This window comes from Peromyscus eremicus, chromosome 23 (assembly GCF_949786415.1).
Source record: "Peromyscus eremicus chromosome 23, PerEre_H2_v1, whole genome shotgun sequence".
Lineage (NCBI taxonomy): Eukaryota > Metazoa > Chordata > Mammalia > Rodentia > Cricetidae > Peromyscus > Peromyscus eremicus.
In genome coordinates, this window is record NC_081438.1 from 22,859,797 (window position 1) to 22,931,885 (window position 72,089).

The 72,089-nt window shown below is 44.4% G+C and overlaps 1 long non-coding RNA gene across 4 annotated transcripts; it reads left to right on the forward strand.

Moving 5' to 3' along the window:
* The first annotated feature begins 10,829 nt into the window (after window positions 1-10,829).
* LOC131898381 (uncharacterized) lies at window positions 10,830-54,258 on the forward strand. Of its 4 annotated transcripts, none has more exons than XR_009375916.1 (5): window positions 10,830-10,942; window positions 33,763-33,831; window positions 36,568-36,710; window positions 37,760-37,827; window positions 54,049-54,258. It is a non-coding gene; the product is annotated as an uncharacterized LOC131898381 (long non-coding RNA). The 4 variants fall into 4 exon arrangements; XR_009375914.1 differs by having other exon boundaries at window positions 33,763-33,816; XR_009375915.1 differs by lacking the exon at window positions 54,049-54,258 and adding an exon at window positions 39,835-40,032 and having other exon boundaries at window positions 33,763-33,816.
* The last annotated feature ends 17,831 nt before the right edge of the window (window positions 54,259-72,089 follow it).

The window sequence follows — 72,089 nt, forward strand, 5'->3', positions numbered from 1 at the left end:
TGGGGCTGATGATGTGGATTAAATGACAGCCTGCCTACCTGGAATTCCCCCAATGAGGTGGGTAGGCATGGTTCAGTGGTAGAGCAGGACATGATCTTAACCGCTGGGCCATCTTTCCAGCCCAGAGACTTGAATGTAATCCCCTTGTACCCACATCTAAGTCCAGACATGGTGACAATGTTTCTGTAATTCCAGTGCTGGAGAGACAGAAAGACCCCCAAGGCTACCAGGAGCCAATCTAGCTGCATCAACAAGTTCCAAGTTCACCATGAGACACTGTCTCAAAAGAATAAGGTGGAGAGTTGTGGAGTAAGGTACTTGATGTTGACATCTGGCTTCCATACACGTGTGTATACACGTGAACACACACACACGTGAGAATAGAGTGAACCAGCACAGGCAAGGGGGCATCAAACATGGCAAACTTTCCTGCAGTGTGTTAATTATTCACAGTTGCAAGAGTGATTGACAATAGGAAATAATCAAGAGAAGCCTGTGATGAAGATGAAGACACATTCAGAGGCATTTTTCCTTCCCACAAAGGGTCTGAAGTTAAGTAAGGGAGATAAAGTGGCCTCTGACAAGAGACAGGGCCATTTTGAATGAGGAATACAGTGATAGGGAGATTCAGTGACTACTTGCCTTGGTATTCAAATAGAGGTTGCAAGCAGATGCTGTGATTCAATAGCTGAATACACATTCCCTAAGGGAGAAGGCACTATAGAAAGAAATCAAGTCTGAAGCTGCAAAAATATAAGAAAGTTGGGAATTCTAAAGACGAACAGAACTTGAATATCTGTAGAATGTGTATGAAGACATGGGACCTGGAAAGAGGGAGGGGGGCTTGTGAGCACTCCCTTCCTTGTCAGTGTCCTGGTTGGCCACAGTTGTTAAGTGGGCACAGCCTAGAGTCATCTGAATGGAGTGGCCTCAGTTGAGGAGTTACCCAGACCAGATTGTCCTGTAGGTATGTTTGGGAGGTACTGTCTTGACTGTGAATTGATTAGGGGAGGGTAACCCACTTTGGGAGGCACCATCCCTAGGCAGGTAGTCCTGGGCTGTTTAGAAAGCTTGCTAAGAATGAGCCTGCAATCAAGCCAAAAACCAGCTACCCTCCATGCTTTCTGCTTCAGGTTCTCTCTTGAGTCCCTACCCTGACCTCCCTCAGCAATATAACTACACTCTGTAAAATGAGATCAACTCTCTCCTCCCTTAAGTCACCTTTGGTTTTTGTATTTGAATGAAACAAGAGCAGTCAGGGTGGTACCTACACTTGGGACTAGATTAGAGGGAAGGTATTCCTCAGATCCATGTTCAAGTCATGTACAGATCATATCCATGGCTAGGAGCTTGCTTTAGGACCATATCTAGGCTGGAAGCACAAAGGGACCATACAAAGGACAGGCGAAATAGTATTGGGTACAATAGGGCTCACAAAATGTGAGGAAAAGATATCAGAATGTGTGGTGGTGGTGGGGACACTGACAGTCAACTTGACAGGATCCAGAATCACCTATGAGACAAACCTCTGGGCGTGTCTGTGGAGGTGTCCTCAGAAAAGATGTGAGAAAGGAAAACTCATCCTGCATGTGGGTGGCATGGTCCCATAGTTTGGGGTCCTAGACTGGAAAAAGTGAGCTGAACACCAGCATCCATCTCTCTCTGCTTCCTGACTGTGGATGCCATGTGACCAGCCACCTCACGTTCCTGCCACTATGCCTTCCCTGCCATGATGGACTGGATGGACCCTTAAACTGTGAGCCAGGATAAAACTTTCCTTCCATGAGTTCTATCAGGATTTGATCACAACCGTGAGGAGAGAAACTAAGATAGACAGAAAGTTCTAAAACCAGAAGCCCAAAGCAATCTTTCCTACTTTTAAGGTCCTCCCCCAGGAGTTTTTTCACAATGATGGAAAGCCGAGTGACACATATACCAACTATTTTTAAAAATCCATTTGGTTTTAAATATCTGAATTCAACAATATCACACTAGTGCTTGGACAGCCTCTCCCAGTGCCCTAGCCACTTCCTATATTCTCTCTCCTTGGCAATCTAAAATGAATTTGTTTTGCTCTGCCACAGGGACCGCAGATCCAGAAGAGAATTACTCCAGATTCTATCGATGTGTCCCAATTTTGCTGCGATTGTTAATTCTGTCTCCTTGGATCTCACTATAGCCCTTGGGTAACTTGGATGCTTGACTCGTCATAATTTTGCATCACTTTATTTAGCATCTGGAGCTTCATGTGTTGTTCTGAAGCATCATCCTCATCTACAGGGTTTCACAATGGCTTTGAGCCAATACATTGGCTGGCAGGCCCTTCCCTCCACCCCAGCACATTCTTTCCACAGATACAGAGCATGTGGCTGAGGGCTGGACTTGTTTCCTCTACATCTCACTCATGACCACAACAAGCTCCACACCTTCCTTCCATGCTATCTGCTGCACCCTACTACTTTACAGGTGCACTACTCTACTTCTGTGCCCCCCCCCATGTTCCAGAAAGTTCCATGCTGTGTAAAAAAAATAATAGCATTTCACTATAGGACTAGTCTGCTTTACCTCCTCAGAGTGGTCATGTCTCAACTTGGAGAACAGACTTAGCAGGGGATGGATTTTGATGTTTGTTGTTTGAAATGGGGTTTTGCTGTAGAGCCCAGGCTGGCTAGAGAGAGATGGATGCTGGTGCTCGGCTCACTTTCTCCTTTTTATTCAGTTCATGACCTTACCCATGGGATTGTGCAGCTCACATTCAGGTTGGATCTCTAGTTAAGCCTCTCTGGAAATGCTCTCATGGATACACCCAGAAGTGTGTCTCCTAGGTAGTTCTAAAGTCTACTAAGTTGACAGCCAAGATTATTCATCACTGTTAGAATAAACGAGATGTAGTCTAAAGAACTGCCAAGAGTTTGGCACCTGCAAAACAATTACTAAGTGGAAGGGAAGGAAGAAATAAAGCAATATTTAGGCGTTTCACTGAACAATTAACATTTCACAGAAGCAAAAGGCATGCAGAAGTAAACTGATGTAGGTAAATGGGAATAGTGCATTTCGTCTTGCAGTTGTATATAGATTTAAAAAAAAAAAGTGTGGTTCAGAGAACACCTGTAAACACATAAGCCATTGATTGACACACAACTGTAAAAAAGGTGAAAGCTAATCTGTTTTAGACATAACAAAAAAAGTCAACAAATGAGCTATTATCATGTGAGTTTGGTGTGTGTACTTCTGTGTATGTACATATGGAGGTCAACATAAGGCTTTTTCTGCTATAATTTTTTACTATTTTTTTTGAAGCGAGATTTCTGACTGGATTTGGAGCTCACTGGTTTGGCTACATGAGTCAGTTGGCCACAGATCCCCCAAGATCTGCCTGTTTCTATGCCCCCAGCAGTGGGCTTACAGATGCACACTGCTATGTCCGGCTTTTTATTCTGGGGATGCATCCTCAGATCCTTGTGTGTATACAGCAAGCACCTTCCTCACAGAGAGATCTCTTCAGCCCCAAGAGAGAGCTGTATGAATGGACTCTTCCTGATCTGGGAACCCTGGAGCAGGATGATTGAAGCTCTTGAAGCACATTCCCACTGCAAACAAATGCTTTCTTTGGAGATGCATACAGACCTTAATTAGTGCTTCTGGCCCAGGAGAATGTCTTAGATATGAATACGAATGATGTGCAGGTCAAATAATTAGATGGTCAAGAGGTCTCCATTGAGGTGAAAATGTTTTAAATTGCTGACTGGTAGAGCAAACTTGCTTGAGATGGTTAATCACAGAACAATATTACTTCTGTTCTCTCTGGTGAAATCAGGGGGTAGGGGAGCGGTCGGGGGTGGGTTGGAGACAAGTAGCAACATTTATTGAGCACTCAGGACAGGTCAGTGCTGAGTAAAGAATTGCTTCTATATTATTCTCAAAGGTTTGGCCAGGCAAGTACTATTATTCCTAGGTACCCGGATTCTATAAAAGTAGATGCTGAGGGCTGGGGATGTAACCCAGTTGGTAGAAAGCCTGTCTAGAATGCAAAAGCCCTGGTCTCTATCCCCAGAACCACAGAAAACCCAACTTGATGGTACACAGCTGAAATCACAGCACCTGGGAGGTGAGGAAGGAGAATCAGAAGTTCAAAGTTATTCTCAGCTCCATAGTGAGTTTGAAGTTAGCCTGGACTACATGAAGCACTATCTCAACAATAATGGGGTCAGAAAAGGGCTCTTTTAGGTCCCATTTCCCATGGCCCACACTTGAACAAAAACTTTCTTTGCAACAGAGAACCCAGACTATGGAGGCAACCTAGGGCTCAGATCTCCTATGGACTCTGCCTGAGGGTTAAGTTTGTTGATGTTCTAATGTTTGATGGCTTTTTTCTTTTTTTTTAATAATCATGAGAAGGGGGTTAGCCTTCTCCCCTGCTCAGTTTGGTTAAACTGTAAATAAATCTGTTTTCCTTTCTAATTTCTGTTTCTGAATTTCTTTTGGAATATAAGGGAACAGAGAAGGTGTGTCTGTGGGCATCAGTGCCCAAGAACATCATGGGTATCCTCAGTCCTGAACACATAGTGTCTCGCTTTATAGAAAAAAAAAAGATGAAAGGTCACAGGGAAGCATAGAATATTTAAGAAACTTAGGATGAATCTGCTGTGTGTGTGGGGGGGGCTAGAGACAACCTCTGGTGTACACCTTTCTTGTTTGAGAGTCCCTCACTGACTTGGAACTCATCAAACGGATCAGACTTGTTGGGCTTCAATTTCCAGGGTTCTTCCTGGCTCTGCTTCTCCAGGGCTGGGATGACAAACATGTACCACCACGCCTAGCTTTATAAAATGATTCATTCTGTTTTAAATTATGAGTATAAGGATTTTGGGGGTGGGGTGGGTCCAATGTACATTTGTGAGTACAGGTGCCCATGCAGTCCAGAAGATGGTGTCTGATTCTCCCGAGCTAGAGCGAGAGGCGGTTGTGAGCTGCATGGCTGGGGCTGGGAACCGAACTTGGGTCCTCTGCGAGAGCAGTACATATGTGCTCTTAACCTTTGAGCCCCTCGCCAGCTGAATGGGCAGCTTGCTTTCTCTCTTTTTGAAAACACAGATCCTAGGGTTAGAACTCAGGTCCTCATACTTACGAGACAGTGACTTGATGGGCGGAGCCATCTCCTCAGCCCTGAGCCTGGGCTCTTAACCACTGACTGCCCCTCAAGACCCCTCTCAGGAACTCAGAGCAGTTGGCAAGATGAAAGGAGAGAAGGCGCGTCGGAAAGCTATTTGAATAGCGGAGAGTTGCGTGAATGTTCAAAGGATTAGACAAGTGAGTGTTAAGGAACAATAAGCAATCTCCTATTTATTAATTTTCTCCACTTTACCCTGCCTGCTCTTTGAGAGGAAAAAAAAAATTTTTTTTTACTTCAGTTCCCAGCGAGACATGAAGGCAAGCATTTTCAACAGAGTATGAAAAAGTATTAATAATTTGGTACGGCCTTAATTCATTTCATGATTCCGTTCTGCCGAATCTACAGAGTGGCTTCTGGCCTCGTAATTATGAGAGGTGCTTCCAAATCGCTCTTGACTGGAGTTTATACTGTTTGATCATTTTATCATTCCGTTTTACTTTATTATTCGGTTTGATTTGGTGGTAAAAAACCTAAGGCTACATAAACTGTGTGTTTTATATCTTTAAAAGTGCTGCTGAGATAAATCCTTATATGAAAAGGCTCTAATGCTAAATCAATGCCATTTATTTTTAAAATTGAGGATATTTCTATAAGAGAAGGAACTCCTGGTGTCAGACAGAATATCACACACAAACCAAACCTTATTGGTTATCATATGTATAGTGGGTAGGACTGGATTTTTTTTTATTTTGACATAGCAGGTATTACCAGCAACTTTTACATTTATTATTTGCTTCTTTATTCACTATTATTGTGGGGCTGTGCCAGAGTGCACATGTCGAGGTCAGAGGACAAGTCTGTGGAGTTGTTTCTCTCCTTCTATCTTTATGTGGGTTCCAAGAACAGAAGCTAGGTCACAAGGCTTGTGGGGCAAGTGCTTTTACCCACTGAGGTATCTCACCAGCCCAAAGCAGCAACTTTTAAAACGTGGGTTACTTCGGGCCAATGTTGAATACGTCTCTAAAATATGAATTAATTCTGATGTATTCTGTAGTTGGTGAGTTTGTATTTGGAGAAGTCAGGACAGAATTTAAGGTTCTTGAAGGTAAGCAGGCCGATGGATTATCCTCCTGTCTCTCACTTGCGAACTTTTTAAAGAAGAAATTGATCAGAAGCTGGGCCTGGTGGCACTGACCTGTAATCTCAGCTCCATTGGAATCACAGAGAGGAGAATCACAAGTCTGAGACCAGCCTGGGGGGACACAGTGTGAAGTCGGCCAGGGCAATATAGTTAAACTGTATCACAATATAAAAGGTCAAGAGGGTGATAGGGATTTAGCTCAGAATCCACCAGTGAGGGGCTGGGGGTGTGGTTCAGTGATAGAGCACCTGCCCAGACTCCCTGAATGAGGGGCTGGGGTATGGCCCAATGGGAGAGCTCCTGCCTAGAATCCCCCAGTGAGGGGCTGGGGTGTGGCTCAGTGGTAGAGCCCCTGCCTAGAATCCCCAGTGAGGGGCTGGAGTGTGGCTCAGTGGTAGAGCACCTGCCTAGAATCCCCCAGTGAGGGGCTGGGGTGTGGCTCAGTGGTAGAGCATCTACCTAGAATCACCCAGTGAGGGACTAGAGTATGGCTCAGCAATGGAACACTTGCCTAGTATGTGTCATACCCTGGTTTGATTTTCAGTATCACACACACACACACACACACACACACACACACACACACACACCCTACCACCATCACTACAAAACAAAGCAAAGCAAAAGCCATATTTGATGAGTGCCCCATGCGGCCTATAGGCTTACATCCTAAGCAGGTTGCTTTCTAGCTAGGACCTCTAAGAACACTAGTTCAGTGTTTGTTTCTTTCTTTATTGGTAATATAGAACTGTAGCCCCGCCTTCCAGAGCTACCATATGCAGAAATCCAATAGGATTAATGTGTTAGCAGAATTCACAGGTTGCCATGCTAGGTTGTAGAATTCCAGCAATGCAGCATTTCCATTCCTTTTGACAGGCTGCAAACCCTGCCAATCAATTTACTGCATTGTCTTGATTGGATGCTGTGTTTGTGTTACTTAGAAAAGAATCACTTTTAAAGTGTTTTGTTTTAAATATTTATTTTATTTTTAAATGTGTGTGTGTGTGTTGTGTGTATGTGTGCGCACGCACACACATGCACACGCGCATGCGAATACAGTGTCCATGGAAGCCAGAAGAAAACATTGGAGTTACGGGTATCTGTGAACCACCTCATACGGCTGCTGAGAACCAAACCCAGGTGCTCTGCAAGAGCAGGGAACACTCTCCATTGCTGACCCATTTCTTGGGACCCAGAAAGCATGCACACCTGTCGGGAGCACATGGCCTTGTCCAGTGAAGGTATGGACTTTGTGTGTGGGTGTGCGTTTGTGGTGCATGTGTACATGTTAGGGCCTGTGCGTGTTGGAGAACAGAGGAGGATACTGGGCATCCCGCTCCATCACTCTCCATCTTACCTCCTTGAGACAGGGTCTCTCACTGGAGCTAAGCTGACAGCCAAGAGACCCCAGTCCTCCTCCTGTCTCCAACCATGACAGTGCTAGGGTTACCGGAATGCATGCCCACGCTCTGCTCTTCAGGTGGGTACTGGGGATTTGAACTCAGATCCTCGTGCTTGCATAGCCAGTACCGTTACCCACTGAACTATTCTCCCAGCCCTATGGCACTTTTAGTGTCTTGACTCGTGTAGTCTTTCAAATGATAACTGACCTGTTAGTGGAGATGCAGACATAATTTTGATTTCCATGGGGGTGAGGGGCAGGGCTTGGGAGCATGGAGCACAGAGAAAATCTGTTTAATTGCTGGTGTTGGTACAGACAGTATTCACACCGTTTTGGGGGCTGTCCCTGCTAGATACACTGTGCCCTGCCTCTAAGGCCTGAAGATGTCCCCAGAAATGTCTTGTGGAAGTTAAGATCAAATAGCTAGGTTGAAAGATCAAATAATTAATTTTGAAACAAATTGACTAAATTAACTGATTGGGTCAGTGAAGCGATGAGTGCGTATAATTCTGTTTTCAAACAGGTGGTGCTGTGTATGGAGGTGGGGTTATGCTTCATGCATTCACATACATGCAAATGTACATGCACGCGCACACACACATTTTAAGTTTTTCTTTTTCTTTTTTTTTTCTTTTTGAGACAGAGACTTGTAATCACCTTGTCGAGACAGGAACTATTCTAAAGAGACAGGACTGCTTTTGGCTACCAGAGTGCTAAAACAAAGGTCCTCAAGACATTGGAATTCTGCAGGAGTCTCATGCTGGGAAAAGAACAAGGTGGAAGCCTGGAGCATGCCAGAGGGCGAAGCTGTCTCCCAGGAAGAGATTTCACACAGTTCTGACAACTTGTCAGACTACCTTCCAGGAGAGACAGGAGCTGAGACAAGGATGGGTCAGTGGTAGGTGGATCTGTAGGGTGACACTTAGCCAGGGCTGTTGAGTTCTCCATACCACCACTCACCCTCTATTTAACCTGATGTCGGTGCCCCAGAGGTGAGGTTAAGGGTCACAGGACCTCTTCAACTGTCCCTCTTCCCAGTGTGACTTCAACAGTCTCCTCTCTCTGCTTTTCACCATAGCTTGCCTCCTGGTGTTTTGAGGATGGGTGCTTCATCCTAGCTTGTTGGGGCTACAGGGGTGAGGGGGGTGCAGTCTAGTAACAGTCTGACATTGTAGCCCTGGGCTGGGTTCAAACTCACTACTTAGCCCAGGCTGGACTTGAATTTGTGACAATCCTTACTCTCATTCTCCTGAGCACTGAGATTATAGTCATGAGCCAGGACACCAAGCCATGTCTTAGTTCCTAGAACAAGCAGCCCTGATTCATCACAAAGCCTCATATGAAAGGTTCATTCATTCTAACAGACGTTGGTGTGCTCAGGGAACAGGTGTTGAGTTCATCAAGCATATAAAATATAATGCTAATTACTGTAGGAATCCGAGATAGGCAAGGCTTACCCCTCACCCTGAAGGGGATTCTGAACAAATAAACCTGTCACTCAGCTAGTTTACAATCTTGGTGTCTTTTAGTCTAACCAGGGTCTGTGCCACCTAACTTTTGACAAATTAAGTCTCTTCAGTGCTAAGTAAGAGGGGTCAGTGTAGGCCCCTAACCCAAGCCAGCATCCGGGTTTGCTCAGTTCTGCAGAATAAGGTTAAATTGAATGGCAGATCAGTTGAATTTCAATCAGTAACCAAGCTTGGTAGTTGTAGATTGTCATTAGAGAAAAAAGAGACTCAGGTCTAGAGGTTCAAGGAATTCCTCTCCTCTTTAAGGGACCTTGACTCAGACCAAAAAGAAGTTGTGGCCTCGTCACAGAAAAGGATCAGGACAAGCCAGTATGAAGCTGAGTCGGAGATTTTATTTAAGGAATTTTATCATAGACTTTAAGCCTGAGGGTTAGGAGAAAACAAAATGTGCTCAGTAAGAAACTCAAGCATGGTCCAGGCTCCTCAAGGTAGAGGGCGCAGCCAATTGTCTTAGCACAGACGACCAGCTTTACCATTTTGGGGCCTTTCAAGTTGCAGCTCAAGAATGTTGCTAAGAGGCCTGTCTCGGTTTTCTCTCTTTTGATTGGAGATTATAGGGCAGCTCTAGAGATATCGTGGGTCAAATTACAGTCTGATAAGATGAAAAGCAGAAACGACTAGAGCTGTGTAAGGGGTTTAAGGGAAGTCCTTTTCCTGTGAATGGGGCCTCTGGTGAGATTCCTAGAAAATTGTATGTTTATAGCTGGGAAGGAGGAAGGGATTTACATCCTTGACCACTGTGCTGGAATTCTTGCTTCTCTGCTGGTGAAAGGCTTCAACTAGATTTCTTAGCGAGAGACTTCTTCCCCTTCTCATGTCTCCCCCCACCCCCCCCCGGCCCAGTTCCCCCATCTTTCTATCCTGCCTCAAGATGAAGGCAGCAGGGAGAGGCAGAGGCAGATGTTTGTTTACTAAAGATATTGGAACACCAGGCAAGCCTGCTTTCCCTTCATCCTGGCTTTGAGCAAGCCTTTGTTCTGATAACAAAAGAAGCCTTGATATCATTATGAGAAGAAAGGTTCAGTGTTTTGAATTCTGCAAGAAGACACGCACATATCTGCCTACCTGCTCAAGCACCTGTAGTCTTGGGAAAACACTGCTAATGTTTGACAATACACTGACAAAACAGCACTCCATTAAAAAAAAAAAAAAAAAAAAAGAATGCTTTAGCATTTATAAAGCCTCTTCGTGTTCACAAGCTTACGTGGGTCTCAAAACCGAATTAAGTTGGGAAGATACCATGCCCTATTAATCAACAGACATTCAACATTTAGAGGGCTAGATGTATTTGTCAAGGTAGTAGTATTGCTGGCTTGAACTACAACTAACTGGCAGTTATAAGCTAGAGGCTAATCAGGCTGTGTTTACCTGCACCCTCACAACTACTGCCAATCATCCTTGTTGTGTAGCAGTTCCCTCTGAAAAGCCCATTAAAAGTCAGGGACATCTAAAGTGGGGTTCATTAAGACTCTGGAAGTATGTCCAGACACGGTGGCATAAGCCCTTAATACCAGCACTTGGGAGGCAGAGGCAGGCAGATTTATGTGAGTTCTAGGTCAGCCTGGTCTATACAGTGAGATCCTGTCTCAAACAGAACAGAACAGAACAGAACAACAGAACAACAGAACAGAACAGAACAGAACAGAACAGAACAGAACAGAACAGAACAGAACAACTCTGGAAGCAGACAACTCAGAAGCCTCAGGAAGTCCTTGAAACTGAACAGCTGCATGAGGCTCCTCCCTCTCCAAGGCTCTGTAAGTAATAAAGACTGCTGAGAGACACTCTTATACCAATCAAACTGCCTAGAGGATGCTCAGACCAACAAAGCTACCTAGAAAAGACACTCTCCAACCTGTTCAGATCCCTGTAGGTCATTCAGAGAGCTCTAGGTTTCCAGCTTTCATGAGACGTCACCCATGCTGGGGTGGGATTTTGACAACTGTCTTTGAGTCATTCCTGCTCCTGTAAGTAACCCCTCAATCAAACTCCTACAAGTAAATGAAATAAAACTCATTCGATTCACTGAGTTGGATTTTGTTAGTATCCACACTTTGGCCTGTTCCCTATCTAAGAGTAAATAGATATTAATTTCTGTCCCACCAGGAATCACATCATACAATATCCCTACTGGGAACACCTAGGTACCAGCACTCCCAGAAATGAATGCTAAAATCCCAGACCAGATGGTGTTCAAATTGAGCCCAACTGCAGTTCTACTGCCAGCATCATAGTTGGATCTGAGGTCACTACTGCTACAGAGAGAAACAAACACCCTGTCTATGTAAATAGACTCCCATGTGTCCAGATTCCAGAAGAACGACAGGGGACAAGGAAGCTTAGAGGGTCTCAAGTTGCCAGACTCCAGGGCTAGAGACATCTTCAGCCTGCTCATATGGTGAATATACCTTAACTAAAGGTGCACCTCCTTCACATCTCTCCGACATTCTCTGAATCTGAAGAGCCCTTTCTCCTTAACTCACAGTACAAGGCTCTCCATTCCCTCTCCCCAAAATCTTAATACAGACTTCTCTGATCTTCTGGGCAGATGAAAATCTTCCTTTTTCTTGGGACTCTCACCACACTCTGTCCAGCATTAAATCATGTGGCCTCAAGGAACAATCCACTCTTGAATGTGAGACCTTGTACCAATACTCAGATCTTTAAACTGATTGTCATTGGCCGTTTCCCTTGCAACAGCTTCATATCAAGTTCATATCTGAACTAGACTATTGATGTCAGTCAGTCTTTTTAGTGTGTGTCAATATGTGTGTTTGTGTAATGTATGTGTATTCACTTGCTAATGTAGGTTGTGTGTGCCTAAGTGTGTGTGCATGCATGTGAAGGACACAGGTCAGTGTTGGGTATCTTCCTCAATCACTCTTCACCTGATATTTTTAGGTAGTTTTTCACTGGACTGGGAGCTCACTGATTGGAATAGTTGGCCAATGAGCTCTAAGAATCTTCTTGTCTCCTTCTCCTTATTTTGGGGATAACAGTTGTGTCCTTGGGATTTTTACATTTGTGCTAGGGGTCTGCACTCAGGTCCTCATGCTTTCTCAATAAAGACTTTGTGGATTGCACTACCATCAACCATCCCAACTTAAAAGCTATAGGGTGGAATCCAGAGTACATACCATCTCATTGAGAGTGTCATATGCATGCGTGTAGGCTGATCTCATCTACACAAGTGTGAAAGGTACTAGTAACCCACCACACCCTTTCCTACTGAATCCAGACATAGCTCTTGAATCTCTCTGCTGAGTCTGGAGAGGATTGGAGTATTGCTCCTCAAACAGCATTCCTATATCGGAAGTGTAGAGACTGTATTAGTTACTTTGCATGTTACTGAAACGAGATACTGGACAAAGCAAGTGAAGGGAGTGTGTGTGTTGGTTTATGCTTCCGACATCAGATAGTTCATCATGGTGGGGAAGGCATGGAGGGCTTCAGGCAGGAAAGGCATGGTGGTGGGAGCAGGAAGCTGGCTGGTCTTCTTGTATCTGCAGTCGGGCAGCAGAGAGACATGAATGCTGGTGCTCAGCTCACTTTCTCCCATAATTTGAGTCCAGAACCCCAGCCTATGGGACAATCCCGCCATATCCGGGGGTGGGTCTTTCCACCTCAGTTAACATAATCAAGAAAATCCCTCACAACCACACCCAAAGAGGCTCTTTTCCTAGGTAATTTTCCACCCTGTCAAGTAGACAATATAAACCATCACATTGTTGAATGTGGTGGTATTAAAAGGTAGGACATTTAAAAGATGAGACCGAAGGGAACACGGTTAGGTTATTGGAATTGTATGGGCCAGAACCTAGGCCCTGATAGCCCTAACAGTCCAGGCTTGGCCACCACTCTTGAATCAAACAAACAAGAAATAGTGAAGAGCAGAAAAAGGATTTAGTCAACATGGTCACACTGAGAAGCAGAACAAAGAGGTCCAATGACACCCCCGAACCCAAGTTTATCTTCAGAATTCTGACATGAAGTTTGCATTTAAACAGAGGGAAGAGTTGACATAGCTAAGCAGTCCTGGACAAAGTACAGTCCCCTCTATCACTGACTCATCACTGGCTCAGTTCCTGTCTGCTCCACAGCATGATCTCACAAGTTATCAGGACTACTTGAAATCTGGAGACAAGTCTGCCTCTGGCTAGCACCAGCCTACTTGCTTTTTTCTTCTTCCAATGCAAGAGTCCTGGGAAATTTTTGGTTTCTGGGAACCATTGTTTCAATAGATAGCCAAAAAAGGGGGGCACATGTGTCTCCAGAATATTTTCATTCCTGTCTGGATGATTATAGTCAGATTATTGGGGGAACCCAATGAAGAATACTGACTGCTGATAGCCTAGTATGCCTTGTCTCTGTTTCTGAGTGCTGGAAGGATGGGCAGCTGATCTGTCTGTCCAGCGTTTATGTGGGTTCAGGGAATCCAAACTGAGATCCTCTGGCTTCACTGCAGGTGATTATCCACTGAGCCGTCTCCCTAGCCACTACTTATTTATTTTTAATAGGAACTTCAAAGTTCTATCTAAGACCTGCAGCTGCAGTCTCTGGGGATGCAACCCAGGTAACTGTCATCTGCAAGCTGTTTAGAGTGAATTATGATGCAATAGGACTACTGCTCAGGAATGGGACTCAATGATGTCTCTTGGTTTGAATGTGAAGTGTCTCTCACAGTCTAATTGTACCCTCAGCTGGTGATGTTGTTTGTGGGATATTGGGCTTGGCTGGCATGAGGATTAGCTTTCGTTGTCAGCTTAACACAACATAAAATCACCCAACAAGAGAGTCTAAATGAGGGACTGGTTAGATCAGGTTTGCCTGTGGGCACGACTGTGGGAGACTGTCTCACGTTGATTGATGTAGAAAGACCCAGCCCACTGTGGGCAGCACCATTCCCTAGGCAGGGGGTCCTGAAAAGTATAGCAATCAAGCTGAATACAAACAAGCAAGCAAGCATACACATATCCATTTCTCTCTTCTTTTGCCTGGGGATGTGATGTTGCTAGTGCTTTTAAGTTCTTGCCGTGACTTCCCTGCTGTGATGGACTGTAAATTGGAATTGTAAGCCAAATAAATCCTTTTTTCTCCTAAGTTGCTTTGTTTCAGGGTATTTTATCACAGCAACAGAAATGAAACTAGAAGAGGTGGTGTGAGCAGACCTATGAGAATCATAGCCCAATGCTGCTTCCAGTCCCATTCAGCTACTAGGTAATGAGACCCCTCCACTTGTTCCCACCTTCATGGAGTTGCTGCTGTGTTGTGTACTCATGTCAAGGTGTACCCACTGACACTGTGGGCCCAAATGAATCTCTTCTCCCTTAAGCTGCTTGGTTAGGTATTTGGTCACAGCAACAAGGAAGGTACCCAATACCACCTTTGCTTGTGTGTGTCTGTGTGTTTACACACACATGGAGAGGCCAGAGATCAATCTTGGGTGTCCTTCTTGGGGTGTTCCTAAGTGCTTGGTGTTTTCTAAGACAAGGTCTCTTGTTGATCTGGAGCTCACTGAGTAGCTCAGGCTTGACTGGCCAGGGAACCCAGGAATCTGCCTAATTCTACTTTCCAGCACTGGGATCACAGGAATGCACCACCACACCAGTTGTTGGTTTTTTGATGGTTCTTGGGGGATGAAACTCGGATCCTCCAAGTTTCTTTTTTGTGGGACAAGCACTTTACAGAAAGCCTATTATATAATCACTAGCATTGCTTCCAAAATTGAAATCTACATTTTTGTGACTTACCACAGTCCACCATTGGCAGTTTCATGTGCTATGCTCACTGCATCATCAGGCATAGAGTTTGTAAATCACACAGAAAACAATTAGCCAAACAGGTGAAAGACTTTACCAACTAGCCCACCATTTGCATATTAGCAGCAAATTAGACTTCCCACGTTACTCGTGTTCTCGGCAATATTAGTGTTACAAGCCCTAATGTATTGTATTTTATACTTTGGAGAGCTGGAAGGGAGTACTAATTACATGCAAGTTTCCAGGATTTCAGCTGGGAGTATTTCACATGAAAGTTAATTGTGCTTCTGGGGCTCTGCCACTGGTTTATCCAATTAACGTGGAGTTTGCCTATATATCATGGTTTTGCTTACAGAAGGGAAACGGTATTATTCACTTGGATAAAATGGGACTTGTTCTAAGGGTGTTTTTAAAAATCAGCCTCATAGCTTCCAGAACACATGAATGCCCATGTTCACCTGCAGCTTTCTGAGACGGAATGAGGTTTGTGCCGTGCGAGAGTTGCAAAAGTTACTGATGAAAGGCCATGATAAATAAGAGGCTGGGGGTTTGGGGAGATGACTTGGAGGGTGAGAGTTTTTGCTGCACAAGCATAAGAACTTGAGTTCCAATCCCTATGACCCAGGTAAAACGTTGGATGTCACCATGCACAGATATATCCCTAGAACTGTGTGGAGTAGAGACAGAATCGCTGGGGCTTGCTGGCTACCAGTTTAGATTCAAATTAAAAGATAGACCATGTCTTAAAAGAATATGATGTAAGGGTGTTAAAACAGAACAGCATGGGCATGCATACACACCTGCACACATATGTGTGTGTGCGCACACACACATGCCTGCACTATGATGCTTACCTTTCATTATCAACTTGATAAAACCTAGAAGCATCAGGGGAAAGAGTCTCCAAGAGGGATTGTTTTACATTTGGTTGACTTTGGGGTAATTGTCTTCATAGAGTTAATTGGTGTGGGAAGACTCAGTGTACTGTGGGTGCCAGCATTCTCTAGGCAGGGACTCCTGAATTGTGTAAGAATGGAGGATTGGAGCTGAGCACAAGCAAGCAAATGAACACGCATATGCTCACTTTCTCCAGTCTTGACTGTGGATGTGATGTGACTAACTGCTTTGAGTTCCTGATGCTAATGACTTCCTCACAATCATGGACTATAAACTGGAACTGTGACCTCAAATAAACCCTTTGTCTCTGAAGCAGCTTTTTGTCAGTGCATTTTAACACAGCACCGGAAAGAAGTAACTAATACAACTAGGACACACACACGCATAGATAACATATGTGTGTGTGTGTGTGTGTGTGTGTGTGTGTGTGTGCGTGTGTGTGTGTGTGTTTGTGTGTGTGTGTGTGTATAAATTTAAAGTAAGAGGCTAAGGAAATTGGCTTCCAAGGCTCTCTTATTCACTGTTATCTCTAAAATCCTTTTATGACATGTGCAAAGATGATACCCATGATCCTTCCATTGATTTCATATACTAACTAGTTCATAGATGCCTTCCTTCCATCATGTATAACCTCCTTGGGGCTTTGTTCAGTAGACATTCAATTAGATATTCAGTATTTTGATTTGTCCTTATAGATTTAGTCTATCTTCTTACAGAAAATTCTAGATGCTATCACACAGTATTTAAAAAAAAATGGCCCTTAATGTCTCCCAGAAAGTAAAGAGTTGCTACAGATTTGAGGTGAAGCTCATGCTATTCCCATATCTGTTTGGTATGCATGTCTATTATGGTTTAACTGAAATGTCCCCCATAAGCTCTTATGCTTGAACACTTGGTTCACTTTGGGAGGCTGTGGAACCTTTGGGAGGTGTGGCCTGGCTGGAGGAGGTGGATTTCTGGAGACCTGAAGGGTTGGTCCTTGGTCCACTTCTTGTTCTCTCTCCGCTTCATTATCCTCTGGATATGAAGAAGCCACTGTGATTTCCCTTCCATGATGGACTGTGTTCCCTCAAACCATGAGTTTTACAGGGCTTCCTCTGGGTATTTTTATCAGAACAGTTGGGAAACTATCTCTTAGTTTCTTTTCTCGTCACTGTGATCAAACATCCAGACAAAAGCAACTTAAGGGAGAAACCATCTACTCTGCTTCACATTTCAAAGTTGTCATCCATCATGGCCCCAAGTCAAGTCACAAAGAGCCAGAAGCAGCTGATCATATCATATCTACAATCAGGAACAGAGGACAATGAATGCTAGTATCCATCTTGTTTCCTCCACTTTATACAGTTCAAGTTTCCTACCCAGGGAATGATGCTGCCCACAATGTAAGCGGATCTTCCCACATCAATGAGCACAATCAAGATAATCCCTTACAGACCTATCTTAAACCGAGCCTTAATTTAGATAGTCCCTTACTGCTGTGCCCAGAGGTGGTTCTGTCTCCTGCCAAGTTGACAATTAACACTGACCATCACAGTAACTAATACAACAACCTGAGACTTTGCTCTTTAGAGTCTTTCTTGGGGTTTTGAATCACCACCGACACTAGGAAGAGTTCAAAGGTTAGGACTAGACAAACATGCATTCACGCATAGTTCACAGTCTGAGCCTTCTGAAGGCTGGAAAGGCAACTCAGTGGGTGTGAGTGTCTGCTGCTCTGGAAGAGGCCTCCCTTAGTTTGACAAGGGTAGCCCACAACCATCTTTAACTCCAGGTCCAGGGGGATCCAAAGCCCTTTTCTGGCCACCTTTGACACTGCAGTCATGTGTACACACACACACACACACACACACACACACACACACACACACACAAAGAATAAATACTTAAAGAAAAATATGGAACTCTGAGAGGAGCCATCCAGGATCAACAAGAACTCCTGTGGTGGCTTTTCTAGTGTACTGAGATCTCTATATACCATTCCTGGATCTCACACACTTCCATGGGGGTCCAAAAACACATACAACCAGGAGGGTCAGGTCAGAAACTGTGCTGTGGCACAAGTGTGTAAAAGGAACTAAATTCTGGTCTTTCTCTTTTCATTTAGATTTATTTTTAGTTATGTGTATGCATTTGTGTCTCTGTATGTGCATACACCACATGTCTACAGATACCTGTGGAGGCCAGAAAAAGGTTATAGGCAGTTTTAAGCCACCAGTGTGGGTGCTGGGAGCTGAACTCAGGTCCTCTATAAGAGCAGAAAGCACTCTTGAGCCAGCTCTCTATCTCCTGGTCCTTCTCTTTCTGATAAATGGCATCATTGTCACCTAGTCACAGAGGACTGAACATCAGGTCAAAATCTTACCTCTTCTTCTTCACTGTTGTTCCATCTGAAAAACACCAGCTAGCAATTCTGATGTAAACAAGCAAGTCAACGTGTCATGACAACTGCGTGTCATGGGTTTCTTCTCACAGCCATCCCACTTGTTATCATGTCCCTACAGTCAGATTTCCAGAATAAGCATCCCCACTCTTTCCCACTGAGCTTATCACTTCTTTCCTGAAGTCTCCAGAGACCTTGGTATTCAGCCTGTCTTTCCATTTTGTTTCTTGTGTGAATATGCAGGCATGCAGATGTACTTGTGTGCATACGTGAAGTTAACTTGAGGTATTATTTCTCAGGATTCGACCTTTTTTTTTTGTTTTTTTTTTTTTTTAGACAGTTTTTCATTAGGAGTTGGCACTGGCTGATTCAGCCAGGCTGGCTGTCTGGAAAGCTTCACGCCTCTGCCCCATCCCCACCCCTAAACACACACTGGGGCTGAGCTTACAAACATGCACTGCTATGTCTTGTCTTCATTTAAATGGGTTCTGGGTATTGAACTCATGCTCACACGGCAAGCCCTTTACCCGCTGAGCCATCTCCTTATGCCTTTTTCCATTTTGACTCCTCTGCAGTTGTATTTCTCTGCTGAACACAGGAGACTCCTGGGTCTCTGTGGGCTGCTCTATGCTCAGGGCATGAATGATCTTCCAGTGCTTACCGAGTCCTCCCTGATGCCTGGTACTTGACTGGTTCCAGGTCAGTAACTGAGGGATTCGATTCAGTGAAGCGGAGGTCCATCTGCTCTGCTGCTGAGTGGTTCACAGGGCCCCCCTTGTGAACTGCTTGGAAGTTGCTCTGGGTTTTAGGGAAACACAGGAGGATCGCTCATCCTTCAGCGAGGATGTCTGATAATTCCTTTTACATACCCAGCTTTGTCTAAGAGCAGTTGTAGATTCACTGGTGTGGGAAGGAGACACTCAGGGCACCCACGAAACCAGGTCCCCTTTGGATAATAGCTACTTAATTATTCTGAGCCTTTCAAAGTCTTCCCACCATAGAAACAGTCTCTTACTTCTTGGGCTTCAGCTGTATTCTTGAGTTCTTATATTTTTTTAAATTGCACTTATTTATTATTTATTTATTTATTTATTTATTTATTTATTTATTTATTTATTTATTTATTTTATGTATATGTGGAGATGCATGGGTGCCAAGGCACACACATGGAAGTCTGAGGACAACTTGCTGGAGTCAGTCCTTTCCCTCTACCAGGTGGGTCCTGAAGATCCAATTCGGGTCATTGGTCACTGGGCTTGGTGGAAACCCTCTTTACCTGCTGGGCCACCTTGCCAGCCCCATGCGTCAATCATTTGGTTCTACAGTTGAGCTTCCCTGTTGATAAATCACTTTATCGTCTATAAGTAAGCAAGATGGGAAGATTACATCTCTGATGTCATTCAAGCTTGACTTTTTTTTTTTACGGGTTTGGGGGGAGAGAATCTTTTTCTTTTTTAGCTAAGAATGGTTCCCAAAGGCTAGTACTACGTCTCAGAGTATGGATGACTGGAAGACTATCACTTGGAGAAGACAACATTTACTCTTGTTCCCTCTCTTAGAAGTCATCTCCCAAGAATTTGGTGGCTGACAGCAGTCACCTACTGTTCTATAATGTAAAGTCACATTTTTTTTTTTTTTTTTTTTTGCTTTGTGACTGTCACTGGGAAACACAGAAAGACCAGGGGATGGATGGAACAAGAAAAAGATGCTTTCTCTTCAGTTTATAAAATTATCTTTATCTTCCAGGATGGGGAGAGGACTCCACCATTCAAGTGCTTACTGCACAATTTTGAGGACCTGAGCTCAGTCTCCATAACCCACATACAAAACCAGGCATGGTGGCACACACTTGCAATCTCAGTTCTGGCGAGATGGAATCAGGTGGATTCCTAGGGCCCAATTGTCAGCCCTCCTAGCCTACTTGTTGATCTCCAGGGCGCTGAGAGACCCTGCCTCAAAAAACAAGAGGGAGGAAGGAGCTGGAAAGATGGCTCAGTGGTAAGGATGCTTCCTGATCTTGCAGGGGACTAGAATTCAGGTCACATGGAAAGACTCACAACTGCCTTTGACTCCAGCTCTAGGGGGTCCAATGCCCTCTTCTGGCTTTTCTGGACTCTTGCACTCATATACAAATACCCCCCCCCCGATACACCCACAATTTAAAGTAAAATAAATACATTCATTTTTAAGTGACTAGCTCCTGGAGAATAAGGAATGACACCTGAAGTTATCCTGTGACCTTTACGTGCACATGCACATACATGCCCTCATATGAATATACACAAACATTATCTTCCTTGTTTAACAAGGAAGTAGGAAAGCATGATGGCTAAGATGTCCTGGTCTAATCATTCATTTTGAGCCATACTCTGGAATAATTCGAACTCCCAGGTAAAGAACACCAGCAGCAAAGTGCCTGCTACACATCTAATTTGGGAGATTCTGTTCTTCCCACAGCCAAGGTCATTGGATGTGGGCTTGAGTGTCTGGTATTGATCCCCAGCTGGCTTAATGAAATCTATTTATGTTGCAGTAGACATGATACTACCATGCAAGACATGCTGATTTTCCCAGCAGAGAGGACAAGCCGGTCTCTGAAGCACAGCCCTTCTTGTTCTCTACTAGAGGGATATTCAAAGTATGTCAGAGAGATTATATAAGAAGGATTAGAATTGAGAGCAAGAGGTGGTTTAATCTAGGGCCTTTGCTTTACAAAGCATCGTGTATGGATGACTAAGATGCCTTAGGTAATCCCATGCTATTTTGCTGCTCATTTCTATCATCAATCAAATAGCCCTCTGTCTGGGATGAAGACACGTGGCATAGTTTTAGAATGCAAGAAGAAAACACTAAAAGGATGATAGTTATTCTTACAATTATTTTAAATATAAAAAAGAAAGGGCATGAAACTGTTGCATATTTTAATATCAAATATTGTTGCTTCTTTCTTTTTAAACATTTATTTTTATTTATTTATTCATTCACTCATTCATTAATGTGCATGTATATCTATGTGAGTGTATGTACTAATGTGTATGTGGGTGCCCATAACAGGGTCCAGAGAGAGTGTTGGCTGTCCTCCTCTCTCAGTCTCCTATTCCTTTGAGGCAGGGTCTCTCCTAGAGCTTGGAGGTCATGTTTCCCTCAGCCAGACTGTAAGTCAGCAAGCCCCAGTGATTTTCAGTCTCCAGCTATCTTGGAGCTGGGGTTACAGGCCTGAGACACCAGGCTTGTTATAGGGGTGCTGGGATCTGAACTCTGGTCCCCCTGACTGTGGAGCAAGTACTCTTAACCACTGAACCATCTTTTTAGTTCCTCTTTTATTATTATTTTTAGGTTAGATTACGAAGTACTGGACTCCATAGTGGACTTTTTATACACCTGTGCCAGTGAACTTTGTTCTAATTTGTTCCCATTTACCATGTGCCTTACTCTCTGCTGATCAATTCTCTCCCTTCCCTCATAATGTACTGTCATATTGGCGAACTGTCTTGCTGTGTTTGAGTTCACTGAGAAGTCGGCTTTGGAAGTGAGGCTGCACTCCCATTTCAGACCCAAGCGTGTTTGTCTCAAAGTATCCTCAAAGACAGTGGTTCTCAGTCTTCTTAATGCTGTGACCCTTTAATACAGTTCCTCATGCTGTGGTGATCCCCCAACCATAAAATTATTTCCATTGCTACTTCATAACTGCCATTTTGCTACTGTTACGAATCGTAATGTAAATATCTGTGTTTTCTGTGGTCTTAGGCTACCCTGTGAAAGGGTTGTTCAATCACCAGAGGGTTGTGACCCACAGGTTGAGAAACACTTCCCTAAGACCTTTGGATGTCTAGGAATGGGATACCCTCCAACTCTGTGACAGGGAGAGAAGGGAACAACGAGACAACCCAACAATAAGAACACCGTGTCTCTAAGAACAGCAAGAGGGTGAGTTATTGCCAGCAGAGGTGACTCTTGTTTATTTTGTGATGTAAAAATGCCTGCAGTGAGGGAAAGAAGTCACAAGATAGGCCGTGGAAAGCTGGGCCATGGAGAGAAAGCTCAGTGTGGAATCCAGCAGGCTGCCTCAACTTCCCCAGCCAGTTTTTGCTGGATGTGGTGAGCTCCCAAGTTGATGGTGTTTCCTTCATACTGTTATTTGTTCTATTGCTTGGAAGCCTCTCCGGGGGGAATACTCTGCTCTGCCAAGTTCTCTCTGTCTCTGTCTCTGTCTCTGTCTCTGTCTCTCTCTCTCTCTCTCTCTCTCTCTGTGTGTGTGTGTGTGTGTGTGTGTGTGTGTGTGTGTGAACTCCAGCTGCCTGGAGCTTTCCCAGTTAATTTCTGCTATATGCTTTGAGCGCTTGTTTTGCTATCTGTCTGTCTGTCTATCGTCTATTGTCTATCGCTCTATCTATCTATCTATCTATCTATCTATCCATCCATCCATCTATCATCATCATCATCCATCCATCTTTCACTCGCTGTTTATTCCTTTACTTTGGCTTGGATTTGCTGTATACTTCATAAGCTCACTCTTTCAAAGCCAGCAGTACGGCTATCACACAGCTCCTTCTCTGAATCACACAGACCAGTGTGCCCTCCTGTTTCTTATAAGGCATCCTGCCTTGGGGCTGGGGAGGTGGCTCAGTTGGTTAAGTGCTTGCTCTGAGAGCAGGAGAACCTAAGTCTGACCCACAGCACTCCCATAAAAAGCTAGGCACAGCGGCAAACACAGTAAATGGGTGAGATTTCCCAACAGGAAGCGGCCGTGTCAAAGACATTTGATTTACGGCAGCTTCTGCGTTGACCTTGGCTTTCCAGTTTCTAAGCAGTGTCACCAGGGTATCTCACTAATGTATGGTTGTGAATTTTTCATGGCAAAGGCATGTGTTTGTGTTATTGGCCTCCTGGGCAAGGGGGAAAAAGCATGACATGTCAACAGCAACATAAATGGTTAGGTAAATCTTTATTCCCATCAGTCCTCCCCGCAAAGCCCTGTTATTTGTGTCTCACTCAACCGTTCATTCATTCATGAACATTTATGGAGCAACTTCCGCCTCTAAGTACTGCGGGGTTTACAGTGATGTGGAAATCAAATAGCGCAGTGACATAAGTGATATCGGAGCAGGCGTGAATGTTGAGAGGAAGGGGGGAAACGCGCTGAGAGGGGACTCCTCCTGGAAGTATTAAGACATCAGAAACGTGCAATGAACAGGCTTTCTCTTGTAAAAATGGGTCTTTATAGCCTTGTAAGACTCCCCTCCAGGGGCACCGAGTGGGATCAAGTGGCAGGTGTCTGGGAGGGCTCACATCTCAACTGTTGAAACTCCAGCAAGTCTTCCAAAGCTACTTGGCTTAGTTCTCCAATGTGTAAAAGGGAAAGGCTCAACTAGATAATTCTTGAAGTTTCGTCAGCTCCCTGAACAAAGCAATTCAGGATAGAGTTAGGCAAAGATATCTGTGCATTGTGCGTATGTGTGTGTGTGTGTGTGTGTGTGTGTGTGTGTGTGTGTATTGGGTTAGTTACTTCCTCCTTGCTATGACAAGACACCAAAGAAGAAGCAAACCTAATAAAGGAAGGGTTTATTTGGGCTCCAAGTTCAGTGGCAGGGGTGTGAGGCAGCAGGTCACACTCTACCTGTACCCAGGAAGGAGAGCACGATGAACGCTGGTACTCAGGTTACTTTCTCCTTTACATGCAGTTAGGGACCCTAGCCCAGAGAATGCTGTCACCCACGGTTAAGATTAGTCTTCTCATCTTAATTAAGTTAATCTAGAGAACTCCTCATACCCAAAAGCCAACCAAACCTAGGGATTCCCTCACAAGCACACCAGATCCTTCCCAGGTATTTAGTATTTAGAGCCTGTCAAGCTGACAATTAATATCGACATATATTTTTGAAATTATTGGAAAATACTCCTTTATGAGAACTTTGAAAGAGACCCAGATTTGGGATTTTGAGGTTGGAGATGTTGGGTGGTGTCACTCAAGACACAGCATAGGGAGTCAAAGGTACTGAGCAGGGAAGAGGGCAATGTACGGGAGTTCCAGGATACTGTGTTTGGAATCAGAAATGGCCCTAAAGGCTCCTGTTTTAAACAGACACAGCAGTTTGTGCTATTTGGAGGAGGCAGTGGGGTTTTTATCAGACGGGGCCAGTGGAGGCCAGAAAGGATGTTGGATCCTGTGGCACTGTAGCTACAGGCAGTTGTGAGTCCTTAGACCTGGATGCTAGGAACTGACTTCTAGTCCTCTGGAAGAGCAGCAAACGCTCTCAGCCATATCTCCAGCCACCTCATTTAAAAACATTTTAATATGTTCCTTGTAAGGTCCAGAGGCCTTTCCCAGGCTTCCTGCATGGAAGGGTTGCAGTATATCTAGGAAGAGCCTAAATATCCTGACAGAAATCATTAAGTATGATTTGTTGTTCTAAGAAAGGGAAAGGGCTGGAGTGTATTTCAGTTGGTACAGTGCTGATGTAGCCCACACAAAAGCCTGGGTTTGGGCCCCAACACTGTACAATTCTGGTGACGTGGCCATGCCAGGAATGTCAGCACTCAGAAAGTGAAGGCAAGAGGGTCAGAAATGCAAAGTCATTCTTGGCTCTCTATAGAGATCAAGGCTACCCTGGGCTACAAGAGACCCTGCCAAAAGCTAGCAAGAAAGAAGGGCATGTCTGGATATAGGAAAACATAGTGTGCCATTACCTATCAATAGTGAATTTAAATAAATTAGTTGTGGGATCTGTTTATTTAATTTTTCAAATTTTTTTATTTTTAATTATGCATATGTCTGTATGTGGGTATGTGCACATTAGTGCAGTGCCTGCAGAGGCCAGAAGAGGGCGTCATATCCACTGGACCTGGAATTATAGGTGGTTGTGAACAGCCTGAGATTGTTGCTGAGAACGGAACTCCAATCCTCTGGAAGAGCAATTTGCACTTTTAATCATAACTCTCCAGTTCCAGAGCCCTGTTTAGGATCACTTAATTTCATTATCAGCCTGGGAACCACTGAATGCCAAACCCTGTCAATCACTCCCATCTCATTTGAGGATCAACAGAGGTCTAAGGAAGTGACAAGTCTTGTGACATATTATTTGCAATTAGCTCTCACACACGCATGTGCAATGTGCTACAGCCCCTCCTTCCACGAGGAAGGGGATCTATGTTCTCTCTTCTTCAACTTAGGTTGACCCTAAAACTTACCTGGACCACTAAAACATGATTGAAATGATATTGCTGACTTCTAGGCAGTGTGTTCACAGGTCATACCAGTGAGACAATTATCATCCCTGTGGGAAAAAAAAAGACAAAATAGTGTCCTCTTTCCTCCTTGAGATGGTGGGTACCATTTCCTTCTTCCATTCCCCATCGGTTGTGACTTGCATTTGAAATGTTCCCCAAAGGCTCTTGTGTTTAAATGCTTGGTCCCCAGCAGCTGCTGCTGTTTTCTTGGTTCTGGAGCTTTGGGGAGGTAGGGTCTAGCTGATGGACCTAAGTCAGTAGAGGCAGGATTTGATGGTTACAGACCAGACCTGTTTCTTGTCTATGCTTCCTGGTTAATGTTGAGGTGCCAGGAGCCCTGGCTTCACACTCCTCCCCACCCTGACCTCTACCATGCCTTCCCTGGCATGCTGGACTATACCTTCTCACACAGTGAGCCAAGAAAACATAAATCTGTCACCTTTTAAGTGGCTTCGGTCAGGCATTTGGTTGTAGCAATGTAAATGTAACTCATACGACCCACTTGCCTCTGGAAGGGAAACTTGGATTGCCTGGTATAAAAAGCTAAATGACTGAATTTTTAAAAAGGAAGGAAAGAATCGCGGCTCCCTCAGAATGAAGACAAATATACAGCTCGCAGTGCCATGCATCAATTTGAGTAGCAAATACCCAAAACAGAAATGATATTTATATAAGGAAACTAAGTAAGAAAGTACATCACCGTAGAGAAGGTTAAAGCAGAGATGGGGATACCGGCAAGGGCATCCATTCAGGAGTGCCGTGGGTGGATGTCTGCATGACAGGGGCCAGACAGCTCCTGGGCTGGCACTTCCCCTGAGCACCACAGACACGGCTGGGCTCAGTACCCGACTCTAGAAAACTCATTGCTCTCTCCCCCACCCTGCTCCCTAGAGTGCAGCCAATCAAACCCAGAGCCTTGCACATAGTAAACTTACTACTACTACTAGCCTATGAGCTTATCCCTAGGTAATAGTTCTTTGCAAAAATCGCTGTTCACATTTTTAAAGAAGCAGCAAGCAGCAAGAATTATTAACTACCTAACACAAGTCGTGAGAATTTTGCATATGTCAAATCCAATCTATGTGGTGGTGGTGGGGCAACTCACTATTATTACTATTTACTAATGGGAAAATGTATGCAGATGTGAAGTAGCTTGACTAATATTAGACAGCAAACAACTGACTTGTTTCAAGCCAGGTTGTCTCGGGCTATCATTAGTTCTCTATGCTTGGATGTTGGACTACCTGTCCTTGATTCTGGCAGGGTCGCCTGGGTCACTCAGCCGCTCCTTTCAGGTATATGTTTAGCAGAGCCTAAAGGGGCATCTGTGTGTGTGTTGGTGGGACAGTGACATTGAGTCCAAGGAAAAGTGGTGACAGGAACAACCTAGACTGGCTCCTCTCACTGGGTTCAGATGCCAGTTTAGATGGAGCCTGATCTCTCTCTCCTTCTTCATCCCTCTGTCTCTGCCTCTCTGCATGCCTGCATGTGTATACATGTTTATGAGTGTGTGTGTGTGTGTGCATGTGGAGATCAGAAATTGACATCCTTAATTTCTCCCCTTTAAAAGATATTTGTTTTTATTATGTTTTAATTGTGTGTGTGTGTGTGCACACATGCGTGCATATACATGTGTACAAAAGTGCAAGTGCCCATAGAGTCTACAAGGGGGCATGGATTCCCTGGAGCTAGAGTTATAGATGATTGTGATCTGCCCTTTATGGGTGCTGGGAATCAAACTTAGATCCTTTGCAAGAACAGTACATGCTCTCAACTGCTGAGCCATCTCTCCAGGCCCAAATTCCACCTTACTTTTGAGACAGTGTCTCTCACTGAACCCAGAGCATATCAGTTTGGGTCTATTAATTATCCTGTTACTTAGCCTAAAAGATTTACCTGGTTTTGTCTTCTGGATACTGGAATTAGAATCACTGCCACACTTGGCCTGTGTGTGTGTGTGTGTGTGTGTGTGTGTGTGTGTGTGTGTGTGTGTGTTGGGAGTAGAATTCAGGTTCTCAAGCTTTGTACTCACTAAGACAACTCCCCACCACCAACACTGATTGGAAGTACCTGGAAGACTTGAAGTCATTGTAGTAAGCAATGGCTATAAATTCATCTGCTCTAACCCAGCATCATTGGAAGGAACTAGAAACATCTGAGCATTCAGTGGTTACTTTGATCTGTTTTAAGTTTCTTATGTGGGGTGAGTAGGTAGGGGTGAGTGCGTGCATACGTGTGTGTGTGTGTGTGTGTGTGTGTGTGTGTGTGTGTGTGTGTGTGTGTGTGTGTGATGTCTCCCAAGAAAACTTTCATATACCACCCTCCCCCCACACACACACACTGAGAGTGTCTTGGTATCCTTGAAAGCAAGAAAGCAACATGATTAAGACTCATGTTTGCTTAGACCTTAGGCTTTGAGAAGGATTTCCTGAGACATCCTTGCCCCTGCCAATGCCTGCAGAAGTGTATCTTCCCAGTGGAGGGATGTGTCCTCGGAAGGGGGTGCAGGAGGGCCACTCTGTCGGCAGTCCAGTGGGCTCCTCCCTGTGCTCAATCCCTGACCCTCCACAGATGCTCCATCAAGGTCAGTGCTGCCTTGACCTTCAAGCCTGTCTGGTCCCTGCCTTTGCCTTCTGCTGGTCTGACCTTCGACACTTGTCTACCTCTCAAGTCCAGCTGGAACCCCGGACATCTGCTTTGATCTCTACTACCCTTCTCACTTGGTTCACGCTAGCTCATTCAACTCAGGGCAAATCTGTGAGATGTAACTACTTGACTCATATTCTAGCTCCTTCCTTCCTTCCCCTTTAAGGGGTCTTGCAGAGCTTGTCTCTTGTCTTCTTTCTCAAGGTACTAAATACATATCTTTGAGCCCTCTCTCTCTGTATGGATGAGGCTATCCTATACTACATCTCTTATGCTGTGACTTCCCAGTAGTAATTTTTAAAAGAAAAAGCCAGAAGTATTAGTGATAGACTAGAACTTAAGAATGATCCTACAGAGATTTCACAGACACATCGTAGCATCCCCTCTGGTTTATTAGTAGGAGAATACTAAGCACTGTAGAAATACTAAGCACTGTAGGACGTGTGTGAAGACTTCCTTGTAGGGGTCATAGTTCCTTACCTCCACATGTTCATTTATTACTCATCCATCTGTGGCTGTGTTTGTCAAACAAATGACCGTTTCGATAATAAAGTAAATTGATCTTTATGTGCCTGAGTGGATGTGGGACTTTTGTAACCAATAAAGTACAAATTAAAATAGAATATGGTAAGAGAAGTGTGATGATGAATGTTTATAATCCCAGCACTTGGAAGGCTGAGCCAGGAAGATCACAAGTTCAAGCCTAGTGTGGGGGTACATTTTGATTCTAGGTCAACCTGGGCTACCTAGTAAATAAGAGGATAGGATAGGATGGGATGGCATGGGATGGGGTAGGATGGGATGGCATGGCATGGCATGGCATGGCATGGGATAGAATGGGATGGGATAGGATGGCATGGGATGGGATGGGATGGATGGCATGGGATGGCATGGGATGGTATAGGATAATGAGATGGAGTAAGAATGGAATAAAAAAGAGTAGGCCAGCATAGAAGAAATTGAAGGGTGTTTTAGAATCCACTAGCTTAGTCATCTGGTTGTAGGGATGAAGTCTAGCTATTATATCTGAGAACTTGCTAGAAGTGAACGGGGAGCAGGCAGAAGACAGCCTAACCCCCAATTCTCTCACTAGGTTTTGGCTAGGACAGCCAGGCTGTAGGAAGGTTGATGACTGACTTGGTGTTATTCATTTGGAGACAGGAACTGGCTCAGAGTGGGGAAGAAGCCTGCAGACACTTCGTTCCTGTTGTTTGTTAAGCCCCACAGCCTCCCATGCCATCACCTCTTAGAATGATCTATGTTTGCACCCAACAGCTCCTATGTCATCCATAGGCGATTGCCATTAAGCCAGTGCCAGAAAAATTGACTATCTCAACAGGAATGAGTTCAGAACCTGTCTCTGGTGCCAGGAAGCCTAGACTTGGGCTCACTACTCAGCTGTTCCAGTTCCTAGTATGATTCATCTGGTTTCTGGGGAGAAGAGAGTGACAATGTAAACAATTGTTCTACATATTTCAAATATGAGTCTAGCTACACTCAGGTCCACAGTGCGGGTGTGAGGATCAGAGGGCAACTTTGGGGAGCTGGTTACCTCCTTCCTCCGTGTAGATCATGGGGCTGGACCTCATGTTGCCAGGTTTAGCTGCAGGTGGGTAAAGACCCACTTCACCTTCTCACAGGTCCCTGTGGCTTATTTCCTAAGCACAAGGAATCGTGTGGTACCTTCCTGAAAAACTCGCCCCAAGACCTTGATTTTAAGATCACACCAGTGCTAAGCAATACATTAGATGACGGAGCTTTAAGAAAGGTGTCTGCGCCACAAGCAGAAGTCAGAGAGGATCTGTGGCACTTACCCATCCTAGTCCCAGGGTCCAAAGTGAGTCATTCCATTTGAATTTAGAACTGAGAGAAATAAGGATGCTTTCTGAACATTAAATTTTAATGTGGATGTATAATAGATCAGAGTGGAAATGCCACAGAGTCATTTTAAGGAGACGGCGGTGGACAGCCGCTGCATTGACTATTCACCTTACAGCAATTAGCTAGTCACACTGTAGCGATCCCCACTGTAAAGGAAAACCTTGTCCTCCAGGAGAATCTCTATGGGAAACAAAGCTTCCTCCCTAGCAGGGGAGGGAGGATTAGCTGAAGAATTTTAACTGAGGAATGTCTCAGATACTATAGACCTTTAACATGTAAAGGATGTTGTCTATCTATTCCAAGTCCCACTGGTATGGCCAAGGTCACTTCATTCTGAAGTTTTCATGTGGTTGGATCTTGTGATTGCTAACATTGACTGTTGACGTGCCAGGATCTAGAGTTATTTCGAGACAAGCCTCTGCATGTATCTGTGAGGGTCTTTCCAGATTGGGTTAATTGAGGTAGGAAGGCCCTCCTTGAATGTGTGACATCATCCCATGGAGCGGGGTCCAGGACTGAATGAAAAGGAGAAAGTGAGCTGAGCACCAGCATCCATCTCCCTCTGCTTTCTGACTCAGGGTACAATGGGACCAGCTGCTCCACACTCCTTTCTCCGTGACTTCACCATTATGGTGTACTGTACCCCCAAACTGTGAGTTGAAACAAATGCTTTTCAAAGGTGCTGTGTGTGAGTGGGCGCACACGTGCAGGTGATCATGCTTGTGCATGCTCTCAGAGGCCAGAGGAGGGTGTCAGGTGCCATGCTCTATCCAGAGACTGTCACTGAACCTGGAGCTAGGCTGACAGCCACGAAGCCCCAGTGACTCTCATCTCCACCATCCCCACCCTCACAACACTAAGGCTTCAGATGCACACCCAGACACCCTCAGTTTTTTGCCAGGGTGCTAGGGATTTGAACTCAGGTTCTCAGGTTTGTGCGGCAGGTGCTTTTACTCACTGAGCCAACTCTCTAGCCCCATTAAGGTGTTTTTGCCAAATACTTGTCCCAGCAACAGGAACACGAATATACCATGCAACATATTCTCCTTGTTCTGTACGTGTGTTTCTGAAGCACTCGATATGCTGCCTCTGAATGCCTCTCTATAAATTGAAAACCTGCTATTTCATTTCAGACATTGAATCTGTAATGGTGGATAGTGTAAGTTTAGCCCTGAGAGAGAATTTGCTCTGCAGAGATGATAACCCATTTCTAGTCAGAGGGCTAGAAGGCAGAGGCAACATTCTGGATGATAGTCTATTTAAACAGGTCAGGATGGACACGCCATGAGGACTATCCGCAGAGAGCAATGTGGCTTCCCTAATATTATTTATGGGCAATAATTTCAAAACAATGCTTAATGGAAATATACACACAAATACTCTTTCAAAGATGAATTATGATGAAGTGTATCTATAGGAGACTTACAGATTACAGCTGAAGGAAGGCTTCTCAGTGAAGTCTGGGGGACAGAGACTTGGAGAAAGTGCAGAAGAGGCAGAATCTGCAAAGTGGTGGTGTGAAATGAGGACCTGAGTTCAATTCCCAGATCTCCTAGGGGAAAGAAAAGTCAGACATGGTGATGCAGACTTGGAATCTCAACATTGGGGAGGTAGAGACTGGCAGGACTCACTGCTTACCCAGGAAAGGCAGAAATCAAGACCTTGTCTCAAAATTGGCAAGGTGGATAGCCCCTGATGTAAACATCTGCTCTGCACATATATGTGCCACCCCCAACCAAACGCGCGTGCACACACACACACACACAGCCCCCTACCAACTAAAAGTACAAGGCCGGGCGGTGGTGGCGCACGCCTTTAATCCCAGCACTCGGGAGGCAGAGGCAGGCGGATCTTTGTGAGTTCGAGGCCAGCCTGGTCTCCAAAGCGGGTTCCAGGAAAGGCGCAAAGCTACACAGAGAAACCCTGTCTCGAAAAACAAAAAAAAAAACAAAAAAAAACCAAACAAACAAAAAAAAATAAATAAAAGTACACACATCACTCCCCCACCACAAACACACACACACACACACACACACACTCACACTGGCCCCCAACCAGCTAAACACAGACACACAGACATCATCCCCCCCCACACACAAACACACATTGCCCTCCCCAACCAACCAAATACACACAGACACACAGACACACACACATCATCTCCCTCAGCCAACCAACAACACAGATTGACACATACCACTGACAACAGGGAACAGGCTGTAACCACAGCAAGGATTTTTCACTCTGAAATGATGTCTTCAGTTACCAGAAAATGTTCTGCACCATTCAACTGCCCCTGATAAATAGAAACAAATTAAAAGTAAAAACTGAAAACTCTATGGCCTATGGTTTCATGGTTCCATCCTGCGGCAACTGGAGAGAAGAAATACAAGCTTATGTGGGAAAAGAGAAATTAACATCCCTCTCAAGACCAACATCTAGCCCAAGACCAGAGGTGCTTCTAGGAGGAATAACAGCCATTTGGTATGATTCCTTTGAAGTTTCTCATAATTTTTTTTGTGTGTGTACATATGTATGTATGTAATTGTGTGTTTGAGTGCATGTGTATGTGTATGAATATGGTTGCATGTGTGTGAATGTGTGCATGGAAGCCAGAGGTCAACAGAGGGTTTTGTTCCACAGGAAAAGTTCACCTTGGTTTTCAAGACAAGGTCTCTCATTGGCTGGTAGCTTGCTGGTTAGGCCAGTGGCCTGACTGTCTCCATCTCCCTAGCATTGAGATTATACACTACTACATATGGCTTCTTTTTTCTTTCTTTCTTTCTTTCTTTCTTTCTTTCTTTCTTTCTTTCTTTCTTCCTTCCTTCCTTCCTTCCTTCCTTCCTTCCTTTCTTTCTTTCTTTCTTTCTTTCTTTCTTTCTTTCTTTCTTTCTTTCTTTCTTTCTTTCTTTGAGACAGGGTCTCATTCTGTAGCTCTGATTGGCCTAGAACTTACATTGTAGAGCAGGCTAGCCTCAGACCGAGATTCATCTGTTTTCTCTGCCTCTGAGTGTCAGGATTAAAGGTATACACTACCACAACTGGCTGGCTTTTTAAAAAATGAGATTTAAGAATTGAATGCAATGCTTTATTGGCCAACCTTTTTCCCCAGCTCCATCGGATTCCTCTCTCTATTATAAGAATTAAACCATTCACTCTTCCTCCAATCATTTTCTTTTTCAAGAGCTTAGTTCAGAGGCCCAGGCCTAGCCCCATGGTTGCTGGGATCACTGGAAAGTCAGGGCTTGTATTTAACTAATTTTAGCACTGTCTTTAGAGTTTTTATACAGTGACATGAGAAGTGATTCACCCAAGTAGGCCATCTTTAGAGAACTTTCCGGAAAGTGCTACTCAGTGTGTTTCATGGGCTAGAACCATGTCATATGGTTATTCCCTGCACCCCCAATGTCCACAGAGAATTCTGGTAGATTTTAAAAGATGATCACTTAGCAGGGCAATCTCAGATGGAAATTAAAAATATGGGAACTTCTAAGTTCTGCTGTGGCTTGCCAAGAGAAACTTGGCACTCCACCATACACGTCTAATCCCTCATTCCTCATTCTCAAGCAGCCATCAATACATATCACCCCCCCCCCCCCGACAGGGTTTTTTTCCCAAGCATCTTTCTTCCTGTGAATGTCTTTCCATAGCTTTCTTTGTCCTCTAGAGGAAGAAAAGATGTCCCGAACTCGCACTTGGTCGGACTTGATCTGTCTATTATCTAGGCTTGGTCTATTCTTCCAGATTTGCATCTTCTAGCTCCACCTTTCATTTGGTTTTACAGGAGTGAACAGCACTGTGCATTTGAAATCCTCTGTTCTTGTTGATGCCTCTTCAGGTAAGAACACTGAAGGTGAGTGAGGTTCATTTACCCAACTTTCATTGCTCAGAGTCATAGATGGTTGGGGAGGTACTTCTGAGAATAAAATGTAAAAGACAGGATTAGGGCTATAATTCAGTGGAACAGTGCTTGTCTAGAATCCCCCAGTGAGGGGCTGGTAGTATGGCTCAGTGATGGAGCACCTGCCTAGAATTCCCCAGTGAGAAACTGGGGGTGTGGCTCAGTGGTAGAGCACTTGCCTAGAGTCCCCAGGTAAGGGGTTAGGGGTGTGGTCTTAGTAGCTTGTATCCTGTGTTCTCTGAATCATGTAGCTATAAGATGAGCTAGAAAAATTACACCAAGGTTCTGCTATTTGTGTGAACTGTGTGTGTGGGGGGGGAGGAGGGTCTTCTTTAGTTATTGGTTTATTTCAGAAGTCCTTTTTTCTGTAATTTTATAACTGAACTTTACATAGAAAATGTTCATTTGTTAACACAAGAAGCTTAAGCCTGGGGAAGGAGAGAAGGACATTAGCAATAGCTGTCTAAAAAAATCCTGCTTAGATCTTTTCAGGTCATAGATATTTTTTTTTCTGGTCCCCAAGGAAGATGGTCCAGGACAGTGATTTTCGCTGTAATATCTGAAGTCAGGCTGTCTGGTTTCAAACTCTAGTTCTACTTTTGTGACCGTGGATTGAACATTTATCTTCCCCACATCTCGGTTTCCCCAAATGCAATGTAAAGGTAACAGTTCTCTCTTTGATGGAATTAAGGGGAAATTGCAAGCATGTATGATAGACCCTGGAACCTAGAAAGAAGTCTACCAGGTTAAACAAGGCTCTAGGATTATATTACAGTACTAGGATGGAACCACGTTCCCTGAGCCACACTCCAGACCCTCACTGGGGGATTCTAGGCAGGTGCTCTACCACTAAGCCACATCCCAGCCCCTCACAGAGGGATTCTAGGAAAGTGCTATTCTACTGAATTATAGCCCTAGTCTACTAATTGGCCCATACTGGCCTGGAATGTATGATTCTCTTACCTGCCCCCCCTCCCAAGTATCTAGGATTATAGAACTGTGCCACCAGACCCCACAGGTCTCTTGCCTTATACCCCAACAGCCACACCTTAGTGCAAGAAGATTGGCAGATGTAGAACTGGCCTTGTATCCAAGAGGAAGAAAAGAATGTTCTGTTGAACAACTTAGGCTCCACCACATCCCCTCAGCAGTTCTGTAATGATCTCATCATCTAAGGATGCAGCGGGGCTGTGAACATGTAAAGACGCCTCTCAGAAGTACTTGTTAAGGAAAGGGTACATTCTTGTTCTCTGGGGGAATGCTCTGCTTGCTGCCGACTTTTCTCTGCCAGTTTTGATTGTGACATCAGCATCTGGTATTAGCAGCTCAACAGGAAAGAAAAAAAAAACTCTACACTTCCTGAACCATCCCCAGCAAGCTTCTCCTGATGCACAGGAGGGCTGCAGCTGGGAGGTGATGGAGGGAGCATATGGCTTTAGGGAAGCCCATTTGGTTCACTTAGCAGAGTTCCATGGCCTGTGAATGTTCAACACATTTTAACATTAAAGACGTCAAGCAGCTGGCTCCATTCCTGCCTCCTGCATGCTGGCTGGCTCTAAGATGGGCTGTGTGGAACCAGAGACATGGGGCAGATGATCCTGGTGAGGCTGACAGACAGGAACAGAGCAAGGGACTTTCTGAATGCACCAGCCCCTCCAAAGCATCCCAGTTCAGGTTTTCTGCAAATGTCAATGTCATTTGCTGAAGTGAGGGAGGCTACACTCCTTTGAATAGAAGGCAAACCAACTCCTTTCAGTCTAGGGGCTTCTTTGAGGCAGAGAAAGAAATTAGGATATTAGGTGTTGTAATGCATGTAAGTTATCCTACAAGTTCTCCATCGAGATAAGAGGAGATGGGAGAATCCCCAGAAACTCATGGGCTACCTAGTCTGATATACTGGGTGATAAACAACAGGAGACCCAGTCTCAAACAAGGTGGAAAATGAGGACTGAGACCTGAGGTTGTCCTCTGTCCTCTACATGTGTGCCATGAAATGCAGCACCTACATTCGAATACATGAACACGCAAGAGCACACAAAATGATTTAAGAAAAAGATAAGCTTTGGAGTATATTTGAATAGTATATGCATGTGGGAATCTAGTTGAATCTTGCTGAATGGTAAGGTTTTAGGAAGAGCTGCTGCTAGTCTCCTGAGATAGAGCCTTGTGTAGGCCGATCTTTCTCTCTATAAAGGAGCCATTGGGCATGATGGTTAATGCATTGGATAAGGACCTGGGCTGTCACTGCTCTTCGTGAGGACACAGGCTGTACAAGGGATGCTCAATCCTCTGAGCTATCAGGAGTCCTGGGTAGAGACAGGGCACAAGTGATCCCTCCCTAGAAGGAAATAAGGAGATCTGACATCCAGGAACCAGAGTTTGGAGGTATCTACACAGAGGTGGAGGGAGGGTCATGCCATCTGGTAGACATGGCTGGGAAAGAGGAGGAGACAAAAGTTCTCTACAGAATTCCTAGTTAGATGGAGACATTCTAACCAGGCATGCCCAACCACTTGGCATTGTTATGTAATGTGGGCATTTATAAAGTTCAAATACAAGAAATATGCAATTGAGTTACATCCCACCCTAATATCTCACAATGGACCAGTGATGGGTGAGAGAGCCTTCAGTTTTATGATATAGTCATTTCTTTCTTTTTTTCCCCTTTTGGTTATTTTTTAAATGAAGGCTAACTGAATCTGCCAGTTCAAAATAAAACTGGGAGACCCTCAGTGGCGTGCTCAGTCACAAATGGGACATCTATTACATCACATCCCACCAAGGCTCATGGATCATCAAAGAAGAGGGTGAAAAGATCGTCAGAGCCAGAGGTTGGGAAGGCCAAAGTGCTGAAGTGTCTTCTGGACATGAGAGAACCCTGGCACTCATGAACTCACAGACGATGTGGTTATGGCTACACACACAAGATCTATACAAGGTCAAACCAGCCAACATTGCAACATGGATGGGAAATGGCTCCCAAGCCACCCCTAACTGAGGAGCTCTTAACATTGATGACTTCTAGGAAAGGGAGAGGAGGAGAGGGAGAGGAAAGGAAGTTTCCTTTAAGGCTTTGCTCCCAAGCCGGTCAACCATGCTCCAGGGCACAGCCTTATGTACAGGAGTATATGTTTAGCACAAAATGGACTCAGTGAGTTATTTTCAAAAAGTAGGAGAAAGACACATGGTGTTGGGATGGGTGGAGAGGTGGGGGTAGGTCTAGGAGGAGTTACGGGGAAGAGTCATGAGGTGATGATGATCAAAATACATTAAATGAGATATTATACTTTAAAAATGTATTCTAAACTGGTTGGCAAAGAGAGCTGAGCTGTGGTGACTCTTTATTGTGAAACTCTACATGAAAATATAACAATTTTTAGATATGTTTTTTAAAAAGGAAAACTGACTCAAAATGCAACATAGATGATGCCTGAAAAATGACACCCAAGGTTGATTTCTGATAGCTACACACATATTCACACACATGCACATACCTGGGTGGTCCACACATGTGTGGACATACACATGTGTATGCATGTGCATGCATACACACACGCACACACACACACACATACATTCACCCCATCCCTTTTTTATTGAGTTTATGTCTCCCAGGCTGGTCTTGAACTCCCAAATACTGGCCTCCCAAGTACTGAGTTCACAGAAATGCTAAGTAACACATCAATCGTCTTGGTTTTACATGTAGAAGCTTAGTAAATTTGAGCCAGGTGTGGGGAGTGAGGAAAGGTGGCCATTACTTCAGGGCGTCACTGCCTCATTCCTAATTCCATGGAGATTGCTTCAGTTTCCTGCCCTCTGTATGAGTGTAAGGCACCCTCCAGCTATTCTTACTCCATTCCTTTTCTCTTGATATTCACAGTTTTCCACCAAACTGAAAGATCACACATTTGGGCTCAAAGGGTGTATGGAGGCAAATCCTTCTTCTGGGTAAGTGATTTATTAGGAGACATATTAATGCCGTGGAAAGACAGCATGGATGGGTCTATGAATGGAGTTCAGGTCCTAATGCCATGTAGCCAGCATGGTGGAGGCTCTGTAGAGAGGTCAAGTCCATGAGGTAGAGTGTGTGTGGGTCTCTTTTTGTAGATCTCAGAGGAAGGGAGACGTTTCCCAGCATTAGTTGATGATAGTAGCCTATAGTACAAGCTTATAGTCAGATTGTCTCTGATGCTGGGGTAAAAAGGACGGGAGATGAGGCGCTTTTTTATTGCAAAGAAATGAGGAAAGGATCTTAACAGTTGTGATTTTGATGATGTAGGGGAGATGGAGAGAAAGGGAACATTTAGTTGAGGTATACCCATTATACCTGAAGAAGATGTGCAATGATAGCCTTCTGATGTCTTATTCTGGTAGCCTGGGTCTGTATACTCCTAGGGGGAGTGAAAATCTTGCTACTTTCTGTAATCCAGTCATCTGAGGAGTCAGTTAAATAATCACAGTTTCACAGAGAGGGTCTCTTCCTAAAGGGGCCTCGCTGCTTCCTTTTCAGCAGCCATGAGTAGTGGAAGGGGGAAGAAGTTGTTCACATGGGCATGGCCTGATTAACCCTTAGCCCCAAACCTAACAAAACCCCTCTATGCTATCTCATTATGCTTTTGGGTACACACAAAGTATAAAGCTGGGCTCGTTGCCATCGGCTTTCCTGTTCCATTGAGAAAGTGGCCCAGAACTTTTCTGGTTTCCAAGGACTGCCACGTTCCACATGGGGCGTCCCTGAGGAATGTAACTAATTAGCATTTGTGCAATGAATCCTGTGGCTGAGGTGAGAGCCACCCAGAAAGGGCTAGGTATAATCACTGTTACATCTGTGGCTTTACATAATTCCCAGTCCACCCTGGAATGATTTTTTAAGCCTGGTTAATTGGGGAATTACAGTGTGCAAGTTCTAAAAGCCAGCTGTGGGTTTTAAGTGCCATGCACATTTCTGTAGGTGGTACTGAGCTGGGCGTAAATGTTGATGGATGTGTTAGAGAAATTACAGTTCAGGTTCTCGTGCAGCTGTTGGGAAGGAGGACTAGGCAAAGGGTATTTCTAAGCAGATGTGTAATTAGCAATTAGATAATTTTAAAAAGTCATCCAATCAATATTTATGCATGGATGGAAGAACTTGCATTCCCTGTACATCTGTGATCTGAGTAAAACTAGAACATCAGCCTACGTAGCCTGTAATAAGGTTGGGCTAGAAGTCAAAAGATCCCAAAAGAAGAAACATAAAGTGATGATTTCTGGCACCTTGGAGGTACTTACTAAGAATCTGTGAATAAATGAATGAATGAATGAATGAATGAATGACACTAGTAACTTTCAATCTCCCATTGTCTCTTGGATGAGATTCCCCTCCCTCACAGGAGATTTTTATAGTTGTGTATCAATTTCCTCTGGGTTGAAACAGTCCCTGGGGAGGGAGGCTCATGATACTCTGGAGGTAAACAGCTCACAAGTCTTAGGAAGTCCCTGAAACTTATAGGATTCACAAAGGGTCCTCTCAAAGGTTATGGAAGCAGTAAACAACTTCCAGAAGAGGAGACTCTGACCAGTTGTGTAGCCTGGAGAATGGTCTTCTCAGACCTATGGCGCTAACTGTAAGTTTTGTAGAGGGCTCCAGGATTGCAGCTTTCCTGAGTCACTTTTTATTGTGTTAGTGACTCTTCTGTCGCTATGATAAAATATTACAAAAATAAACTTATAGAAGGAAGAGTTTATGTGGGGTGTATGGCTGTAGTGGGAAAGTCCATAAAGGTAGGGTTGGCATGGCAGCAGGTTAACAGAGCAGGAAGCTGAAAGATCACGTCTTCAATCACAAGCATGAAACATGAAACAGAAACAGAGAGTTTCAAAGTGGGGCAAAGCTATGAACTCTCAAAGTTGCCCCTGGTAACATACTTCCTCCCCCAAAGATATACCTCCCAACGTTTCTACAATATTCCCAAACAGCACCATCCACTGGGGACCAAATGTTCAAATACCTGAATCTACTGGGGACATATCTCATCTAAGCTATCACACCTATGTTGTTGGGGTGAATTTTTCAGTGATGTAGCTGCCTTTGCCTCATCCCAGCTCCTGTAAGTAACCCCTCACTCATACTTCATACTCCTGTAAGTAACCCCAATAAACTCATTGATTCACCAAGTTGGACTTTGATGTAATTGTTACTTTGGTCTGTGTGGGGTGAATGGATGTAAGTGTTATGACTCTTGGGAAAATGTCTTACACAACAAACAAGTGGATAGATGTCAGGGAGAATCTCTCACTGATTGAATTTGCCAGGGTTATTGATTTCACAGAACCTGATACATCTATAAGAGGTTCAGTTACCTGCCTTGGTAATTTCGACCTCGGCTGTTTTCTGTTCTGTTTTGTTTCGTTTGTGGAAGGGAAGCCTGCAAAAGGCTTCAGAGCAAAAGAAATAAAGGCAATTAGCTTCTTCATGGGCCAAGCACTGTGTTAGGCTGATTACAGAATAGTTATTAGAGTCACTACAATTTGTTACAATGGAAACGGATGCTTAAAAGATTATACAGAAGTTTTCTGGAGTCAGTGGTATGGCTTGGATGTGGTTTGTTCTTGGGAGTTCACATGTTGGGTGCCTGTTCTTTGGGATGCCAATATTAAAAGGTAGGAGGACCTTTAAGAGGCTGGGACTATATATCTTATTGAAATTCTATCCAGTTAGAACAGCCATTCTAAAATGGTGAAGCTTCATATTGGATTTTTCATTTTCATTATTAAACATACCACCAAAAAATATAAAAAAAAAAAAATCCACAACAGATTTAAAACTAGAAAAACAATTTGCTAAATATCCCTTTTCTAGATGAGATGTGTAGTTTTTCGGTCTGGTTACTTTCATTGTGTGATAGTTTTTATTTACAAATTCTCAATAAGAAAGCTCAATAAATGAAAAGATAAGAGGGGTAAAAGATATTGGGGTACATCTCAGTTGGTAGAGTACTTGCCTAGCATGCACAAAACCCTGCATTCCATCCCCAGCACTGGATATACCAGGCATGGTTGTGCACATCTGTAATCTCAGTACGCAAGAGGCAGAGGTGGGAGGATCAGAAATTCAAAGTCATCCATGATATCTTCAGTAAGAAGATTACCCCCCTCTCAGGGAATTTTTAGAGTTGTGCTGCAATTTCCACTGGATTGAAACAGTCCATGGGGGAGGGAGGCTCATGAGATTCAGGAAATGAACAACTCACGAGTCTTAGGAAGTCCCTGAAACTTACAAGATTAATAAAAGCTTAGGAGCTCAAGGCTAGGCTAGGCTGCATGAGACCCTGACCCATAATGTTAGAATCCACATCAGATTACCTACTCCCCAGGCCACAATACCTACAACAGTCCTTCCCTTCTCACAGGTACCCTACTGAGGGCACTGTCCAAGAATTTCTAGCTAAAAGACTTCTTCAATGTACCAGGGTTTTTCACCTGGGGAAGTAAGTTTACATCAAAAGGGGTTTTGGTAGCCACACATTCTGCTCCCACCTCCTTCCCTGACTCCTGAACTAGAGAGCCTGACTACAGGTGCATATTGTGGAACTCCCACCCTTTGTCATAGACCTTTAAGAAGGAACTCCCTCTCCTATCTCCTGGGCTTGATCCTCTTCGGAGTCTTTGTCATAGTGTCTGTTCTCACTATTAATAAGTCTTCTAACAAACTTCTTTCCCCTATTAATCTGTTTCAGTGTATCTTTGAACTCCACATCCAAAGCCTTTTGAGATCCTGTCTCTAAAGAATAGAACCCTGTTGTTGTTTGTTTTTGCTCTTTTGGGGGGTCTTTCACCCAGCTCCCAATAAATCACACATGAAGGCTTATTATTACTTATAAATGCCCAGCCCTAGCTTGGCTTCCTTCTAACCAGCTTCTCTTAACTTATCCCATCTACCTTTTGCCTCTGGGCTTTCCCGTTCTCTTACTTCTGTAAGTCTTACTCTTACTCCATGGCTGGCTGTGTAGCTGGGTGGCTGGCTCCTGGAGTCCTCCTCCTTCTCTGGTTCCTACTTTTTCTCCTCCCAGATTTCTCCTTCTATTTATCCTCTCTGCCTGTCAGCCCCACCTATTTCTCTCTCCTGCCTCACTGTTGGCCATGGAGCTCTTTATTAGACCACCAGGTGTTTTAGACAGGCACAATAACACAGCCTCACAGAATTAAACAAATGCAACTTAAACAAAAGTTAACACACCTTAAAATAATATTCTACAACAGAATCCTTCCACTCCACCCCCAAGGGGGGGAAACACGTTTAAAAGTGAAAGATCAGAGAGAATAAAAGACAGACAAGGAAATGAGTGAGTTGCTGGCAGTTCAGGCCTTTAATTGGGGGGTGGGGCACCTGCAGAATGGGTCTATGTAAGATTCAGAGCTTGCCATTAGCTTAAAAATTAAGGTAGTTATAGGGCAGGATGGGGTAAATGGGGAAAGAAGTCGAAAAGTTTTATTTATTTGTTTGTTGGTTCATTTATTCATTTTTCATTTATTTATTTATTCATTTTATTTATTTATTTATTTATTTATTTATTTATTTATTTATTTATTTATTTATTTATTTATTTATTTATTTATTTATTTATTTATTTATTTATTATTGCCAGCAGTTAGCTATTGCTAGGGATAGGATAGTGAAACGTCAGTTAAAGAATGCCAGGCCATGAGTGAATCTGTTTCCTGGTGCCCATTACTTGGGTCTGTTGAGCGTGATCTAGAGAAACAGGTTGCTTTACGTTCTGGGGACTGGATTCTTGAAGTTAGAGGAATGGTTACAGTTTAACCAAGACGGAGGAGCTTTACAAAACTGCGTGGCCGCGCCTAACAAACTGCGCCATGAGCGGTGAGTTGGAAACTTCCTAGATTCTGCTCCATATTTACAAGAGAAAAAACGATCGCCACTCACGTTCCATAGGTAGGATGTTCAATCCAGCGTGTAACAGGGGCTGCCGCACCAGGACAGCCTTCAGCCTGAGACAGAAAACATTTGTGCAAGGGAAGCAGGCCAATCAGAGGGCAGGCTGGTTGGAGGTGGGGGCCAGGAGCCCGCTATGGAGAAAAACAGGATGATGATGGATAGGGCTTGAAAATAGATGGACAGGCAGGGGAGCCCCAGCCTCTGACTGAGCTGTGCCAGACAGCTGGGCGGCCCATGGTGTGTCCCTTGGTCTTGTCCTCAATGATTCCCTAAAGCAGGGAACTTGTGTAGAGCACTTTGAAGGGTGAAGTGAGGCAGCGGGAGAGAGGGAAGCTCCTTGACTGACAGGAAGGAAGATGATCTAAAGCAGTGGTTCTCAACCTGGGGGTCATATATTGGATAGCCTGCGTATCAGATATTTACATTATGATTTATAACAGTAGCAAAACGACAGTTATGAAGTAGCAATGAAAATAATTTCATGGTTGGGTGTCACCTCAACAGGAGGAACTGTATTAAAGGGTTACAGCATTAGGAAGGTTGAGAACCACTGATAAGAGATAGGTGTCCCACCCTTTGGCTATTAGGCTATTAAAGCAATAGACCTCAAGAAATTCGAATTTCCCAGGGAATGTCAAGCTAGGGAAAGGAAAAGGCTGGTGTTGAATGCTAGACAAAGGGGACCTTGTCTCCCAAGATGACGTCTCACATAGTTCTGGCAACCTATCAGACCACCTTGCAGGAAAAAAAAAAAAAAAAAAAAAAAAAGATGCATCCGTGCTTGGCAGGACCACAGTTTGACCTGGGCTGCTTAGTTTATGCACACCTTTTCCATCTCAACCTAAACCTAAACCTCATGTCAGGACCTGAAGACTGGACTGAGGAGGGGGTCACTGGACCACTTTGTTCCTCTTCCCAGTGTGGCCACATTGAATGTATCTCCTTTTTGTGCTTTCTACTTGTCTTTTTACAACACTCTGACTTGTCTCTTTGATGGACCTGTTGGGGATGAGCGGCTGAGCCTGGCTTGTTGAGGCTCCCAGGACTCAGACTCTGACCCTGACAGCTCCTATAACATAAGTCCTGGGCAGCTGATACTGATGATTTTGTTACTCGGTGCTTGGGATAGAGCACAGGGCCTTAGGGATGCTAAGCAAGTGCTCTACCGCCGAGTGACTCCCCCCCGCCCCTCCCCCACGCATCTTGCTATTTTCTTCTTTAATAAACGAGGCAAGATCATCTTCCTCTAAAATCAAAAGCCGTTCACAGCTCCCTTCTTGGCAGGGAGGACTCAACGTTCAATGGGAGCCAATGAACAGCATAGTTATGTTGACTGCTGTCCTTGGAAGTTTCTCCCTGCCACCGCCCTACCCTAGCCCCATTGGCCTTCTACTGTTTTGTCTGCACCAGGAATAATGACAATAAAGCCACGGTCGCAGTAATCAGCTCTGTTTTCTACGGAGGCATCCTGGCGTGGGGCTGAGAGTGATATCCAGTGTTGACATTCCTACATCAGCATTATCTCAATCCTGATGTTGTGAACCACCGGGGTGGGGGTTGGGGATGCGTTGCTTTTAGGAGAGATGCTTTGCCCATAGCCAAGCCACTAACACCAGCAGGGAAAGGAAAGCTCCCTGGTGTGTTTGAATTTGCATCTTGTGTTTCTTAGCAGTCTAGGATGTAAGACTTGAGGAGGAGAGATTCAGCTACAACAGAGCTCTCTGCTGGTGCAGCAGGTGCTGGATTCTGCATGGTGTGGGAGGAATTCATTTTTCCTTCATCTTTCCTTCCTTTTTTAAAATTTTTTATTTTATTTTATTATTATTATTTTTTTTTTTTTTTGGTTTTTTCAAGACAGGGTTTCTCTGTAGTTTTAGTGCCTGTCCTGCATCTCGCTCTGTAGACCAGGCTGGCCTCGAACTCACAGAGATCCGCCTGGCTCAGCCTCCTGAGTGCTGGGATTAAATGTGTGTACCACCACTGTCCAGTTGGGATTCAACTTTCTAAACTCTAAGAAAACAGCCATTAGAAGGAGCCTGTCCTGGAGTCACCTTAAAGGAAGCATCCACAAGTTTCAAAAGACTGGCCATTCCTGACCTGTGGTGACTAATACTGATTGCCACTTGACAGGCTCTAGAATCATCCAAGACAGATCTCTGGGTCTACAGGTGTGACCACCACACTGGGTTTATGTGATCCTGGGGATTGAACTCGGGTCTTTTGACACGCCAGACAAGCACTCTACCAACTGAGCCACAGACCAAGTCCCACAACTAACTGGTTTTTATAATTGTTCTGTTTCAGTATCAGCTTCCCACATTTCATAAATGAAATAATACAAGCATACCCCAGAACTGCTCTTTCAGTATTTTATTTGAGGTAGAAAAATAAAAACAACAGTGAAAAATCAATAAATCTGGTTCCAGTTCAACACTGGGCCAGCAGCAACATGTTCATAGTGTGTGTGTATGTGTGTGTGTGTGTGTGTGTGTGTGTGTGTGTGTGTGTGTGTGTGTGTTTTGTTCTAGAACATTTCCCCTTATCATAGAGAAAACACAGGCTGAAGAATGTCAGTCAGTTTCCTAGGGCCTAGAGCAAGGAAGGGAAGATTGGAAATGAGAGTTCAGCTGAGGCCTTCTGCTCCCAACCCTTGGCAGACAGCTGCTTGTCCTGTGTTTATATTCAGTAGGGCCTGGAGAAAATCGTGATTCCATATGAAAAGCCTCTTCTCCATCCGCAGCCGTCCCTGAGCCTAGCTGGGTCTGCAGCTTGTAATGTGTTATTTATTTTTGGTTTTAATTGCTGGCAGTCCCAGAAACATTAGTGTTATATATAGTGCTAGGCTCAGCAGGAGTAATTAAAAGGCGGGGGCCCTTGTGGTCGGTAGTAAAGTACCAAGTGTAGGCTGTTTAAGAAAAATGTGTCATTGATTTGCCATCAGCCAAACACAGGGTGGTAGACAAAGGACAGAAGAGGGAAGCCAGGCAGAAAAAGAAAATTCACACCGGGAGGCAAAGGTTTATATAGGCTGATGTTCTCCGAGATATAACGGGAAATGGAACTGAGCTGGGCCAAGGGCCTAAGCAGCACCCCAAATTTGCAAGAACCAATGTTTATTGAATGCAATGGCAAGCACTTAAGTCTGCATGGTTTCATTGACAACACATGACACCCCTTCCTAGCTGATGTTCATATGGTTACTGGACTTGTTGGGGTCAAAGTCTGGGCTCTGGTAGGCCTAGTAAACTAGGCTTCAATACCCATGCTCAATGAGCGAATTGAACAGACAAGAGATTAGTGAAAGTCAGAGATTGGGGGGGGGTCTTTTCAAGGTGGTCACATTGGGAAGAGGAACAAATACAGAAGTCCCTTGTGTTCATCTTTGGGGTCCTAATATGAGGTTTAGATTTAGGTTTAGGTTTTTCATGCTTACCCTCATCATCAGGGCTGCTGTCTCTCTTGCAAGGTTGTCTGACAATCTGTGAGAACTGTGAGGTCTCTTCCCAGAGACAAGCCTCCCCCTGTGGCTAGCACCAAGATCCCAGCCTTTGCCTTCTTCCAGCCTGAGATTCCCGGGGAAATTCTCATTCTTTGGAGGATATTGTTTCGATAGTGTGACAGCCAGAGGGCAGGACCCAAGTGTCTCTCCTCAGAATATCTTCGCTCTTAGATTCTAGTGTTTTCTATTTTCATTATGTAGGGAACAAAGCTGAGAAGAAGAGAGGACCGCCCTACCTTACTGAAGTTTGACAAGAGAGCAGAAATGTGCTCAGAAGCTGAGAAAAAAGAAAAGAGGATGGACCCTAGTATGTACATGGGTATAAGGCTCTTCCTTCCCAACCCCTGAGTTGTTGAGGACTGCAGTGGAAAAACTCACTATGAGGTCCAGTGAGACAGCTTAGCAGGTAAAGATGCTTGCCAACAAGGCTGGAGACTTCAGTTCCACCTCTGGGAACCCACAAGGTCGAAGTGATGAACCAGCCTGACTCCATCTTGAGCTTGGAAGCCGTCTTATAATAAAGATAAACTAGGCTCATTCCTCTTTATTATTAAATCTGTTTCTCAAAGAGTGCGCCATGCCATCTTAACTACAAATCGTTCTGTACTGCCTCTTCCTGGAAACAGCTACCATGTCTTTGTTTCAAAACGTTATGACCACCTTGCAACACTACCTTTGTTTCAGGAGGTTGTTATGACAACCACTTGTTGTTATGACCACCTTGTTGTATTCTGCTTCTGTAACCCCTCCTATTTGCCTGCCAAATTTCCAATTTGGAAACCTCCTACCTCTGCTCCATGTGTGTGTCTGTGTGGGGTTTGTGCTTATGAGTGTAGCACCCACAGAGGCTAGAGGTGTTGAATCCCTCTGAGGCTGGAGTTACGGGCAGATGTGAGCCGCCACTGGACTTGGGTCCTCTACCACACCAGTAATTGCTTGTGAGACACATCACACACACACACACACACATACACACACACACACACACACACACACTGAGCCATCTCCAGCTCACAGCTCACAGTGTAGTAAAATTCTTTTTTTTTTAAAGATTTATTTATTTATTATGTATACGGAAGAGGGCGCCAGATCTCATTACAGATGGTTGTCAGTCACCATGTGGGTGCTGGGAATTGAACTCAGGACCTCTGGAAGAGCAGTCAGTGCTCTTAACCTCTGAGCCATCTCTCCAGCCCCATAGTAAAATTCTTAACCAATCTGGTGTGCAAGTCACAGGCAATTACTAATGCTCTGTCTAGGACTCCGGATGTTTGCACCTTGGGGGACTGGAAGCAAAGTGGGCCTTTCCAAGGTGATGATGGTGTTCAAGGAAGGGAAAATTGGCTGTCTAGGCAGGCAGTTCTGATAATTTTGAAGACCAGAATTGTGAATGTTAATCTTGATTGTTAATTGATTGGATCTGGAATCAACTAAGACATTCATGTTTGAGTGCTCTGTGGGGGATTTCCATGAAGGGTTTACCCGAGGGAACAAGACCCCCTCTCACAGTAGGTAAACACAAGCTGGCAGCAGCCCTTTATGGGTGAGTACATCTGTCTTCCTACTGCTGCAGTCGCCATCTTTATCTGATGTCAAATTCTAGCTTCTTCATCCTTCCAAATGTTGGCTCCAGCAGCTCTGCAGAAATCCCCTAGGGCTTCAGGGCCAGCTTGGAACTGCTTCAACGCACTGAGCATCTACAGGGTTCTCAGCATCCCCCACTGCCAGCTTACAGACGGCCTACCCAGCCCCTATCATGTAAGGCAGTACAATAAATACCTTGTTATAACATATATCCAGTCTATCATTCCTGTCCTTCTAGATTACTCTAGAGCAGTGGTTCTCAACCTTCCTAATGCTGCAACCCTTTAATACAATTCCTCATGTTGTAGTGACCCCCAACCATAACATTATTTCATTGTTACTTCATAACTGTAGTTTTGCTACTGTTATAAATTATAATATAAATATCTGATATGCAACCCCTGTGCAAAGGTCCTTTAACTCCAAAGGGGTCTGGAACCACAGATTGAGAATCATTGCTCTAGAAAATAACAATAACAATAAGCAAGAGACCCTCCCCACTCTGATGGGTTTAGCAGGAACAAATGCCAGGGACCCAATTATATTAGAGTTTTTCTGGAGAGATACGTCACACACACACACACACACACACGCACACACGCACACACGCACACTCGCACAGGCACACACATCTATTCATTTCAAATAGGCAACGCATGACAGACCAAATTTAACCACTACACCAAAGTCCCATTTAGTGAACCAAAGAGTTTCCTAGGGTTGCTGACAGAGGTGTAGGTAAGGGTTGACTTACAGGAGCAGGGTTGACTCAGAAGGAGCTGTGTCACCAAAAAGCCCACCCCAGCATGGCTGAGCACTTGTCAGAGCCGCATCCCTGGAGCTCTCTGCACAGCTTGTGGGCAGCTCTACAGGTCCCACAACTGCCTCCCTGTCCTGTAGCTTACCTGGTCAGAGTCTCCTCCAGCAGTCTTTACAGCTTCTTAGACCCCTGGGAAGGGGAACTGGTGAATCTTAGATATTTCAGTGTCTGTAGACCTGTGAAGTTTGCTTACTTCCTGAGTCCCAGGAGTCTTTCTCCTCTCTCCTAGAAGGATGTTTAATTCAGAAAAGACTGTTATGCAGTCTATACAATACTAGTAGAAACACAGCTGTTCTAGGCAATGGCTCTGGAGTAAAGGCTCTTAAACCTTCTCTACCCTTGACTCATATATATATATATATATATATATATATATATATATATATATATATATATATACATATATACATATATATATGCATATATAACAAATCGAACATTTAGTGATCATGAATCATACAGAGTTTTATTTTAAAACAGTTCTCTAGTCTACATATAATTTTAGCATTTATTAAAGATTAAGTAAATTTGCATATTCATGAGATGGATGCGCTTGTTTATTTTTACATGAAGAATCAAATCTTGGCTGAATATTCGATACTGAGGGACACAGAACATCTTGGATGCTTTTCGGAGTTGATGGGTGTTTTGATTTTACAGTTGTCAGTACTAAGAATTCCATTTCACACACATATGCAGTACAAAATGAGAGAAGTATGTTTAGGGCCATTTCAGAAATCGTTGGGAATTCTGTTCTAGTTTCAAGTTAAAGTTCACTTTTAAAGAAGAGGTTTATGAAATTCAGGACAGCCACTCAAACTGCAGCTTCTAAGATCAAACATTCTGACTCAGTATAGTCCAAAGATAAATTGATTTGATACTTACATGCTGAGGAATCATGGTAGGAGCACAGGGAGTCTTTGTTTTCTGTCTTTAATCATTGTTTCGTGAAGAGCAGAAAACTTCGATTATGCCATAAAAAACACCAAGATCCATAAAAGACAATAATGCCTGATGGGGCTTCTTGGTGCTTTGTGAGGGTGAGGCCTGTGCAAAGTGCTCAAGGCTACAGTTAAGTCTTGCGATACAACACAGGTGAGTCCTGCCGGAAACACTTTGGATCCATTCCATATTTGATTTTGAGTTATTTTTGGTTGCTGTGTATTCGGAAACCTTTTTACTCTTGCCACATTTACCCCAGACTCCACATTCAGTTTTATGACCCACAGTTCAAGTACCTAGACTATAGAGGAACAAAACTAGTAGAGTGTATATGTGTGTGCTTGTATATAAGTATAAGTATGTATGGGCCTGTATGTAAGTACGTGTGTACCTCTGTGTGTGTGTGTGTGTGTGTGTGTGTGTGTGTGTGTGTGTGTGTGTGAGAGAGAGAGAGAGAGAGAGAGAGAGAGAGAGAGAGAGAGAGAGAGAGAGACGGGGGGAGTGGGGAAACCTCCTTGAACTCTGACTAGACCACTTGACTGAAAAGTGAATGGGGCTGAAGTCCAGTCCTGGTTCCGTGCCCTTGGTGAGGGACAGAGCCCAACTTAAGAAAGTCCAAAGAGCCAGAGGCTTCCCTAGCTATGGATCGTTAAATCACTCTCTAGTTAGGTGGAGACTGTGCTGGCTAGTTTTATGTCAACTTGACACAAGCTAGGCTCATCGGAGAGGAGGGAGCCTCGACTGAGAAAATGCCCTCGTAAGATCTGGCATTTTCTTAACTAGTGATTGATGGGAAGGCCCCACCCATTGTGGGTGGTGCCATCCCTGGGCAGATGATCCTGGGTCCTAGAAGACAGCAGGCTGAGCAAGCCAGAGGGAGTAAGCAGCACTTCTCCATGGCCTCTGCATCAGCTCCTGCCTCCAGGTTCCTGCCCTGCTTGGGTTCCTGCCCTCACTGATTTTGAAGATGAACCATTGTGGGAAACAGTGAAATAAACCCTTTCCTCCCCATGTTGTTTTTTGGTCATGGTGTTTCCTCACAGCAATTGTAACCCTAGCTAGGAGGAGACACTTGTCACAATTTGCATGACAGAACCCTAAGGAGTAGCCTAGAAGTGACAAATGGAGTGGAGATATTACTCTGAGACTCCAGGAAGATTCCCAAGGCCTAGGAGTTGCCCTTTACTTGACCTTTGCTCTGGCTCTATCCGTCTCTCTTAGCTGCTTAAGCACTTGGCCAGCAGCCAACAGGCTGTAACTACAGCTGTGCAAACGGGAGAGGAAACAGAAAGCGACTTGGAATTAGCCTGGAATTTCAAAGCCACTCTAGTCTGTGTTGAAACTTGCTCAGCTTTGGCAAAGCATAGAAGAGCCTAGCTCAGAGTTTGTTCTGCACCGGGTAAGTTGGCACCATGTCCAGGAAGGAGGTACATTGAAAGGCACTGGTACCAACTGGGTGCACAAGCAAATCAGAAAGAGAAATAGAAAGCTGACACATGTCCTCATATGCCAGTGGCTGAGACTCCTGAAGAAACCCAAGAACTGCCTGGGAAGACATCTTTTCAACTAACCTTTCTTTCTTTCTTTCTTTCTTTCTTTCTTTCTTTCTTTCTTTCTTTCTTTTCGTGTGTGTGTGTGTGTGTGTGTGTGTGTGTGTGTGTGTGTGTAAGTGGTGTTGGGATAGAACCCAGAGCTTTATGAATGCTAAATGTGTTCTTTTAAGATTCATTTAATTTTTATTTATGTGTGTGTGTGTATGTGTGTGTGTGTGTGTGTGAGTGTACACCACATGTGTGTGCAGGTGCCCCCAGGAGACCAGAACATTCACAGAACTGGAGTTACAGGCTGTTGTGAGCTGCCTGACTTGGGTGCAGGGAACCACACCTGGGTCCTCTACAAGAGCGGCAAATGCTCTTAACCGCTGAACCATCTCTCCAGCGTCTGTGTTTTGTTTTTAATTAACGTACAATAATTAATATAATTAGATCTGCATGGCTTCACTGAAAACACAGGACACTCCTTCCTGGCTGATTTTTCACATGGTTACTGGACTTGTTAGGGTCAAAGTCTGGGCTCTGGCATTCCTGGTAAGCTAGGTTTCAATACCCATGCTTAATGAGCCAATGGAACAGACAAGAGAATAGTGAAAGGCAGAGATGGGGGTCTTTTCAAGATGGTCCCATTGGGAAGAGGAACAAATACAGAGGTCCTGCATGTTCATCTTTGGGGTCCTAACGTGAGGTTTAGGTTTAAACAGAAGGTAAGGGCATGTGCATAGGTAAGAGGTCCTGGTCCAGGTGTGGTCTTAGCCATGTTTAACCTCATTACCCAGGCTGCAGTCTGGTCTCTCTTGCAAGGTGGGGCACAGTATGATATTTCAATATGTATGTGCCATGTGTGCTGATAGGCCTCTCTCTCTCTCTCTCTCTCTCTCTCTCTCTCTCTCTCTCTCTCCCTCCCTCTCTCTCCCTCTCTTTTTCTTCTCTTTCATCCCTTCTCCCTCTGGCTGCCATGAACCTTACTCTCCCACCCTCTCTCCAGCATGATGCTCTACACCACCACAGACACATAATGAACGGAGAGTGCCAAGGTCAGAGGAATGCATTGGATCCCTTGGAACTGGAGTTACAGGCAATTTGTGGGATGCCCAGTTTCTTTCACAGGTGCTGGAATCCGAATTCCAGTCCTCATGATTGTTTAACTGCTGAGCCATCTCCTCAGCCACCTTGGTTTTTATTTTCTTTAATTAATTAATTAATTAATTAATTAATTTATTTATTTATTTATTTTGAGACAGGGTTTCTCTGTGTAGCTTTTGTGCCTTTCCTGGAACTCACTTTGTAGCCCAGGCTGGCCTCGAACTCACAGAGATTCGCCTGCCTCTGCCTCCTTCCCGCTGGGATTAAAGGCATGCACCGCCGCCACCACCACCCGGCTATTTGACTTTTACTAAGACAGGATCTCTCACCGATCAGGCTAGGGTAGCTAGTGAGCCAGCACCAGGGCTCTGCCTGTCTCTAGCTCCCCTACACTGGGATTTCCATGTGTATTACCACCCCAGCTTTTATCTCCTTCCTTAGACAGTGCTGATCAGTGCGAGCTACAGATAAGCCCTCCATTCCTCTGGGGCTGTCTGAGACTTGTTGGGGGTGTCATGAAGGGCTCCATTGTGTTTGGATCTCACTGGTGCCAGCTCCTGCAAAGTGAGGGCACTGAGCCAGGGGAGCGCTGCCCACTGTGGAGTGTGACCCTTGCCAGTCCTTCGTAGCTCAGTGGGGGAAAGGCAAATGTGACTTCTCCTCAAATGCATCACAAATTGGAATGGCTTCTTGTCCAAAGGCTCATTAGAAAATGCTTCTGAAAGTCACCGCGGCCCATTAAAGCTCATTCCAAAGAGAGATTTTACGTTCTTCACATTTATTTGTTAAAGATCAAGTTCAATTTTTTTTTTTTAATTGCCAGCTGTCTTGGGTTCAGTTACAGAATCCAAGTGGAAACGCATGGGGAAATACCCCACTTGATAATAATAAAGTTTTCCTCCCCCGACTAAAGCCTAGCCTTTCTGCCAAAGGACCTGTGATTATCACTTAAAAATCAGAACTGCAGATTAAATTAATTTTATCAAAATCATTTTCTATGAAATGAGTGACCTCAAGCTTCAGTAAATTTAACTGATCTGAGCTGCTTCATTTGGTACTAGAGGGCAGGCGGGTAGCTTTCTAGGTGGGTGGTCATTCTTGGGCCTCATGGATAAGAGTTTGAGTTCACATTTCCCGCACGCCCCCCCCCCCCCAACCTCATCACTACCTTTAGTTACTGGTGTTTTAGTCCTGGGATGCATTTTGTTCAACTTTGAATTTCTTTGGTAATTTCATGCTTTGTACAAAGTACATTTTGGTTTCTGTACTCCCCGCCCCATCCTATCTAATCTCCCTCCCACCATTATCATCCACCCTCCTCCCTTCAAGTCCCTCTCCCACATTCATATCCTTTAAAGAAAAACTTACATAATTACTTTATTCTTTGAGAATTTCATACAATGTGTTTCAATCAAATCCACCCCTCACTTCCCTCCTTCAGTTTCTCTTGAATCTCCAACAGGCATGTCCCCCTTCCCAATTTCATATTTCATGATCTCTCCTTCTCCCCCCCCCTCCCCGCCCCCAACTTAGCCCAATTAGTGCTTCCCACATGCTCACTGGTGTGGGGGCTATCCACCGGAATGTGTTCAGCCTGCCGTGGGCCACATTTCTAGTGAAAACTGACTCTTCCTCTCTCAGAAGGCACCAGTTCTCAATGATTTCTCAGTCACGGGTGGGACCTTGTGCCTCTCTCCCCCATCCGTGCTGGAATGTTGACTGGCTGTATCCTGTGTCCATCTTTCTGCAGGTAACTGTTAGACTGGATCAGATCTTTGGTCCAAGATGGAGTCACCAAAGACACTGAGACGAATGACCCCTGTGGGCCCCAGCCCCTCCAGAGAAATAGAAACTGAACATTCGGCACTTCTCGGGAGTCCGTTGACTCCTTGTCTCAGCAGAAGAGCATGATCACAGCCTCCTGCTATCTTAATGGCCAGAGTCCCACACTTACCCGCCCCCCCCCGCCCGGCCCCTCTGCTCCCATAAAACTTTGTTTATTGAAGTCCCCTTTGCCTGCCTGCAACTGTTCCTTTCTTCCTGAATGCTTTCCCACCACACTCCGGCCCAACTAAAAGAACCCTGTAAATCCCCTAACTCCTTTTGGGTGCTGCTGCTTTCTTTTCTCGTGGGGACAGCTGGGCAGTTCAGACCCTGAATAAAGCTTCACCCTTCGGCCTCAGTGCGTCTCTGTTCTCCAGTCAGGTTCTCCAGTTAGACCACACTGTAATCATAGCTCCTGCGGGTTCACGAGCGCCGTGGACCTGACCTGTCCGGGAGATACTGTTTCATCTCAACCCTCCCTGAGTTCTGGCTCTTCCAACCTCTCTGCCTCCACTTCCCTGAAGTTCCCCGAGCCTCATGGGAAGGATGTGTGGTGTAGATGACCCATCTATATTTGAGCATTCCACTGACACTGGTGCTCTGGATTCTGACCAGTTTCATTTTGCTCTTTGAAACCCACTCAACAAGGATCACCTGTGTGACCGTGGGTGTGCAACTGTCCATTGGAGCCTGGTGGCCTCTTCCTGTGGGTACATAGTTGGGAAGACAATGAAAAGCCCTCTCCCACAATTCATTAGTTACTAATGGTTCATCAGGGAGGGGTCAAATTGTTTTCCATAAAATGAGTGACCTCAAGTTTCAGGAAATTGAACTCATCTGAACTGCTTCATTTGGTACTGGAGGGTAGTGGGGTAGCTTTCCAGGTGGGTGCTCAGTCTTAGTACTCATCTACAGAGTTTGTGCGTGCGCGCGCACACACACACACACACACACACACACACACACACACACACTGCCACCTTTAGTCACTGGTGTTTCCAGTACTGGACTGCATGACCTTTGATGGCCCCATGAGCCCTTCCTTGGTCCATGATTGACTGATGATTGGCCCAATGTGGTAATGACCCGTTTCAGGCAGCCAAAGCTGAGTGGTCATTTTAGAAACTTGATCTTTAGAAACTAGACGAGCCTGATGTATTATGGTCTCCAATTTTAAAGTGTTTTTCTCTCTTCGGAGCTAGGGATCGAACCTGGAGCCTTACACATATGAGTCAAATGCTCTACCATAGAGCTACACATCCAGGCTCCAATGTTAAATATTTATTTATTCATTCACTCACATTCCTTTGTGTGTACGTATGAGTGCAGGTGCACAAGTGTATACATGCTCATGGACGCCAGAGAATAACGTTGGCTGTCATTTCTTGAGTGTCCTCCAACTTGTTTTATTTGAGACAGTCTTTCAGTGGCCTGGAGCTGCCTGATAGGCTAGGGAGACTGGCCAGGCAACCCCAGGAATCCTCCTGTCTCTGCCTCTCAAGTACTGGGATTACAAGTTGAGTCACTACATTTGCTGGTTTCATTTGGGTGCTGGGGATTGAATTCAGGACCTTGTGTTTGTGAGGCACACAAGTGTACTGACAGAGGCACCTCCCTAGCCCCTTAAATGTTAATTTTTGATTGACAGTAATACATATATCTTATATATTTGCATGTAATTATATGTATTTATGGGGTACAATGTGATATATAAATTCATGTGCATGTACAGCATGTGCATGTACAGCATGTGCACATATATAGTATAATGATTAAAGCATTTTCAACTACTGGCATTTTAAGGTTGATATTCAAATCAAGCCAACATGCTGTAATAGTATACTCTCCAATTTTTAATTAGTTAATTAATTATATATTGTTTTCCTGAGGCAGGGTCTCATGTGGCACAAGCTGGCTTCTAACCTTCTGTATAGCCATGGATGACATTGAACTCTCAGTCTCCCAAGTTCTGTGATTACAGGGAAGCATTCACTATGCCCGGTTCCTTCTTCTTGATTGACACTTAACTGCATGTTGTATAAACTGACACATAATTGAATATATTTATGGGGTACAATGTGATGTAAGTAGCCTATCCATCATCTTAAACATTTATCATCCCTTTGTGGAGTGAACATTCAAAGTCATGTCTTCTAACTACTGTAAGTCTGTAATGTGTCATTAATAATTCTCTCCACCCTAATGTGCAGTAGAACATCAGGACACAGGTCTCCTGACTGCATCATCAGGTGCGCTGCCCATTCTGCCTCCTTGCCCACTTCTCTACACTATTTTCTTCATTGACTACTGTGTGTGTATATGCAAATGATGTGAAATCAGTATATCAGGGGTCAGTGAGATAACTCAGGGGGTAAAGGTACTTGATTCACAAGCCTGGGGTCTTCAATGTGTTCCATGGAACTCATGTAAAGACAGAAGGAGAGAGCCAACTCCACAGTTGTCTTCTGATCTCTGTATGTGTGCCTTCGCATGTGCATGCCACAGACACATTATACACATACATACACAGCAATAAATTTTAAACATTAAAAAAAGAAGCCAGTATGTCAAAGAGATAGCTATAATCTCATTTTTATTTCAGCATGATTGACAGGAACCAAGAAATGGAACCAACCTTAACATTCATCCAGTGATGAAAAATAATGAGTACACACACACACACACACACTGGGATACTATTCAGGTACCAAAAAGATGTGTTTAGCTATGCCTCCTATAATTTGTGACAACCCAGAGAGACCTGGAGGGCATTATATTAAGAGAAATAACACAGGCATCACATGATTGCATTCATACGTAGAGTTTATAAGCATTGCTCTCCAGTTTCCTGTGTGTAACCTGAAGCAATGTGAAGATACAACTCCATTCTTTTGATGCTCAATAGGTCCTCATGAGTCATGTCGAGTCTACTGAGAACCCAGCTAAGAGGCATTGAGGGGCTCAGGCTTCAGTGGATGAGTGGCTTCTCGGGATTCTCATAAAAAGCTGAAGCTAGGAGGACAGGAAGGAACAAGACAGGGTTCCAAGGGTAAGGAATACAGAAGACTCATGTGCTCCTGACCTAAGGTGAGTCTGAGGATGGAGTTACTGGGTCAAGAAGGTTCAAGAGACATCAATAATAGAGGCAAAGAGGGGGCTGCCAGGAGCAAGAGGGAAATGCTGCTGTCACAGACAAGATGCTGAACTACTGTTGGGTACAAGATTTTTCCTGGGGAGATGCCAGGTAGGGAACCCATGACAGACCAAAGTAACGGTTCCACCAAAGTCTAACTTGGTGAGCCAGTGGAATTTTACTGGCCTTACTAAGAGGAGTGTGGATGTGAGGGGCTACTTCCTGAAGCAGGGATGACTCAAAAGCAGATAGGTTACCAAAAGCCCATCTCAACAGGGATGGTGACTCCCAGAAGCTGCATGAATGAAGGACTTGTAGATGGCTCAGGAGCTCGGTTGTTCAGTCTCTTCCTGCAGCAGCTGTTGCAAGTCCCCCAGCTTTTCATGAACCTTGAAAGTTTCACTTTCCCCAGACATGTGAGGTTTGTTCTTTTCCAGAGTCCCAAGAGTCTCCTCCTCCTCCTCCCTCCAAGGCTGGGCAGGGATCTTTCAATGTGAAGGCAATTAGTGTACAACAGCCAGATTGTGCTGGGGTGGTCCATATTCTTATCTTGAGTCCTGGCCCCGATGCTTTTGAGACGATTTCTGCATTCGTAGCAACAGTGCAGCATTTAAGATAGAAAAGAGACCTCCAGGCTCTTAGAGCACGTTTAGTTCTACAGAACGTTCACCGAATATAACACACATGAAATGCCCTTTTCTTTAAAAAAAAAAAAAGTTTATTTATTGAATATTTGTGTGTATGAGAGGGGGGAGGGAGAGAGAGAGAGAGAGAGAGAGAGACAGAGAGAGAGAGACAGAGAGAGACAGAGACAGAGACAGAGAGACAGAGAGAGACAGAGAGAAAGAGAGAGAGATGCAGTGTCATGATCTTTTTCACCTCAAAGGACAAAAATGAACACAAATTACAGTTTTTTTTGTGTGTGTGCATGTGAGGGAAGAGAAGAGTTGAGGACTCCTGAGCTAGGAAACTCCAAGGGTAGATGTGACTCTAAGTTTTCTGGAATCTGATGCTAAAAAGAATTTGTTTCAGGGTCTGGCAAGTTGGTTAAGAGCACTTGCTGCTTTTGGAGAGGCTAAACCAGAGTCTTTCTTTGCTTCCGCCGCACTGAGGTTACATGTCCACCTCCATGCTAAGTTTCATACATGGGCACTGGGCCTCAGGACTCAAAGCTTCGTGCTTCTTTAGCACGCACTTTACCAATGAAGCTGTCTCCTCAATCCCATCCTTGACAATATCATGTGATATCCATTCTATTTAAACTCTGCCACTGAATAAAACATCATTTTGTGAACTGTGGACTCATGTATTCGATTGAACCCTTGGTCCCAAATTAGTGATGCTGTCTGAGGAGGTTATGAAACCTTTGGGAGGTGCAGTCTTTCTGGAGGAAGTTTGCCACTAGGGGTAAGCTTTGAGGGTTTACAGCCTCACCCCACTTCCTGTTCTGTTTCTTCCTGCTTCCTGTACGTGGATGAAAATGCGACCAGCCCCTTCCTGATCCTTACAGCATGCCCCTGCCTTCCACACCATGCTGGACACTAACCCACTGGCAGAACCAGCCAAATTAAATACTTCCCTCCTTTTGGTCATTGTATTTTATCATTGTAAGGAATTGGCCCTTAATTACGTCATCAGCCTTCGCCAACTTCCCAGCCTAAAAAGCGGGTGGACCCTCTGTGGGCTCTTTGTCCCCTCTCCTTTCTGCTCCTTCCTCCCGTTGGTCCCCCTCTCTCCCTCTCCCCCTGTGACTCTGTCTGTCTCTGTCTCTCTCTCTCTCTCTCTCTCTCTTTCTCCCCCCACCCCAATAAAGCTCTAAAAAGGTAACCATGGCTATGATTCTTTCAATCAGCACACTCCTCCGCTGACATGGCCGCCGTGGGCAGTGACCAGCCACGAGGGGCAGTGCCACTGTATAACCAACATTGGTGACTCGGATACACCACCGAGCACTGAGGACCTGCTGTGACTGCTACTGCCACCTCTTCCCCATCCAGCAAGACCGCGAGACCACAAGCGCGTGCCCCTCGCCACCTCTGCTGGACCCCCACACCGCTACCGCCATGATTCTTTACCACAGTAAGTCCGCTGTTCTTGCGGCTGTAGTCTGAGCTATATTCCTTGCGATGGACACCTGGGGGTTGTCCTCGGGCTGTACTGGCAATGGCACAGTTTTGTTTCTGACGAGAAAGTAAATGCTGTCTTGGTCTACCAGGTGGACCAACTGTAGTGCAGCTGCAGCCCTTCACATCCCTTGACGAAGAGGATGGTGAAGTTGAGCTGATTCATGGATTTCTCTCCACTCTTTGAGGATGCCCAAGATTGTAGTCTGATCCTGGTTTGTTATTTTAATTTTTTTATTTTTTCTCTCAGCTACAGTTATGGGACAAAGGGGCGGATACATTGGCGGATAGGGGCAGGCACCAGTAAACCTGGCCGCATAACAGAGTTGCAAGAACTTCTGCCAGTGAACGGGCAAATAAGAGTTACTTTATCTCCAAGCTTTCTGCTAAAGTTCTAAACCCTTCCCCTTCTCCACTTCTGTGTCTCCACATGCAACCTTTTCTGTCTGACTTCTGCTGGCAGTGGGCGGGCTCAAATGGGTGGGCTTGGATGGCTTCTACAACTCTCACCCTAACTCCACCCACTCATTCTCAAACTGCCTTGAGAAGCACAGATGAGTCTGGAAGCAGCTAAGATCCATACTAATAAATTTACAATAGTCAGGATGGCTCTTAAGCCAAAAAATCAGCTTATAACCTCAGACAAGTCTTCCAAAAGCTGTCCTTAAGCCACCAATCATCAGGGAAAAAAAAAATTCAGGACATGGAGTAAAATCCGTCTCTTGTTCCCCAGACCTCCCCGACTAAAACTTAAGCATCTGGAGAACAAGGCTCCTGACCCTACAGGCAAAAGAGTCATCTGTGGCATTTAAGGTGTGTCAGGGAAAAGATAAAAGTCCAAAAACAAAATTGCCAAGTGCTGGTACTCGCTGACTCCCAAAAGCTTTTGGGTCCCTGTTTTAAGTGAGGAAAAGGCCACCGGCTAGCGAATGCCCTGCCAGGCCATCAACAGCCTTGTTAAAAGTGCCACCTAGAAAGACAAAGAGTCAGCTGACTGCCCCCAGGCACCAAGATGCATGGGTACATCAAGCTAAGACCTCCAGCAGACCTAGGCTTGGCTACAGACATGGCAGGGAACCCAGAACGCAGCTGGGAAGTGATATGATTCTTTCCTTCTGGACACCAGAGCCACTGACTCAGTCCTGGGAGTTTTGGGATGGCACCTCTCCTTTATTGTCGGGTACAGAGGACAGCCTTACCACCTCACCTGATTTAATTGCACTTTCAGAGTTACTTAATGAAAAAAGATTTCCACCTAAAATAAGAGCACATTGCTTCACTCCAGATCCACTGCCTGTGTTTCTCACGTGCATACAGACAGGGCCCTGATCTTTGCCTTGTCCCTAATTCAAAAAAAAAAAAAAAATTTCTCATGTACCACAAGCTTTTCTTTTCCCATTTCCCTGTTCTAACTCACTGTTCAGCTAATGGTACAGAACCACCACAGAACCGGAGTCCAGAGATCATCAAATAAGAAACTGTAACAGCTAAAAGGTATTTACACCCCCAGACCCAAAAGCATCTGGGCGCTACAAAAAGACTTTAATGTAAACATCTATTACTATGAGATGCTTTTAACAATTGATCATCTGTCTCCTAGATGCTGAATTAGTAAAGGATACAGGTGCTTTAAAATAATCTGTCTCTGATAAAGCTTAACATGTTTCAAAATCCATAGGGACAGGCCGGATCTACCTCAGATAAATGTCAACATAAAATAATAAATGATTCTTTTATCTAAGTTTTTTTCTATGTCACCAGCATCTTGTCAAACAGAAAGTTCCCAGCCACAGCCAAGAGGGATACATGTCTCCAGAGCAAATGGATGGCAGACAGCACCCCACAACGCCTTTCTACCTCGAAAGACTTCCCTTCTCCATTCCCCCCAGAGCCAACCAACGTCCAAAAGTCAGCTGGAAGCAGTTTTTGTGAGGAACGACGCCCCTAGTCCCATCTATATGTTTTTTTTTATAATAAGGGAAAGTCTGGGATGTAAGGAATTGGCCCTTAATTATATCATCAGCCTTCGCCGGCTTCCCAGCCTAAAAAGCGGGTGGGCCCTCTGTGGGCTCTCTGTCCCCTCTCCTTTCCGTTCCCTCCTCCAGTCAGTCCCCCCCTCTCTCTCTCCCCTCACCATGTCTCTCTCTGTCTCTGTCTGTCTCTGTCTCTGTCTCTGTCTGTCTGTCTGTCTCTTTCTCCCCCCCCCCATAAAGCTCTAAAAAGGTAACCATGGCTATGATTCTTTTAATCAGCACGCTCCTCCACCTGCATGGCTACTGCGGGCGGCGACCAGCCATGAGGGGCAGCGCTGCTGCATAACCAACAATCATAGCAACAAAAAAGTAAGTAATACAAACCAACAAATGAGGGCGTTAGTTGCTTTCCTCATTTTTATGACAAAACGTCTAGCAAATGCACCTCCGGGAAGGTGCTTTTCCGTAGCTTCAGAACGGTATGGTCATCATGGCGGGGTTGGGGGGGCTTGGGGGGGGTCAGGGCCACAGGGGCAAGAGGCTGCTGGTCACATGGCACCCACATTTCGGAAGCAGAGAGCAGACAGGAAGTCGGGGGCCATAGTTAAATCCCCAAGATCTACTCTCAGTTACCCACTTCTTCCTGCAAAGCTCCTAAAGTTTCAACAATCTTCAAAAAGGTAAAGTCACAGCTGGGGACCAAATGCAAACACACAAGCCTGTGGAGGACATTTCCCATTTAAACTGCAACATTCCCCAAGGGCATCTTTCTCTCCCTCAGCTCACGGCCTGGCAAGTTCTTCTCCTAGCATTTTCTTCCTCCCTTCCAGCACTGTGTGATGATCTGGCTGCCCCCTGCTGCTGCTAATTGCCCCCTGCAGCCTGTAAGACTCCCTTCTGGTCTGGCCTAAGGCCCAATGTCTTTTTTGGGAATGACTCCAAGAAGCATTGATAATCACATTATTGAACTCTGGTTAGCCTGGGACTTTATTTAGAAAGGGTATTCAGGGACAGCATCAAGGAACTGCAATCTTTACATTGTCATAAGGCCTAACCAAGGGTTTCATCCAGGATGCATTTCATAGTCTACTGATACTGTCTTGAAAAAAAGTGTGTGTATATATATATATATATATATATATATATATATATATCATAAATTACATGTCGAGGAGGCTGAATTCACTCTTATTTGAATATTTGAAACACAAGAGAGGGACTCATTATGAAACTAATACAGAAGGAAGTGTTACTGCAGTTGTTAGGGTCAGAGGCTGGCCCTGGCAGCCCTGACAACCTAGCCTTGGCTACCCACGTGCAACAAGCAAATTAAAGAGGCAAGTAGCATTGAGACTCAGAGAGAAGTTGTTCAGCACAGCCGTATTATGAACACGGCAGAGCAAACACTCTATCTACTGAGCCATCTTCCCAATCTTCTATCTCTGTTCTCAAAGAGACTTGTGACTTCACTCCCACAGCTATAACCCATCGTCAAACTGTACATCTTCTTTCTCGTATGTCCAAGATTCTCAGTCCTCAGAATGACATGATGATGCCAACACCAAGATATTGTGGAGATGAATCTTTTATGTCTGACAACATTGTGGATGTATATATAATTTTTTAGAGAAGACAGGTGACATTTAAAATCATGTTTGTTAGAGCTGTGTGTGTGTGTGTGTGTGTGTGTGTGTGTGTGTGTGTGTGTATTTCTGCCTGTCTGTCATCTATCTACCTATGTTGTGTCTTTGTTTGTAGGCTAGAAGAGGGCATTGGACCCCTTGGAGCTGGAGTTGCAGACAATTGTGTACCACCCAATGTGGCTGTTAAGAACCAAACTCAGGCCTTCTGGAAGAGGACCTGGTACTCTTAACTTCAGAGCCATCTCTTAAGCTCCTAGAGAGACATCTTTACAGTTATTTTACTTAGTGTGTTTAAACTATAGTTTTGTGTCAAAGGAAAATAAGTTGACATCAACTTTCATGAGAAATATTTTAGCAGTGAGAGAGATAAAGTCTGTGTACGTCACAAAGGGAATGATAAATGGATTGCTATGAGGCACATTGAGAAAATACCTCCATTGGATTGCCTGTAGGCCAGTCTGTGGAGCATTTTCTTGACTAATAATTGATGTGGGAGGGCCCAGACACAGTTCTGTTGTTCTAATTGTTGTACAAGCATAAAGAACTGAATTCAGTCCCGAGAACCCACATACATCCCAGTGCTGTTTCAAATATGAACTGTTCACCATGAAATCCGTGTGTTGGAATCATTGGTCCCCAGTTGGTGGTACTGTTTCGGAAGGTTCTGGAAAATGCATAGGCTAGGGCCTAGCAGGAGGAAATATTTCATTAAAGGCATGCTTTTGAAGTTACACCTGGTCCTTGGTCCTCTTCTCTCTGCCTCACGCCAATAGGTGAGCGGCTGTGCTCTGGCATACCCTCCCCAGTGTGATGGACTGATACTTTTAAATGGCGGGCCAGTATACTCCTCCTTTTAAGATGTTTTCTCAGCTAACTGACACAATCCCAGCACTGGTGAGATAGAGACTGGCTCACACTGCCATGTCCATGTTTTATGCAGGTGCTGGGGATCAACTCAGGCTCTTATGCTTGTGTGGTGACTGGAGCCATCTTTCCAGCCACCATAGTTCTTCTTATGGTGGGAAACTCTGTACTGACCATAAACAGAGAGCCCAAGGACCACCTAACTATGCTACTTCTTCAGGATTCTGTGCCCCTTGGCAGGATTGCCATCAAACTCATGCTGGTCTCTTCCAACTCAGCCTGGAGCAAATGCTTCTACATCAAGGAGATTCATCTTCTATTAAACAAAAACTACAGCATCATTTCCTTAGATGGGGCCTGGACCTCTTTCATAGAACAAGGGGGAATTTGTATAGCCCAAAAGACAGAGTAGGAATCAGCACAAAATCCCAGTGTGAGAATTTCAGAGCTTTTTTAACCTGGAGAAGGAATGTCACAAGGACGTAATTGTTTAAGGAATGTCCTCACACACATACTCAGAGGTGTGCTTCTATGATTTTCTAGGTGGTTCTGGATCCAAGAGAGATGACTGTCAAGATGGACCAGAGCACTAATAGATGTTGTGGCATCTACCACTTCTGTCTGTTATCCCATTTCCTCTTCTACTCCATCCAAAGCTCTGTGCTTGCTGGCACTAGCTGTCCCTTGCCTGAGACGGTCCTTCCTTCTATACCAATGTGACCATCATCTCTGCTTCTGTTGTTTGCTTTTTTATTTTTTTTTTGGCTGTAGCAATCAAGGTATCAATGTCTCTTTCATGGGATCCCCTCCCTTTCTACTTACCCTGACTTATTTTCCTCTGTCTCTCAGAATTATTAGGTAAGTGGCATATTTTCCTTGCTTATCGGATCTCATGCCTGTCTCTCCTGGGAGGGCAAAGACTTTCACTCATTGTAAATTCTCTATCACCTAGACATTGCTCAGCACACCACAGGCACTCAGTATTTGTTTGTTGACTGACAGAAGGAATGAGTGAATGAAAACATAATTGTGCAGATGTGTAGCATTTTCTGCTTCAGCGTTTTATGTGAACTTGATATCATAGAGATGTTTCCACAACCCGCTCATTTTTTTCCTGTTTAATAATAGATTTCAATAGTCTCTCTATGACAGTACATAAAGAAACACACCACTCTCTTTTGATGGCTGCAATAGGATTCGGTGGTATAGCTATAATAAAGTGTGTTCAACTAGTTTTCTGCTGATGGACTTGGCTTTTTATCTCTCTCTCTCTCTTGCTTCAACGATGCTGACACTTCACTCATGCAGAATAGTTCTCTAGAATGAACACCAAGTGGGGAAATTGCTTGGTGAAAAAGGTGAAGGAAACTTTGACAGCCCATTTGCATTTCCACTATTCCCCCTTCTAGCTGAGAATGTTTATAATCCCATACTCTACGCCACCCTGTAGCCTTCCCTTGGATGGGGAGAAAATTCTTATAAGTTTGTGGCAACCCAGTTGATGAGGGTAGATCATTTGGGCCTTCTACGGACAGATAAACCATGAGCTTTCTGAACAATCAGCCAGGATGGATATCTCTCTCTCAGCTCCATCAACATTTCAGATCTGCATTCACCAAACTGGGCCTTGACCATGCGCTCTCAACTGTGTGCTCTCTCGTGTTGTTTCATTGGACTGATCACATTCTTCAGTGACATCCGTTGACTCCTTGCTGACAGAAGTCAGGAGTCCTGGGGGTTTTCATGCGCCATCTTCCTCCCTCACATCAAATTCATTGCCTATCACTGACAGTACCAATTGGCAATTTAGACCATTGGATCTAAATGTAGTGACTTACAGTTGTCCAAGGGCTGAGGTCATCATTTTGTTATTCCTGTGAGCTACAGTGTTATTTGCGATGGGAGAAGGAGAACTTCTGCAAATGAAAGAGGATTAAGACAGATGTAGGGAGCATGCTACTCTTACATTTTTTACTCTTGTTTATAAAATGTGGCTTTCTTCAACATCTTGAAGTGGAAACATAGAAGGTTCTCTTTCCTTTGCTTCATGACAAGCACGAACAGTTCTAGTCAGAGTAGATTTCCTTCATTAAGGAGAAACCATTCTATCAGATAAAGTGGCACAGGCCTATAGTCCCAGATGCTTACGAGGATGAAGCAGGGGGACCACAAGTTTGACTGCCTTACCTACAGAGTGAGTTCTGGAAAACTTAACATGATTCTGCATCTAAATGAAAAGTAATAAGAGGACTCAAGTGTAGCTCTGTGGTGAGATCCTTGCCTAAGACTCCTCCCCTAAGGAACTAGGGTGAGACTCAGCACTAGAATGTCTATCTAGAATCTCCAGTGAGTGGCTTGGGTGTCTCAATTTCAGAACTCCTCCTGCCTGGAACTCCACAATGGGGCTGGAGGGCATGGCTCAGCGGTAGATACTTGTTTAGCATATCCCAGTATAGGGCCGGAGGAATTGCTCAGCACTAGAGAACGTCAAAGAGAGTATGGATGTTGTCTTAGTGGTAGAACACTTGCTTGGCCTCCAGTGAGGGCCAATATTCAGTAGTAGACCACATGCCTAGTATGTGTGAGGCCAAAAGGGTGATGTCTTCTATTTTCCAATTCTCTAAAGTTTAAACCCATTTGATGTTACCTTGGGATTATGAAGAACCATTCTTTCATAAGTGTGTAGCCTTAGTCTTGTCTCTGGCAAGCAGAGCCCCATCCAATGCTCCCACCCCAGTGTGTGCTGTTTCTTATGTCATAGCTCTCCCCCCCCCACCCCCCCGGTCATACAAAGCTGAGTGGAGGTGGAATCTGGACTCCGTTAACTTTGATTGTCTCTCTCTAGCTCTTAGCTTTATACCTGCTTCTGCTGATAGGGATGATTAAATGCCTTTCTCGATAAAACACGAGGATGTTCCCTTAAAAAGAAAAGTGCATGAGGAGGATCATAATTCTTGATTGATTCTAAGATATAAATGATAATATGTTGTCAGGGAAGTTGATAAAGTCACCCTTTCATGATTAATACAAGCTTGCATGGTTTGTGAGAGCATTACACTATTCAAAGCATTCCAACTGTTGTAATCTCATCCAGCCCTTGTTCTTAGGTGGGAAGTTTTTTTTTTTTTTTAAATCCATTTTGTATATAAGCTCTTCAGAGATCAGTTCCCTCAATCAGTTCTCTTTTACATCATACCCACTTAAAAGCTAACTAAGAAGCTGGAGAGATGGCTCAGTCAATAACATGCTTATCACACACACATGAAGACCCAAGTTAAATCTCTACCACCCATGTGAAGACAGCCGGGCGGGATGGCTCATGCATGTAATCCCGGCATTGGAAGGTGGAGACAGGAGAGTGATCGCTGGTCAGCCAGCCTAGATGAACTGGTGAGCTATAGGTGCAGTGATTGATCCTGTCTCCAAAAATAGAAGGTGGAGGCACTGGAGAGATGACTCAGTGGTTAAGGGTGTTCATTGTTCTTTCAGAGGATTCGAGTTCAGTTCCCAGCACCCACCTGAGGTGGTTCACAACCACATGTATCTCCAGCTCCGGAAGTCCTGATATTTCTGCTGCTGCCCCGATGTGTACACAGTCTCTCTCCTATATAAATAAACATAAAAAATAAAACCTTCAAAAATGAATAAGATGAAGAGTAATAGATGCTGATACCTGACATTGACTTCAGGCCTCTATACACATGTGCAAGTGTATCTGAACACACATGTGTATATATCCACCACACACACACACACACACACACACACACACACACACACACACTAAATGTCTCAAAGTGTCATAGGTACCAAAACTACTTGCATCCAGAATTCTATCCGCTCAAGACTGAGGCAGCAGCCAGGCTTTCCAAACTCCATATCCAGGTCATGATACCGCCTTGGCAATGTGTCAAGAGTTGTACTCAACTTACAGTGGAAGACCTTGGTCTCTGGCAGATGGATGTACGGTGTGTGGGGAGCTGTGAGGGAGAGAGGGGCAAGGCAGCTGCCAGCCAGTGAACTTAAAAGAAAAATCAAAAATGAAATAAGGGAAGTGACAGTAGAGAACATAATGAAGTAGATAAACCTGGATAAAGCGGCGCAATGGGTAATAAAAAGTGAAATAGGATGGAGGGGGCCGCGCAAACGGCAGCCGCATAGATCATGAATGCATTAGGCAGAGGAGACACTGAGAGGGAGGAGGGGGGAGCTGGGCCATCGCATGGAACTCATTAAAGGAGACTCCTTGTGCTTTTAGGGAGGCCTGCTGAATCTGTGAAGCTGTTGCTTAAGGCTTGGCATGCAACACTTCTGCAGTTTGTGGAAGGCCCTTTTTGCCCACAGAGTGGGGCTAAGGAGTGATAGAGGCCAGGGGGCGGGGCAGATGTTTCCTAGAGGTCAGAGGACAATCTCAGCTGTCATTCAACAGATGCTCCCCACTTTGTTTTTGGGAGGCCTCTCGTTGGGCTAGAGCTCACTGACTCAGGCTGTCTGCCCAGTGAGCCCCAGGAATCCCCTTGTCGCTACCTGTCGTCACTGGAATTATAGGTGCCTACCACCATGTTCTGCTTTTCATGTGTGTCCTAGACATTGAACTCTGGTCCTCATGCTGCCAAAGTGTCATGGTTATCTTCAGCTGTCAACATGACACAAGCTAGGGTCACCTGAGAAGAAGGAGTCTCAACTGAAGACTTGCCCAGATTGCTTTGGACTGCAGACATGTCTGTAAGGCATTTTTTTATTTCTATTTGATATAAGAGGAGCCAGTCAAATGTGGGCAGTGACATCCCTAGGCAGGTGGACCTGAGCTGTATAAGAAACGTAGCTGAGCATGTCAGTAAACAGCACCCCTCCATGTTTTCTGCTTTAAGTTCTGCCTTCAGGTCCCTGGATAATGGAATGTCATCTTTAAGGTGAAATAAACTCCCCTTCCCCCTCAAATTGCTGTTAGTCAGGGTGTTTATCACAGCAACAGAGAGCAAACCAGGACACGAGGCAAGCATTCAACCAACTAAACTATATCCCAGGACTCAGGCAATTTCAGTATAACAACCATGTTGAACTTAGTTGGTCTGAGAGTCTCTGCTAATGTATGTGAACCTCCAAAGGCGCCTGTTCTGCTGCCCATCATGGGCCATGATATCATAAGCTCTGGGACCATCGGCATTTCCTGTTACATTATTGAACAGCAGTATATTGTGCCTGGATTTCCAGTAGGCTTCAAACTTGGTACCACACAGAGTTCATCCAGGCCTTCCTTCTCAACAGTTATTATTATTATTTTTTTATGGTTTTGGTTTTGGAAGGGGAAACCAGTCTTGAAGCAGAAGACAAAGAGCTTGCACATAAATCTTCTTAAGCAAACCCGTGCAGAGTACTGATGCACTTTATAAGCTGTAAACTGGATTTTTATTAGCCATTTATGAGCCATTTTTTATGATGCAAGTTTAATATTAAACTATAAAGTTCACAATGCACTTACAAAGACAGAGAGGCTCCGCTCACTTCATAACACTTGACTTGGGAGTCTGGCAAAGAAGCCAATCCTATCATGTCATTTCAGTAAGCTGACTCAGTGGGGATTCAGAAAACTGGTATAGGATTAGGTCTGGGAATTGACAGGCACTGGGGTATGTTGTCGGCAGGAGTGGGAAGGAATGATCAGCGACATCCATAAAAATAAATGCACAAGCTGGGAGGTAATTTTTCTTCTGACTTTTCTGGAGCGTGGGGCCTTTATAGCCATTTAGTAAAGGAGTATTCTCTAGAGTAGCAATTCGTTCTGTGAGCAACAGCAGCAATATATTGCTCTTTGATTTGGGGCGACCTATCCTTTCCCCAATAGATCAGTGTGGCTGGTACTTTTTTTTATTCCCAATGATGAAAATTCAGTTTGTTTGGAGAGCCTGACACCGGATAATTGGAATAGCAGGAGGTATCATGAGTGTGCTAAATTTAGGTTTGCAATGTTTATTTTCTCTAGAGGGGAGAAAATATCTGGTACATGAAGAGTGGATGGCTCATCATAGATGCCACACTGAAAGACATTCTTAATTATCAATGAAGGGTGATTCCAATCATAAGCCACAAAGTACCATACCCCAGATGCTTTTGTTTTTGAATCAGGTATGGACTGGAGTTTTTCAAGAAGGTGATGGGTTATACTTCACTGGGTCAAAGGACTCAAAATATCATATAATGGATAAGCATAGTTTCACTGTGAAGAGCCGTATCCCCTCTGTGATACCAAAACACTGCAATTGTTCCATAATGCACTGGTGAGCCTTTATCTGTAGATAAGCATGATGACTAACCATGTTGTCTTGGTTTCTTTTCCTGTTGCTGTGATTAAAAACACCCTGACAAAAGCAACTGGTGGGAGAAAGGGTTTATTTGGTGCACAATTCCAGGTTACAGTCTTTTAGGGAGGTCAAGGCAGGAACTTGAAGCAGCTAGTTACACACACACACACACACACACACACACACACACACACACACACGGTCAAGAGCAATGAAAAATAAAAACATGTGATATTCAGTTGCTTTCTCCACTCTTAATACAGTCCAAGATCCCCTGCCTAAGGAATGACACTGCCCACATTGGGCAGGTCTTCCCATCTCAATTAATGCAGTCAAGACAGTCCCTTACAGACATGCTCACAGGCCAACCTGATGTAGAGAGTACTCCATTTAGACTCATTTCTGGGTGATTCTAGACACTATCAGGTTGATGAGTGACACTAGCCATCACTACTGTCAACTTGATTAGATTTAGAATCACCTAGGAAATAGACATCTAGGGATGTCTGTGAGGTTTAAATAATGTGGTAAGACTCCTCCTGAGCATCAGCATTCATCTTTCTCTACTCCTTGACTACAAATGCATCATATCATAATTAGCTGCCTCACATTCCTACCACCCTGCCTTCCCCACTCCAATGAACTATGAATCAAAATACAACTTTCTTTTTTAGATTGATTTTGTCAGATTTTCATCATAGAAACACAAACAGTAACTAATAGAATGACTTTATGGCAAGAACTATTTCCCTCAACCTCTCTTGACATGAAGTTTTCACATAGTCTAGTCTAGTGTATTCCTCATTCTTTTATTAACTTGTTTATCTCTGAGTCTTTATTCCATGGCAGGTTCTCTCATCAGCAACAGAGATACATTGTGGGATTTAACTTTGGTCTTTGTCACTTTGCAGAAATCTGCTTATTTCAAAGTCCTCATTCATCTCTCCAAAAGTCCATAGTGGTCTGTGCCATTATGGGTGCCTTCATTTCTCTCTGCTCTAGACTGTGAATGTACTATATGACCGGGCAGCTGTGCACCACCCAGGGTGAGTACCGGGACTTGAACCAGGGACTTCTGCAAGAGCAGCAAGTGTTCTTAACTGCTGAGCCATATCTCTAGGCCTCTTTAACTCTTATTCTTTATTGATATTCTCTGTACCACTAGCTAGGGGCCAACTATTCCTATACATGAGCAGACATACAGCAACATTTGCATTTAGGGTCTAAAGGGCATAACAGCATAAGAGCCAAGAGATGGGATGAACAGCATTATATATATATATATATATATATATATATATATATATATATCACATTATATTTTCATTAAATATCTACTTTTCTTAAGGTATGTTAGCTTTTCAAACACTGTACCATCAGGTGGAAAATCTGCTCCCAGTTCCATCTTTCCCTTTAATTCCTTGCATGCCTGGGCTCTAGTTGACTCATGAGCAATGTGGGCATAGTAGTATCTGCCTTTCCCCTGACTTAAAAGCATTTTAGGTGTTTACAACGGAATCGTAAGTATGTTCTGAAAATGTTTTCAAAATGCTGTTATGACTGTTCTTATTAATTAAGAAGTGTTCTATATAGATACTTGAAGTTGTTTTAGTTTCCTTCCCATTGCTGTGATAAAGTATCTGGGCAAAGAAAGCAACTGATGGGAGCAAAGGTTTGTTTTAGCTCGCAGTTTCCGGCTGCAGACCATGAGAGCAGAGAAGTCTGGGTGGCATGACCTTAAAAGAGGCATTCACATCACATCCACAGTCTAGAATGGGGAGAAATGCCCACTCCCTGGCTTGCTGTGCTCAGCTGGGTTTCTCTACCCAAACAGCTCAGGATCCCCTGCCTAAGGAATGGTGCCACCCACAGTGGGCTGGGTCTTCCTATGTCAACTCAGAGTCTGCAGTGTAAAATTTCATCAGGGGA